The following is a 72,089-nucleotide window of genomic DNA, read 5'->3' as shown; positions in this document are numbered from 1 at the left end:
TCACAGTGCGGTTCCCTGGAAAATTAACATTTAATGGCTGTAGCCGTTGAAATAACTGCTACTAGCACGATTTCCTACTCTCTCTCATCTGTTGCTGCAGAAGCTACCAATTTCATGTTAAGAGCTAAACAGACCACACAGACAGCAGCAGTCCGAGGATCGTTAACTCCACAGCTTATATCAGCTGTTCAAAGATTTTCACTAAGTACCGACATGACTTCCCAGCCCTTGCAAACTGACATACATGCTTTTATGGCTACCTCTCAAGATCAGAACACTTTGCAGCCAGACATACCACCACCTGCTGACAAGTTTCCACTACATAAATCTCCAGAACCAGGGAACTCAACACAAACACCCTCCACACTTCCTAACCACAGTGCCAGCTTGTTTATGGATTCACCAATGCCAGCACATACTGTGGAAGTCCGGAATGCTTTCCCCTCATGATCCTTACACAAGTAAACTAGCCACATTCACATCACTAATAACTGGGTCAGATGTTTCATTAATAACTGCATATTAACTGCTCCTGCCCCTAAAAGTTGCCTTTTCAGAATGATTGCTCATTGTGTACCGTTTCTATGGCAACTGGAATCAACAATCATTCTAAAAGTGAATGTTTTACCATCACGCGTAGTTAATAAGCATTTAATAATGAAACATAAGTCCCACTTGCAGTTATTCTCCCATTACATAATGGAGAAGCATTAGATAACAGAAATTTCATTGTAGTGTAAAGAACAAGTTGCAAGTGTTCTTATCAGCTCAAGCAAAGCAATTAGTAGTACTGTTTGATGGATTGCGGCTATTATTTTTGTGCAGGATTATTACAATAAACTCAGCAGAAAAGCAAAAGTCAGTGAAAGCATTATTAATTGGGGAGATTTTATTCAAGCAGATCTTTGGAAAAAGGTAGCAGAAAAGACAAGTCACCTGTTTATGAATGGATAGTAAGTGATCAGAGACGACATCTGGCTCTGCAAGTGTGTGTATTATTTTCTCAGCACATTGCAACCTTTAGTGCTCTTCTCTTCGATCTGTAAAGTGTGAACTTATTTTATAATTTCCAGCTGTTCACAAGATCTTCCCAATACACAAAGTAGCTCAACTTTACACAGTTTGAAACAATAAATTGAACTCTTTTTATATACATATAATACAGCTTAATCAGATCAGCAATGGAACCTTGAATAAAGACAATAAACATCTTAGTTCTCGTTCCCTAAATGCCCTTTCAGTAATTATCTTTTATTTAGCCTGATATCTAGCTTAAATGCAATAACTGTCCCATTTATGCACAGTTTTTCAGTCCACTGATTTTTGCATTGGCAGTCTTGCTGCTTTAATTTGTCCAGTGAAGAAAGTGCACACAGTATCAGCACACATATTAATTGCAATTACAAACAGATCATTTTCTATTTCATGTGGGTCAGTTAATTGCTCTGTCATTCATACTGAAGTGTGTGTCTGTGAGATTGACATGGGTTGCAGTTGCTGGAGCCCTATCAACGCTATTTTTTTCATGGACAGATGGTAGTGATCGCTGGCAGCAACATTCTAATGATAATAATGAGGAAATCCCATTTGTCACTCCCAGTTTTAAAATGCATAACAAAGGGGTGTGATTTGATGGTTAGTTATACTCATTTATAATGTATGCTGTACGTATTTCTGTCCTGCCTGCAGAACTGTTTACTAACAGGCCTAAGGTGATAGTAAGGGTGAGTGCCATACAACTGCAGCATAGTTGTTCTAACCTGTACTACAACATTTACTACTTGCAACATTATGTTATGTGATAGTCAAGTCTTATCCAAATAATCACAAAAGTTACTTCACTCCGTCGTGTAAGTAAACACAGCCACATGCTGACTTGTCGAAACATGTCTTGCAAAGAAGTACAACTAAGGAACCTAGAGTAGCTAACTCCTGACAGATAAGAATACACTAATGTGATACAGTAATGAAGAGGCCATTAGGGAGGAATGTTTCATTTTGGCTGTTGTGCATACTTTCAAGTGTTGAAGGGGTTGTCGATGGAAATATTGCATTCTGGTGCTTGTGCATAGTAGGGCAAACTGTGAAAGGGGTCACTGGGGAGAAGTTTCATTTTGGTGCTTGTGCATACTTACACAACATCAGATAAAGAAGGTATGTACTAACCATAATGTTCCATCTGTGTTTTCCATTTTTTTTTTATTCTTCCTCAACTACCTACCATCTGAACCCCCTGATTTTGTCTTCCTGTATGTATATATGTACATAATATAGGTATATATATATATATATATATATATATATATATATATATATATATATATTCACTTTATAACATCGAAATACTGAATTATTGAAATTCGGTATCACTAAACTATAAAGTCGAACCCCCTAAATGCCAAACATAAACAAATCCTAAACACAAAACCGCTAATCTACAAACTCCCATCAAGCATACCTCACACACAACAAAACACATACATACACCAGCATACATACCTCCCAACACTTCCCTACAATAAACATAACACACACACACATACACACACCTACCCTTAGTATATGCAAGCCCCCATGCACCCCCCCCCATATGGGGGACTGCATGTCTATATATATATATATATATATATATATATATATATATATATATATATATAAAACCCGCGGTAGTGGTGCTGCGGTAGCGTTGTCACCTCACAGCAAGACGTCCCATTCGATTCTCAGCTAGATCGTCTTCTGTGTGGAGGCATACGTGAATGGGCATGCCTTCGTTGAAGGGTGTGCATCAGGGTTGGTAACTCGGCACGTAAAAATCCACTACCAAACAGTAGCGGACCGGAGTTCCGCTGTGGCGACCCCTAACCGGGATAAGCCGAAAGACACAACAACACATATATATATATATATATATATATATATATATATATATATATATATATATGCACACACATACACACACACACACACACACACACACACACACACACACACACACACACACACACACACACATACATATGTGTATATGGATATACATATATATATATATATATATATATATATATATATATATATGCATGTTCATAATGTACTTACTTTTGGTGATTGTGCATATCTCAATATTGTCCTGAAGGGGTCATTAGGATGAATGTTTCAATTTGGGCCATGTGTACAAACATGTACTAATGAAGATGTTGGTAGGGGAAATAATTAATTTGCGTACCAGGGAAGTGCTTGTGCATACATGGTCAGACTGCTGAATTGATTGGTGGGCAAAACAGTTTGTGTCATTTTGATGGTTATGCTTACACAACAGAGGCAACTAATTTACTGGCTTGCTGCAAGGTGCCATGCCATGCTCTCTCAGCTGATCATAGGTTATCTGTAGCTTAGGTTTCATTGGTGTTATTACAATTTTTTGTTTATGTATCCAGCTTTCAGGAATCCTTTATTATCTGTTAACAATATTCACATTGAGGAAACGTGATGATACATACGTCTGAAGGAATGTCGGAATGTTGGCTAACAAACAGTGCTGTGCATTATTGTAACCAGAGTGGTGGTTAGGTGAGAACTTGAATTACTGCTTTTTCGACTAATTTGTGCATGGATGAACCCGATAACATTGACATTTCTGCTTGTATTATTGTATTTCTGCATATAGTCAGTAGCTTTTTCAGTGAGGTAAAGGTTATTACTTGCTGACTACTACCAGCATGTAGCTGTCATATATTTTTGGCCATTTTTCCTGGCTTTATCAGTCCTGTGCAGAAAGTAGGTGGTAGGAGGAAGAGTTCAATAATATGCAAGTGTTATACTATTTCTACTGAATTGTTTTTTAGTCTACGTGGAGTCATTTCAAGCCACCCCCCACCACTTTTTCTATAATTTTTACAATTTGTTTGATACACAGTAAAGTCCATTGTGGTTATATGGTTCCTAGAGGAGACCTTGTTTTTTCTCTTTACATGTACTCATTCAGCAGTATGTTGACTGCATCAAGAATGTGTATATTTACAATGATATGTGTCTACATGGTAAAAGAACTGTGTCTGAATGCTGTACAGATGCACGGATATCAGTTTGTTTAGGATTCAGGTTATGGAAGTTATGATTTTTTTTTATATTTTGGTAAATAACTTTGCAAGGGAACATGTCAGTGTGCCAAGTAATACCTCATTTTGAAAACAGTGTTACTCTTTACAACATGGTAAAAGAAATGGGTCTGTATGTTGTACACATGTACATATCAAAGTTTGTTTTGCACTTATGTTATGGAAATTATGATTTTTTTTCATATTTTTGGTAAATAACTTTGCAAGGGAACATGTCAGTGTGCCAAGTAATACCTCATTTTGAAAACAGTGTTACTCCTTACCACATGATAAAAGAACTGTGTCTGTATGTTGTACACATGTACAGATATCAAAGTTTGTTTTGGACTTAGGTTATGGAAATTATGATTTTTTTCATATTTTGGTAAATAACTTTGCAAGGGAGCATCTGAATGTGTTAAGTAATACCTCATTTTGAAGACAGTATTCATAGTTCAAATATGGTAAAAGAACTGTGCCTTTATGTTGTACACATAGTCAAGTCCCTAAATGATGTGGACATTCTACAGAAGGGCCTCACTGAGACAGATGCCTGGTGTCAGAGGCATGGCCTCAAGCTCAATGCCAAAAAGTGCATTGTCATCCCCTTTGGTAAAAATTCTGTACCCATGAACTACCACATAAACGGCAGTCTACTTAATGCCGAATGTGTGATAAGAGACCTTGGGACCCAGGTGGACAGTAGTCTCTCCTTTGATAATCACATTGCCACAGTAGTCAGGAAATCCTTCTATGCGGCACACCTCATCACAAAAGGGTTCTCATCCAGGAAAAAAGAGGCCATTGTTCCCCTCTACTCAGCACTCATTAGACCCATTATAGAGTACAACGTCCGTTTTTGAATGTACCTCACAAGACATCTACAGCAGCTGGAAAGGTCACAGAAGTACCTCACAAAGAGGATTACTGCCCTACACTGACAGTCTCACAAAAATCCAGCTTTACTCTGCAGTATATCACCTACTCCGAGGAGATCTCTGCCTAACATATAAAGCTATGTTAAACCCAGAACTGTTGGACATACTACACCTTAAGAAATCCCAATCCCTCCGAGCTACATGCTCTAGGGTCCTAAACCTTGTCACCACAATAAACAGGACATGCTGGAGGGATAGATTCCTGTCTCAGAGACTTCCTATACTCTAGAACAAGCTAGCCATCTATGTCAAATAAAGTTGCTCATTAGCACCCTTCAAGAAAAATCTTGATGAGTGGATGGGAAATAGGAAATACACCCTGGGGATCACTTCTGTGGCTCTGCTCAACAGCAGTGAAGACACAAATGATGCATCATTTTGAAGCTGACATTGAGCACACATTTTGTACCCTGATATGTAGCTACTGTCTGTTGCAGGTGATGAGATATTATGATTTGTTTATTTATCAGTTATGAGAAATATTATATTAACCATATTTCTGTGAATATTTCCATAAAGGAGCATCACACAGTAAGGGTTAAAGTATCATTTTAAAGCTGACATTCATACAAGCAAATTAAATACAGATTGTATGGGTCTACCTGGTACATTGACCAAGGTATTGTAATTTGCTTTTCCAAAAAGGTAAAAAATGTGCTCAATATCAACATTCTTAGCCAAATATTTAATAATGACTTTGATACGCACGAGCAACATTTATACTGTTGCAAAGGTCAGTGTCTGAGCAACAACTTTCATATTTACAATTTTACTCTAGCTCTTATAAAGAGTTATGAACATTTGTTTTCTGTATGATATTACAAATGGATTTTCTGAAAATGAGCTCAGGCTGCACTTTTGTTCCTATGGTGGAATTAAGCAGGCAGCTTTTTCTGAGCTGCTTCAGAGTGAATGAGTTAATGTTCCATTTTCAAATACTATCATTGTTGGCCTGTTGCTATCAATGTAACTTGTATGCTGTTATAATGTCTACTGTGGTTCCATATATGCATGTGTTCTGTTTGCTATGCAACTGTTTCAATTCTGTTTTATGGAGTCAATTGGAACTCCCAAGCATTCTGTTAGAACTAATCCTGAAATGTGTTGTTCTTGACTAACCACCATATTTTTTAAACTGAAACACCATAGCATGTCTGGGAAGGCAGATCCTGGTGGATCCTGTCCTGCCTCATCTGGCCATGGCACCAGCCCCCAGCATGTCTGGGACCCAATCTGGGGCTTCCTCTTCCACTGGTCTTGCACCACATTCAGGTGGAACTGCCTCAGGGGATGGGGCTCATCCCCCCTGGGAGCAGGCACAGAGAGGAGACCATCACCTGCAGTCAGGTCTGGGGATTGGTGCGCAGTCTCCTCCATTCAGACTATGGTTATCAGCTGCACCAGCTTGAGGGCTGCCTGGCGCATCTTGAGGGTCAGCCTGCCCCTCCTGCACAGCCCCCAGCACAACCACCTTTGGGGCTGTGAAGGTGCAGCAGTGACTGCCCATGGGTGAAGACTTTCCCACTGTAACCATATGGGGGCTCATGTGCATCTGATTCCCAACTACCCTCTGTATCCAAGGTGTTTACCCCCCACATGTGTTGTATACCACCCCTGTCAGCTGTCTTGTCTGTCATGTCTGCCTTCCTACCCAACTTACCTCCCCAAATGTGCCTACTATCCTTCCCCAACATCCCACTCTCACCTTATTAAAAAAAGGGCAATCTGTTCCCCCAAAAAATGTCTCCCCATACATAGCTGTCCATTTCACACACATGTCCACTGAACACATGTAATGTGGTCTAATTGGCTTAACAACACATTACTGTTGTCCTCACCCCTCTTTCAGGGGTTTGAGTGTCCAAATTCACCTCCATATTCTGTACAAATGCACAGCTGTTGCTGTATCAGAAATGGACAGCTATGGACCTTCCCTGCACCTGTCCTGCACATCCCTAGCTATCTTTCACATTGTTTTTCCCTCTGGGTGGCCCCTTTTTCACCACTTTCCTATCACCCCTTTTTTCTTTTCTTTTTAAGAAATTAGCATGAGGGTAAGCAGGAATAAGCAGCAGTAAGCAGCAATAAGTGGAAGTAAGTGGGTTTGTGCAATGCTAAGCGATGCCTAAACAGATTAAGCAGTTTCCCATTTAACCATGTGTTGACATTGCTTACCATTGTGCAAATCCATGCAAACCCGCTTACAACTGATTAAAAGAACTTTAATCACTCTGTATCCATCAGCCACTGTTCTGCACAGCAACAAAATAATCAGCCTTGCCAAGTGTCGGACCCAGGACCCTGTACATCATAGTCAGAGCAATGTACTACTACACCATCTGAGCTGTAATAATGAATGCTGCTTTTTCATATCATTCAGTACAGGTATAGAATAGTAGGGAACAACCACTGTGGAATCAGTCATGTTTAGTATATATAAATATACACATATAGATGTGTATGGTGATAGATAAATATGAAAAAGTATATACAGCAGATATATATATATATATATATATATATATATATATATATATATATATATATATATAAACATACATGGGTTGCCTTCAGTAGATCGAACATTTATAAGTTTGAACCACATATGGTCGAGACCATATGTTCGAACATGTAAAAGTCCGATCTGACTGAATGGAGATCTCCGTACAGAGCGGAAAGGGAAGATTTCCCATTTCTGCAATGTAGTGCAATCTTGGAGATGGTATATTTAAGTAAGGGGGTGTGGGGGTGTAGCCCCCCTGCTATAGACATTTCGTTTTGTGATTTTGGTTTTATGTGGTTTTACGTCAGTGTTCAAACTTTTATGAATTTGAACATATGGTCTCGGCTATATGTGGTTCAAACTAGTAAAAGTTCGATCTCCTGAAGTAGATCCATATATATATATATATATATATATATATATATATATATATATATATATATATATATATATATATATATATATAGATATATATATATATATAAAAAATGCTCATAACATGTAGTGGAGTCATACCCAGCACCATACCTCTCCACCTCTTAGTGCGAGAATTCTGGGAAAAGGCTGTCAAGATGGGGGGACAATGGGCCAGGACTAGGACCATAATGTATGTACTGCAGTTATAAATGTAGAATGTTACTACAGTAATGGTTTGTGTCGGCATACATGTTCAGAAGGATGTAAGTTCTGAAACTGAAATGTATGTCATCATTTACTGACAGAAATCCTCAGATCATCACAGTGATTTACCAGAGAAATGAAAATAATATGATTCTGTGGAACAGAACAGAAATATGAGCAATAATCCTGGACAGTCTGAAACAATCTGGCCAGTTGAGAGGTATGCTCAGAACCCCTTAGTGCAACAAATCTGGACCAAGCCTGACAAAGTGGGGGAAGAAAGCCATGAAAATAGGGACATATCTGAAATACTGGAGTAGACAAGGTGACACAGCTGATGCAGTAACACCCTCCTTTCTGTTGTAAAATATATTGACTGGAATAACCCAAGTCCAAAACCAAATTACTCCCCACTAGTTACTGACACAAATCTTCACATCATCTCACCGATTTGTCAGAAATACACAACACATACGGGGGCCAGGCAGCAGTACATCTGATAAATATCTGGACATAACATCACAGTGGGGAAACTACGCTGAGCTGCTAGGCATGTCACCAAGCACTGCCTAAACTACAGGCAGACTGACACCACACTAACCCCATTTTGCTATGGGAAATACACATGTAATTGCAAATATATCAAGCACTACAGGGATGTAACAACAGTGACTAACAGACACCAGAGTGAAAGCTCATACCCATAATCAATCTCACCATATTTAAAATGACATACTGGTAAGCCACATGAAGAGTAGAGTATATGGACTGTGTGAACAAAATCATCAGCATGTTTGCCACTCACACACTACCCCTACATATACTGGCCCAATTGACAGTGTATTCTGATGCCTGACTGTGGTATGGGACATGGGACAAACATATACAGCTGATAGAGTACTAGAAACTGGAGCAGCATACAAAGTCAGATAGAAAAAGACCCATAACACTTACATCTACCCCCTCTTTACACAGGCCAAATAACACATTCACAATATACTGCTACACAATCCTGACAGTCTGTCAACAATTGCCAGAAATACACAATCCTCTCAACTGTATAGAGTCCCACAGAACATCCAGGCTTTATCTTCATATATAATGCCTCCTATATATAACATGTTTGGCAGTCTGATACATCACTCGGATGATATCAGGAATGAAGTCACTATATAATGATATAGTATACCTATCCTCCTTCTTACTGCATGACATCTGGACAAAGCCTGACATACTTGGGGGGGGGGCATAGGCCCAAACACAGGGGCATTATTGACAAATCGATGTTATAAACTGAGAAAGTTGCTGGTGTAACAGGGTTGTTGTAACATATCTGTTCTGAGGGATATGAAGTCAGAAACACACACGGATGTTACCATTTACTGACTGCAATCCTCAGAGTATGCTACTACTAAATTTCCAAGGGCAAAAAAAATATGTGAGTAACACACTAAATATAAGATTCCAAACTCTGGCCAGTCTGTGGATAGCCCTAGAGTTGAGAGTTATGTCAACCACATAACACTATCAGACTTAAATTCACACAGAGCAGCCATTTCTGCACAAACCCTGTCAAACTAGCATTGCTTCAACTGTATAACAGCAAGACTTACATTCTGTCCCTATGTCTGGAACATTCTTCCCCAGTTTGTTGGGCTGTCTCCACAGTATTTGTTGTAAGAGGTATTCCCAACTACCCTCTGTGATGCTGTTTGTCGCACACCTCCATGAAGTCCCCCTCAGAGGCAAGGAAAAGAGGCAACACCCACATGAAGTACTCAGTTATAGGAGTGTGTTTCCATGCTATTGGGTATGGGAATGATACCACAGCTGTTGTACATGCAATTACACAGAGCAGCCATTTCCGCACAAACCCTGTCAAACTAGCATTGCTTCAACTGTATAACAGCAATACTTACATTCTGTCCCTTTGTCTGGAACATTCTCCCCCAGTTTGTTGGGCTGTTTCCACAGTGTTTGTTGTAAGAGGTATTCCGAACTACCCCCTGTGATGCTGTTTGTCGCACACCTCCATGAAGTCCCCTTCAGAGGCAAGGAAAAGAGGCAACACCCACATGAAGTACTCAGTTATAGGAGTGTGTTTCCATGCTATTGGGTATGGGAATAATACCACAGCTGTTCTACATGCAATTAGCAAGTGGGAGACTCCAATTGGTGCGCAGGCCATCAGCTGCTCATGAGCATTACCTACAAAAGGCAAGCTGCTGCGTATACAAAACAGATGTATATCCTACTTCTGTCTCAGAGAGAGAGAGAGAGAGAAACAGACAGATGGACAGACAGATACACACACACTGAAACTGATGGATTATACCAACTGAACAAAAAAAAAAACTCACAGGTATGTCAAACAATTAAGCATGCAATGAAATGTAGTAGTGGGTATGTAAATATGGAAAATAGGAAGTTTAAACAATATTATGTCTCAACACCACATGCTGTACTAATATATTGGTGAGCAGAACCTATGGCCATAGCACCTGTGTCTGTCTGCAGTGACATAGAACACAGCTCAGGGCCCTGAGTCACCCCAGGAAAGGATGGCTCACATATGATCACTACTGGAGTGTTTGTTGCACAATATTGACTTGGACACTGCTAGGCCAGGTACTGGGATGTCGCAGATATCCATATGTTAATTGTCAATACAAATATGATATACATGTTTGTCTCAGACATGTGATGAACCTATACAGGGTATTTTCATACTGAAATACTGTTGCAGATGTGTGTGTTGAACTGCATGTGATATACTGAACTCATACCATTCAACTGTACAGTGTTATGAACATTTACCATATGTGTGCCTCATATTTGTAGTAATGTCATCAAGAGTTGTGTTATGTCTCACAAGTAATTGTAAACCTGTGAATACTGACATTACAGCATTACCTTCTCTTTCTTTTGGCTGTAACCATTAGTGGTTGCCACACAGATTATCTGTCTCCATGTCTTCCAGTTCTCTGCATCTTGCTGTGTCATACCAACCACCTGCATGTCCACTATCACCACATACATACACCTTATCTCAGGCCTTCCTCTTTTCCTCTTACTTGGCAGCCACATCCTTTCCCAAACATAATCAGCATACCTCCTCATTACATCTCCAAACCAACATAATCCTGACACTCTTTGGCTTTCTCCCCAAGCTGTCCAACCTGGGCTGACCCCCTAGCATGCATATTCCTAATCCTGTCCACCCTCATCACACCCAGTACAAATCTTAGCATCATTAACTCTACTACGTCTAGCTCTGACTTGTGCCTTTTTTTTCAGTGCCAATGTTTCCAACCAATGTAACATAGCTGATCTCACTACCCTCTTGTAGACCATCCCTGTCACTCTTAATGGTACTTGTCTGTCACAAATCACTCTTGACACACTTCTCCACTACCCACATCCTGCCTGTGCTCTCATCTTCACCTCTCCCCCACACTCGCCATTGCTTTGAACTATTGTTCCCAAGTATTTACACCTATCCATCTTTGCAAACTGTACCCCCTGCATCCTCACCATTCCTCTATCCTCCCTCCCATTCACACATATATATTCTGTCTTAGTCCTGCTAACTATCATTCCTCCCCTCTCTAGACCATGCCTCCAGCTCTCCTGGGTCTTCTCAACCTGTACCCTACTCTCACTATAGACCACAATGTCACCTGCCCACAGCACAGTCTATGGTGACTCCTGTCTGATCGTGTCTGTCAACCTGTCCATCGCCACTGTAAGTAAGAAAGGGCTCATAGCTGATCCCTGATGTACTCCCACCTCCACCTTAAATGCACCTGTCAATCCCAATGCAGGACTCACTGCTGTCACACTAGTCTTGTACATATCCTGTAGCATTCTTATGGATTTCTCCACCACTCCTGACCTCCTCATACAATACCACAACTCCTCTCTGTCATATGCCGTCTCTAAGTCCACAAAGTCACAACACAGCTACTTCCTACCTTCTCTGTACATCTCCATCAACACTCTCAGAGCAAACATCACATCTGTAATGCTCTTTCCTGATGATCAGTAATCATCACCTCCCTTCTTAACCTAGCTTCCATCACCCTTTACCATTACCTCATGTTGTGACTAATCAGTGTTATCCCTCTGTAGATACTACACCTCTGCACACCACCCTTATTCTCATAATCAGTACCCAAACACATTTTATCCACTCCTCATGCATCCTCTCAGTTTCCAAGATTACAGTAAATAATCTGGTTACAAAGACCACTAACATTTGTCCTAAACACCTCCATGCTTCCACAGGTATGTCATTTGGACCAATAACCTTTCCATTCTTAAACCTCTTCATAGCTATCCTTACTTCCTCCTTGATAATCAGTTGCAGGTTCTGATTCACCATACCCACATCATCCAACCTTCTCTCTCTCTCATTCTCTTGATTCAAAAGCCCATCAAGGTACTGTTTCCACCTCCTCACTTGTGAGTACACTTCCACCATTATCCTTTATCAGCCTTATTTGATGCACATCCTTCCCAGCTACGTGCCTCTGTCTAGCCAATTTGTACAGGTCCTGTTCTCCATCCTTGATGTCCAACCTTACATACAACCCTTCAGATGCCCCATCCTCAGCCTTTGCCACCACTATCTTTGCCATTCACCCCATCTCCCTGTCTACTTTCTTCATCTGTCTGACAATCCCACTTCTCATTGGCCAACTTCTTTCTCTGTATACTCCCCTGTACTTCCTCATGCCACCACCAGGTCTCCTTGTCCTCCTTCCTCTGTGCAGATGTCACACCAAACCCCGTTCTACTCATCTCCCTTACTAGCTCAGATGTAGTTACCCAGATATTTGCTAACTCTTCACTGCCACCCACTGCCTGCCTTAACTCTTCCCTGAACTCAACCTCACAATCACCCTTTCTCAGTAGCCACCATTTGATCCATGGTGCTACCCTCACACTCCCCCCTCTTCTTGATTACCAACATCATCCCACAGACCAACATTCCATGCTGCCTAACTGCACTTTCCCCTGTCACAACTTTACAGTTACCAATCCCCTTCAAATAGGTCCACCTGCATAGGAAATAATCCACCTGTGTGCATTTTCCTCCACTCTTGTATGTCACCATATGCCCCTCGGTCTTGTAAAACTATGTATTCACCACAGTCATGTCCAACCTCTTTGCAAACTCCACCATCTCACCTTCTGCATTCCTTTGCTTAACACCATACCTACCCATCACTTCTGCATCCCCTCTGTCCCCTTCACCAACATGCCCATTGAAATCTGCTCCAATCACCACTCTCTCACCCTTGGTTACACTCATCAACACTTCATCCAACCACACCATAGTACTTCTGTCTCATCCATCACACACGCAATTAGCGGAGCATATGCACTAACAACTATCATCATTACACCATCAATTCCCAGCCTCCTAAACATCACTCTACCTGACACTCTTATCACCTCCACAAATACTCTTGGCCTAATGTTCCTTCAGGTTAACCTCTACATCAGTTCCCCTCTCATACACACCATGACAGAACTATTTGTACCCAACTCCAATACACACAGATGTGCACCCCTTCTATTTGGTCTCTGGCACACACAATATATCCACCTTTCCTCTTTCTAGCATATCAGCTAGCTCTGTCCCCATACCAGTCATACTCACAACATTAACAGTTCCTACCCTCGCTATCACACTCCTAGCCTTTCTCCTCTCTGCCTGCCATATGAGCGTCAGACATCCTCCAGGGTATGTCTGTGAATGCAAAGACTACTGCGCTATCAAATTATGTACGTGTGTTACAGCAATATGAAAAAAGTGTCACTAATTTTGGCCCATAGTCCACCATGTATGTGCAGTGTCCTCCGGATGTCCTGCCCTAACAGGTTGACATTACTGACTGAGCAGCAAGACTGTAATTATAGTGTGCCATACTGACATAGAAATGAAATGTATAGCAGGTATTACCTGTGCATATATATGCATGGGTAGGTGTACCTGACTACCTCATAACAACTGACACGGGATGCAAAACATCAGGTAAATAAGCTGCACATGTTGTACACGTCTGTAACCTTAGTTTCTGTGCATCCAACAGAGTTACACTTCCACAGTTACTGGTTGTGGCATTGCCCTGACACAGACATGGGTAGTATAATAAGCATGAGTATCCACGTTGAAATTATAGAGGTGGCCAACTGTGTTCTGACCCTGTGTCCATGCCTACTACAAACAGATATATGACCACCCACATAGCTGTATGGCCTCAGCAATACCTTACTTGTAAAATCTGTCACCACCAAAGTAGAGTAAACCCCTTCGCTGGACAGCAGCAATGCACAAAGCACATAATGTGATGCTATACTGGCTGTACAGGGCAAAGTAGGAGCAGGCACCAACTGGGCAGCATGTCAACCTTTGTCTGAAAGAGCATATTAGGTCACAGGTGGATTACTGTAAGGCTAACTATGTGTACAAAATGGGCACATTCACTAAGGGCAATCACAAGGCCATCTTCACATATGTCTGCAGTCTCAGAGGCAACAACCCAACCCACCCTGTAATGGTGAGCAATCACAGCACATACACACACACCATAGCTACAGCCAACCTGCTGCAGACAGGTTTAGGGCAAACATCACCCTCCTGGCTCACCATCAGTATAGGTGGATATGCACAGCACACATCCCCGCCCCTCATCATCATGGATCAGGTGCAAATTGCCTAATCAAACTTAACAAAATCAAGTCCCCTGTTGACCTGATAACATTCCTGTCTGCATCCTACATGAACCCAGGCATATGCTTCCAGCTCCATTACACACTGTATGCAAGCAAAGCCTGAGCACCATTGACATCCCATCTGCAAGGAACATGTCCAGTGTCATCCCTCTACCCAAACGTGAATGATGAATGGTGGTTTATGCAATGTACTGTCCCTCATTGGGGGGAACATGACACACCAGGACCAGGAGTACAATACATGTTAATACAGTGCTGCCAGGTACAGGGGTATGAGGTGTTTGTAAGTGGTGACTAATAATAGTCCATATTCATGTGCTGGCTCTGTAAAGAACTCTGGGCAATATCTGAGGTCCTGTGATGTGTTTTCCTGTGTATGTCCTCCAGGTGCCATGCAGTGGCAACTGCCTTACACCGATGCAAAGACAGCAGCCATCACAGAAGCTGTAATCTTAAACTATGCCATCCTTTCTGACCATAGCTAGCAAAATCTGTGGGAGTGGACTACCCTGTGGTATGAGATCATCCACAGAGTGTCCCAGAAAAAAGGTGAACTAGCAGTGAAGTTCATAGGTTCATAGGTTAGTACTAAGCTAACTGCCCTTGTGAGCCATTTTAAGCCTAGCCAATTATCCCTTGTGAGACTCAAACCCTGCACCTTGTGTTTGTAAGGTAAACACCTTAACCATTAGGCCACCCTGGAGAAGTACAAACCAAAAGCAGCTTCAAGTAAGAAAAAGTAGTACTCCACACCATTAAATACTTTGATAAAACGACAAAGCTTTCAGATACAACTATCCTTCTTCAGTGATTACATACAATCCCATAAAAACATCATTTTTAAATATAATCTAATTACATCACATGACGCAATCAACCTATCAATAACATCAATTAAAATCAACAATCAGTCTCAAAGAGACAGTCATCCATAAAAGATGTATATATCAAAACATGTTAAGAAATATATATATATATATATATATATATATATATATATATATATATATATATATATAAAATTACAAATATAACAAAAAACTACTTTTTCCTCATTATTTGTTGCTTAGCTTTTAGGACAGGTTTTAATGTAACCTGTTTATTAAGGCCTGGATATTTATCTGCTTCTAGTGAAATAATCCATTCATATTCCTTTGTGTCTATATTATTAAATACATCACCACGTCTTGGATTTGGATATATAACATGTATATCCCTAAACCTAAACTGGTGTGTATCATCATTTTCTTCTATGTGCTTGGCTAGGGAGTTAGTTAATATATTCCTGCATATCTCAGACCTATGTTCTATTATCCTGTCTTTTAGCCTTCTCATTAATTTTCCAACATAAAAGCTTAAACATTTATTAATTTAGCAAGATATATAATAGATGATGTATTACTGTATGCAAGCAAAGCCTGAACACCACTGACTGATTTATACTAGAGCAACATGAACAATTATAACAAGGAAAAGTTCCCTTTCTATTGAACACAGGAGCAGATTTATTATTTAAGGAAAAATCCTCATAGCATAAAAGCTTCTTTAAATTGTCACAGTTACGATAGGTAAACAGAGGCTTCTCTGGGAGCCACTTCTCATGGCTAGGTATAGCTTATAGGATATCCCAGTTATTTCTGATAACATACGCTATTGTTTCACTAGCCCTACTAAATGTCATTAAATATCTTAAAGGTTTTGAAGGAATGGAGTTCACATCACCAGAATTAACATGCCCTTGACAAGAAAAATAGGGTTTAGCCCTTCAATTTCTTAGTTGTAAAACATCATTTCTAGCCAATTCTATTCCATTTATATTGTAAGTCATTTCTTGCATCTGCATTTCACAGACATCTAGTTTAGTATTTAGCCTGCTAGCTCACAGATGCTGACTCTTAAGGACACTTTTAAAAGTTCTTTTTTGCATGCATACTGTTCTTATGCAAGTATTTATTTACTTGCACCTCCTTCTTATATATACATGAAGTTTCAGAGACGGTCATTTCAAGTTTTAAAAATGCAACAGTACCATTTAAATTCCTAAAGAAATTCTGCAGATCTATGACATTTCCATGCCAAACCAAAAAATATATCGTCCACAAAACATTTATAAAATAAAATATTTGGGGCATATAAGTTAGTTTCACCATATACTTTCATCTTCTCCCATTTTCTCAGAGTTAGATTTGCATAAGTATTGGCTACAGCAGTGTCCATGGCATGATATTTGATGGTATACCTGCTTATTGAAGGTAAAAATATTGTTTTCCAAAACTAGTTCTAAAAGTTCACAAATAGTTTCAATACGTCTAGCAGAAAGCGAACCATATTCCTGTAAGATCTCCCTTATATAATCAATTCCATATACATTAGGAATGACCGTAAAAAGAGATTTTATATCTAGTTTTACCAAAATGAAATGGTCATGGGCATTGCTATCATACCAACTATGTAACTGGGTCAGGAAGTCACCAGTGTCTTTAATGTAACTAGGTACATGCCTCAAATGACCCTTTAACACGTCCTGTAGATAGACAGATATGGGCTCCATTATCCATCACCTCCCCAAGACTATTGGTCTCATTGGAGGTTTTGGTATAGATTTATGTATTTTAAGGAGACCATAGCTCCAGGAAGGCTGTGTTGAGGTGCCAGAGTGTTATTCAGTGTGAATAAACTATTTAATACAAGATTGGTGGCATCATTTTCACTGGCTTTGTAGTCTGGTGTGTTTTAACACTTGCTTGGTGTTTTCTTATATTGTTAGCCAGGGACCCTTCATATTGGGCTGGTCCTCAGAGGTGTGGAGCCCTAACATGAAAGGATCCAGGTCCACAACCTGTGGGACTCCACTTGTGATTGTTTAGCAGTCTGACATGGAGTCAGCTGCTTTCACACTGTGGGTTCTATCTGTGAGCCAGTTTGCAGGCCACCTACTGATGTAGGGGTTGCTGCCTACCTGAGTGTGTTTGTGTATGATTCCTGAGTGGGAAGTGATATCCAAGGATTAGATGGGCTGCCTATCTTGTTATCTATTCCATATTGTCACATAGGTATTGTACATGGCACAATGCTTATAGGGCTGCAGAGAGTCTACAGGTCCCTCTGCAGTGGATGACAACTGTGGGCCTTGTAATGTAGACACTGGGAGATGCACTGGGTGGGCAACAGCAAAAAGTAGCAAAACACACCCCCCAATGGACATGGTTCTCACATAAACACAACAAGCCCCCCTTCCACAGACAGGATACTGTTCTTGCACGCACACACACACACACACACACACACACACACACACACACACACACACACACACACACACACACACACCCACACTTGCCAGGACTGAGATTAGAACCAATACCTATCTATTTATTGCTACTACAGTGGTACACATTTATTGCACAAGCCACGGAACGTACAGGATGAAGGTTGCCCAAAGGTACTTCTAAGGTGAGGAACATCACCAGCCCTTCTAAAGTATGGCAATGGGTGATGTACTGGGTGAGAGAGGCCACAAAATACTTTGAACTACACACACACACACACACACACACACACACACACACACACACACACACACACACACACACACACACACACACACACACACACACACACCTGCCAGAACTGGGATGAGAATTGCTACCTGACTAATTATTTGTACTACAGTGTTACTAAAAGTTTTTGTATGCACCACAGAGCTTATAGGGCTGAGGCAAGATGAAAGGGACTTCTAAGGAGACTGTTATCTGCAGGACTGCTAAAGTTGGGCAATGGGAAGTGTACTGGGTATGAATGGACCCCAAATCTTTAACTTACACACACGCACTTTTACATTTGCCAAGACTGAGATTAGAACTCCTACCTAACTAGTTATCTGTACTATAGTGTTACACAGTTATCAGGCACATCACAGAGCTTATAGGGCTGAGGCCTGACGAAAGGGACTTTTAAGGTGACTGCCATCTGCAGGACTGCTAAGTAGGGCAATGGGAAGTGTACTGAGTTTGAATGGGCCCAAAATCTTTAACTTATAAACACACACTTACATTTGCCAGAACTGAGATTAGAACTCCTACCTAATAAGTTGTTTGTATGATAGTGTTATGCAGTTATCTCACATGCCACAGACCTTATAGGGCTGAGACCTTACGAAAGGTACTTCTATGGTGACAGACATCTTCAGGACTGCTAAAGAAGGGCAATGGGAAGTGCACTGGGTGGGAAAGGCCTGTTAATTCCTAGACCCTACTGACAATTCTTTAAGTGTATGAGCATGCCCAGTGTGACCTTCTATAGTAACTGTGGACCTCCATTCCAGGGATTGTTGTACTCCATTCCAGTTTGTTTTGTGTTATAGCCATACCTCTCAACCTGTTGGTGTAGGATATATGGAGATAGCCTATCAAAATGGGGAGACAATGGCCCATATAGTGATTGTGACTATTTTTCTTAGTAATGTATGGGTTGCTAGGGCTACAGGGTTTGTTTTTACAGACATCTGACATATATGATGTCTGACAGTGTCATGTATTGTTTCAGTACCTCATGACGTACCTCCTCAGATCATCACAGTGATTTTTCAGAGGAATAGAGGATGGATGATGCACACACCAATATTATGGGCCAAATGCTAGGCATTCTAGGACAATCCAGCCTATTGAGAGGTGTGCCTACAACCAATTGACTGCTGGAGCTGTGGAAACAGTCCAGCACCTTGGTGATATATTACAATGGTGGAATCTCTGTGCATTTCTGTTCTGCCATGGTCTGATTTCCAGTCCATGGTTGGGTAATATACGTCAGGCAAGATCAGGGTGACAGGCAGACACTAGATAGATTAGTAGGGGATAAGATATGTGGGGGGGTGTCCAGGGTCAGATGTGTTGACCTATAGCTACCAGTACTTTGCATAGGAGTCTTCTCAAAGGTTAACTGCACTTGGAGGGTCTTGTGTGTGTCAAACTGTTTGACCAGCCTGGAGGTGTGTGTGTGTGTCTCATATATACATATGGCTCACCTCATTTGGCTTGGCTGGCCACATTTCGGGGTCAGGATGTTGCACAGGATAAGTGATCAGGGAAGGGTGTGTTACTCCCCATGACTGTGGTCCAGGGTTTAGTGGGTGCAGACATGTCACCATCATCCAGGGTTAGGACTGCCTGCAATGAGAGCATTCCCATGTTTAGACTCCTAGCCCTGCCTGTTGACTATACAGAGTATCACAGAATGTCCAGATTCATGACTCATATATCTGGTTGGTTATCCAAATGAGTGTGGTTTTCAAGGAAAAGTGTTTTGCAAGTCACTCAGGGTTGAAGCCAGATATTATTGACAGTTGACATTGCAGTTTCAAACTTTATACCTTTCAGACATTCTATGCTAATTCAATTGTTCCATCAACTTTCTAACATTATTAGAGCAATATTTCAAAGGTATCCTTCTCTTTGGACTTTTAATACCCCATTATTCATGGCTTTGTCCAGATTTCTGTCTCTCTGAGGCTGGCAGGTTTGCTACTAGCAGTTAGCAGCATGGCCTTTCTTTGCATCGTGTAGACGGTGTTATGTTGGTGTTATGGATCCCATGACACTTCATAACAGGGCACTGTGGGTGAGGCATGGGGATTTTCCAGATGCCTGTAGGCTAGGAGTGACAGATGCAGGCCATCTGAAGCAAGTAAGTGCATTCTGATGATTATATGTTCCCAGGTTGCCAGGCAGTGGACACCCCTGGGATGGCACCAGAAAGTTGACTGGGTGTTACTGACAATTGCTTTCTGTTCATGTTTAGCCATCACTCTAGTTGACAGCTGGATGCTGCTTAAGGCTTGGGACATGTTATTGCATTTCTATGGAACTATGAGGGGGGTGACACATATGTACACAGAACACATCTGCACAGACTGTGCTGATATTTGCTTAACATTTTGATCCCATTTAGCATAATCATGTGCCCAATCTTTGAGACTACAGGCATAACAGTATGGACCACAGGACAGATTGTTCTGGCATAAACATTTTTAATTTCAGACTTCTTACCTTTCAGAGCCATACTGCCACTGCCAGACCTGCTGAGATATCACTGTGTAAGTCTGCAGGTGGGAATTTCATGGATGTCACCATGTGGGGGCCTTTGCCAGACATTTCTGTATGATTTTCTACAGCTGATCTGCTGGGTGAGGCTGGGGTGAGTATGGGACCCCCACTTTGACATCCATGCATGTGACCTATGACCCCCCCCCCGTTATTTGGCTCACCGCATATACTGTAGTGGTATTTGTCAACTAGGGTGGTACTGCATAGTGTGGGTAAGCCAGTACTGGACATACACTACCTGCTGTCACACATAGCTATCAGTTTTCTGCTGCTATCCTAGTTAGCCACCCCATTCCCTTGTATGCTTTCATCAATACCATAGATATGTTATCAGAACATTCTACTACATTCATTTACTGCTAAGAAGACTGACTTATCTTGTGCCTGAGGCAGTTGTGAGGATGGTGCTTGAGGGCTGACTGTGTTGGATGCACACAATACACTGCCAATACATGGTAAGGTATAGTTGGTGTGGTGCTTGGCATCCTTTTTCTGTGTGTGCAAGTTAGAGAGAGATATCCATTCCTTGGGCCCTACAGTGTCAGTGTATATGCTATGCATTGCTTCTTTGCCAAGAACAGGGCATACTGGACACACCTCCATCTGCCTATAGGGGCAAGCTCAGGATGTTCCTCCTACGAGTACCTCTGTGCCTGTGGAGACCTTGGCAATGGTGGGGGACTGTATAGCTCTTCCCCATTTTCTTCCTAATGCCCTGGGCATCACATATGACCTGGCAGTTGATGGAGTGGAACCCCTTGCGGTTAAGATAGACCCAACCCTGGTCACCAGGTGGTGCGTTGATGTGGATGTGCATGCGCTATATGGCACCCAGTATCTCTGGGTATTCTGCTACATGGTGAAAGAGATGCATATTGCTGGTCCTCTCCTCACGGGTGCTGGGGAAGTAAATGTGCTCAGCGGCATGTCGTCGCATGGCATCCAGGAACTGGTGGAGTATCCTGGAAGCAGATGCTTGTGAGGCCCTCATGATATCCCCAGTTGGTCTTTGCAAAGTATCTCTAGCTAGTATTCTTAAGGCTACACATACCTTGGTATCCACTGGGATGGGTTCCCCTCTGTTGGTTCTGGGTCTGAGGTGATGGAGGCAGAGCTCAATGAGTTGCTGAAGTATGTCCCTGTCCACCCTGTAGCACTTTAATATCTCCAGATCATGTAGTCCCTGGTAGGTTACCCTGGGTCTGAACATTCTTCTCCTCCTCCTTGGTCTGATTTGGTTGTCAGAATTATCCTCCTCAGTGTCCTCAGCGCCCTCAGCATCTTGTAAATACTGATAGATCAAAGCGACAGCAGCCCCTAACATTTTTTGCTAGTTTTGTCAGTTAAAATTCCCATATATGTGTACACCTATGGTGCAGAATTTGTGGCAAAAACCAGACTGGAAGGTGTCTGCATAGTTTATAGTGGTGTGCTGCGGATGCTGCCTGTGTGGCTGTATTTTGCTATTTACCTTTTTTTTTCTTTTCCCCCTTCTCATTTCCACCCCTTTTAAGCAAATCCAGTGCCTTAATATAAACAATGCTGCTATTTCCATTTTTTTTAAGTCCCAGCTAAGGCAAACACATTTTAGCAGAAATGGCCCTCCACTGAATGCAAACACTGTCTTCATTTCATGGTGTAAGACATTACAGCCTCAGACACATCCCCTTGCTTAGCTGTGCTTAGCTAAGCACAAACCCAGGCATCGGAGCTCCAATGTGCTTACAGCAAGTATGACACACACCCTTTTCATGTTAGCTGCTCCTCTTGCCTACACTATCCTGTTCTAGCACCTACATTGTTAGGTGCAGTGGGTGGACTTAGAATATTTTGTGATTCAGTAAATTTCCCCTCATTTGCATAACCCACTGCCTTAGTCCATAGTTACTGCTCTAACATGGAGCCTTTCCCCTTGCCAATCAGTGTCCTCTGGTAATGTTTTGATTCTGCATGCCATTGACTATAATGCCAAAATGCATATTTCCTCTAAAATTGTGTTTTAATATATTTTCTTTTCTTTTCGGCATGATCCTGTTTGCACACCGCTGCCCAATGTTTAAACCGCCAAGATCAGCCAAAAAAAATACTTAGATTTTTTTATTAAATTAAATACTTTCCCATGCCAGTGGACATATATTTGGCCACTGGCATGCCTAAAGTTTATAATACATGCTTTTATTTGAGCTGTCATGCCTCCTTTTTATTTGCAGAAATGTGTTAGGTTTGTAATTAAACACATTTCTGCAACTAGCACTGTTCCTGCATGGATGCCTGCCTGCTTCCTGAATCACTAATTCACCTCATTTGCATGGTTTTCACCAGCATATGAGGTAATTAGAATTATGCACGGCTTTCTGTGCAAGAACAGTGTCAGCACGTCACGTGCACATCAGATCAGCTGTTTACTGAATTGCTCAGCAGCCATAATCCATGCAGGAGCGGCTACACTGTTCCTGCATGGAAACTTTTGTTTAATGAATTCTGGGGGCTTTCTTTAACTTTTAAGGGTACAATAACACTAATCTTCTGCTGTATACATACCACATGCTTCCCTCATCATCACCAGTCTAGCACCATGAGTTCAGATGTTGACATCCCGATCCCTGGCAGCTGTGGGAAAAACAGAAGAGAACATAATACCATTATGAATACAAGTTTTACCTATATTCAGCTTTTAAGTCTTACAAGTACTCTCTGTAGTTGATACTTATACAGTTATGGGATGTCTGCAGTCTGAAATTCTTCGATCCAGGCATCAAGGTTATCCCTTTTCCTCCACCTTAGTCATTAAAGTGATACCTACATTGGTCACCAGTGCATGGGATACCAGTGGCACTGGTTACAGCCCAGGCAAAACTATCCCAAGCTTGTGGCTTACAATAGTAGCTAGAATTGTCCCCTTGCAGAAGGCTGACACTGTGGTGTTTAACTTGGAGTCCAGTAAAAATCTTGGACTCCTGGACACCCCATCTCTGTGCCCTATATCTGACACCATCTGCAGAAATGCTTGACATGCCTACCATGGATAAAGTGCAATGGAGAGTGATGGTTTCCCACCAAGTCCAGTTATCATATTTACTGGGACTGTGCACACTGTTTGAAAATGTTGTGCTCTGCTACCATCTTGCAAACAGAGTGCTCGGTAGTGTGAACCCCCAAGCAATGCACTTGTACAATGGTAAGTAGAGCACAACAGTATCAAGTAAAGCAATTTAAAGATTATTGGATATACAGACAGTTGTTTATGTGTGTTAGACAAATGTGAAGGCCATGGCTGTCCAGATAGGAGACATACTTACAGGAACGTTGTACACAGTATACCCACAGTCATATATTTGATACTAAATGTGATAATACATAGATAAATAAATACATAACTGACACAATACGAGTACCTCTGCCATCATACATTAAATTAATATCAGCTACACTATTTCAAGTGTTATAAAAGTGAGAGTGACTATAATGGGAAGTGGAACAACAGTAAATGGGGTCTATATTACATTATCGAACTTTTAAAAGTTTGATCATCATATGTTCGACACCATATGATCGAACTTTAAAAGTTTGAACGTTTCAACTGAGATCTCTATACAGTGCAGGATGGGAAGGTTTTCCTTTCCTGCACTGTAATGCGATCTCGGAGTTGGTATATTTAAGAGTGGGGGGTATGGGGGTGCAGGTGGCCTTAAAACGGTCAGGTAGTTTTTTTTCTGTTGTTTATTTATTTATTTTGTTTTTAGATTTTCAAACTTTTAAAAGTTCGATCATATGGCTTCGACCATATGATGTTTGAACTTTTAAAAGTTCAATAATGTAAAACAGGCAACAGTAAATGTGTATGAAACATGCTGCATTTGGACCCAGGACCATGTGCATTGCAGTCCTTCACTTATCCCTGCTGTAACAAGAAGGATGAGAAAACACATGTCTATGTTGCAGTTCATTGCTATAAATTGTATTGTCACAACAGTAAGACAAAGGCTACACACCCTGTACTAGAACCCAGGACCATCTGTACTCCAGCCCTAAACTTAACACCTGCTGCCAAAAGACTAGTTACATAACATACCCTATTTTACTTATCATTCTTAAGGTCTCACTGTTAACTGCAGTGCAATGTTTCTTACTGAGTTTGCGCAATGATGTATCTTACTGAGTTTGCGCAATGATGAATAGTATTACTTGAATGCATCTGGTTTCTATTTTCGGCTGTCTGGGTCCTGTCAGCTTCCTGGGAAGGTTTATATCACCAAATTGAAAAAAACAGTGTTCAAATGGCATTTACATTTGAAATGCCATTCATCGAGGTGTTTATTGTGAGACTGCATTACAGTGAAAATCTGAAAATTTGCCCTTTCCTCACTGTAGTGCAATTTCGGAGTTGGTATATATAATTAGTGGGGGGTATGGGCCCCAAAACAGCAACTTCAATAAATGGCATTTTCAATGTAAATGCCATTTGATCTCTGGTCTTTTTGATGTCATGATATAGACCCCTTCCTGGGTGGGCCAGTTGTCCAGTTTGTGCAATGTTGTGCTTTGTGCAAACCAGATAAGCACAGCCAAACCTGACATTCATTTTTTTTTCCATTTCCCCTGTTTGGTCTACATGGCACATCGGGCAAACATTGGCCAATAAAAAATAGAAAGAAAGAAAGAAAAGGGAGAGGTATTTGAAATGAGGAAAAGCAATCTATGACATACACAATAGAAAATGTTATTACACATGAGATATTTCTATATAGGTCTGGATTTGAACTCTCACTTCAATGCACCTTCAGAACATAGGATGGGTGCCTTATCCCTCCTTGCCACACAAACAACTTTGCAGCAAAGAACTTAACTCAGTATGCACATAACCAACTGCAATGACATCTACAGTGATATCAAACCATACAGGTGTTATTTGTACATGTGTTAGTTTTGGATGTAGTGCACCTAGTGATCACACAATCTGTCATGATCACTGCTTGCAGATATACAGCTCTGTCTTACATTTGTTTATTTGCTGGCCATTCTTCATTTATCTGAGCAGTGCTCTGAGACATGCAATACGTAAGCCATTCTATATCATTGGCCTTAAGATGTGTGAGAATATTAAGTGGAAATAATATCATATACAGTTGCCAACAAATGAAGGGCAGGTTGGATGTTAAAGAACACAACATGTGACATGTGTGCTCTTTACTTACATTTCCAATGTTACATCTAACACTTTGTAGATCAAACCAGACACATCCAGGAGAAGTAAGGCAGCCTGCAGTGCTGCTGTGTTTTCCTTCTCAAAACCACTAATCAGTCACTCTTGCAATCCATTAAAAACAAGGGAGTGCCTGCACTATGTTTACATCTCCTACACAGATCCATCTTTTTGGGATTCAGCAATTCTAATGAGTTCACACCTCATTTACATCTTCACCATGCTAACAGCCCTGAATCTACACCTTAGAAAGGCAACCGTTTTGCTAGGCAAACTGATGATTGGGACACTACTTTATGTTGATAAGACTGCACACAATGTGATTTCTTCAGGATATATCTATACAGCGAAGTACTGAAGGTATGCTTCCATTTGGTCAGCTGCATACTGCATATACTGGAATGTATTTAAGAAATATCTGAAGCTTATGCTTTTACAAGTTTATCTGTATGCATTGGTTAGAAGTGTACTGATGACATGAGCATTTTTGCCAAGCCATTTCAGAGGTATACATGACTGTCAATACATGAAAATGGAATGCTCTGTGATAACCATGTACAAATGTTTCAGAGACAGTTCCTTTCATAGAACTTTCAGCATTTCAAAGAGGGTTTGTTAGCAAATTGTGTCATTTTCCTGTTATTTTGGGGGAAGTATAGGTGACGCACTGTTATGGCACAAACAAGGACAGACTGTTCTTTTGTGGGGTGGCAAAGGTGAGTTACTGTTATGGCACAAACAAGGATATGTTGCTCTAATAGGGTGATACAAGGATATACCACTTATTCCTGTTATTACACAGTACATTGTAGGTGCGGTGGTGTTGGTGCTGCGGTAGCGTTGTCGCCTCACAGTTAGACGTTGCCCATTTGATTCTCAATTAGAGCGTCTTCTGTGTGGCGACATGAGTGAACGTGCATTCCTTCGTTGAAGGTTGTGCGTTAGGCCCGGCAAGCCAGCACGTAAAACACTACTGCCAATCATTAGCGGACCGGAGTTCCACTGTGGCGACCCCTAACCGGGAAAAGCCAAAAGACACAAACAAACATTGTAGGTTCAAGACTCACCTTGTAAATGCAGCAGTTGGCATGGTTCTGTCCATGTAGACTCCTTTCCATGGCTGTATTCCAAATGTTTTGGAATACACAGGACAAACCAAGGCGGAGTCTACCCGGATGTTTGATACTTATTGAATAGCTCCATCATGTTGCATTGGTTGATTAGCATGCAATTCAGCTGCTTATGCTGTAATTAGCATACCTCAGTTTTAACTGTGTTTGTGCAAGGGTAGGCATCTCTAAACTGCATTTACTGAATCCAAAACTATCAGCAGCCATGTGCGCATCCCAGTGTGAAAAATGACCATGTTGGCTTTATTGAATCCTGGAGCTAGTATTAAAACAGCACACACAAAACCAGGCTGCTAATTATAGAAAATGGTGAAATGCGTACTAAAGAGAAAAATGCATAGCAGTTATTTGAAATGGTAGAATCATTAAATTTGGTACTTTGCCATATTCTAGATATTTCTTGAACTCCATAAGGTACCCGTGTGAAACCTGAAATTACAATCTGCAGAGGAATTGAAATACCAGATACAGATAACTGAACTATCAAAAGGATGAGCAATCCAAATGAAACCATTTTTTCAGAGGGGTAAGCCCCACTGCATCCTCCAATAACAGGACATGCCCCCATTCCCTGCAAAACCTTATACATACCAACTCTACAACTATATGAAAAAGAGACAAGTCTCCCAAAAAAAGGAATGAGGGAGAGAACACTCTTAGAAATCATACTGGCAGTGATTTCCTATGGGAAACAGTGATTTGCTTTTAATCCTCAGCTTCTTGTTGTTAGTACACCTAATGCTTGATGATTAAATCTCAGCCACCTCTAGATATACCATTCAATAAAACACAACCCTGTTTCTGATGAAAGGATTTAAAATTATATTGCCAGTGTCTCCAAGATCTACTAGGATGGAAAAACTTCAACAGGAAGCTGCAGAACTCTTCCCAAGCTGCATGGTGAGCATCATTTAAAGGTTTTTGGTTATAGATCCTGAAAGCACACACCCTCATTGAGCAAAAATCAGTCTGACAACTTTGGTGCCACAAAGCATGCTTACAGTTACAAGATATTTGGTTTATTTTAGCAGGCATATGAGCTGAGAAAACTGCTGGTCAATTATGGTTATGGATTATTATAGCAAAAACGGTGTCTACATAATCACACAGTAAAAGTATACCCTGTGGCATTGAAAATCACAATTAAAATATTATGAAGTGAAGGCAAATACATGCAATTTTATTTCATTAACAATAGTATGTATATGGGATACTGATTTGTTGATATTATGTATCATGACTGTGACCCATCATGGTGAATTACTGTGATGACCCTCATGGTGCATGACTGTGAGCCATCATGGTGCATTACTGTGATCCATCACAGTGCATGACTGATCCTCACATTGCATACTGTTATGGGTTCAGTCTCTCTCTGCTTGCACATTTTCACTTTCCTATTTTTGTTTTGCACAGTGGAAAGGAAGTTTCTTTTCTTAAGTACCTATACACTGTGGTATTGCTGTACATTTATGTCCAGGACAATGTATGTTTCTGGGAGACATGGCAGCATGAATCCAAGTTACCCTTATAATGGTAAATGCTATTTCGAGTCATTCGTAGAGCTGTCTCAACAATACAGACCTTAGTGAGCATGGTTTATGAGAATGACAATTCAAATGACAAGCATAGGGGATGAAATTAATGCACTTTCATAGGTTCATAGGTTCATAGGTAGATACTAGGCTGTCTGTCCTAAGGCATTTATAAGCCTAGCCAGAGTGTATTTGGCTTCCGCCTCCCTATTAGATTAGCCTACTGTGTCTCTGTAAAGTAGGTCACAGAAGGTGCCCTTTTAAGATTAGTTTACTGTGCCTCTGTCTAGCAGGGACACAGAAGAAATCCCAGGGGATGCTTGTGAGGCCCTCATGATATCCCCAGTTGGTCTTTGCAAAGTATCTCTAGCTAGTATTCTTAAGGCTACACATACCTTGGTATCCACTGGGATGGGTTCCTCTGTTGGTTCTGGGTCTGAGGTGATGGAGGCAGAGCTCAATGAGTTGCTGAAGTATGTCCATGTCCACCCTGTAGCACTCTAATATCTCCAGGTAACGTAGTCCCTGGTAGGTTACCCTGGGTCTGAACATTCTTCTCCTCCTCCTTCCTCTGATCTGGTTGTCAGCATTATCCTCCTCTTTGTCCTCAGCCTCAGCATCTTGTAAATACTGATAGATCAAAGCGACAGCAGCCCCTAACATTTTTGCTAGTTTTGTCAGTTAAAATTCCCATATATGTGTACACCTATGGTGCAGAATTTGTGGCAAAAACCAGACTGGAAGGTGTCTGCATAGTTTATAGTGGTGTGCTGCGGATGCTGCCTGTGTGGCTGTATTTTGCTATTTACCTTTTTTTTTCTTTTCCCCTTCCTCATTTCCACCCCTTTTAAGCAAATCCAGTGCCTTAATATAAACAATGCTGCTATTTCCATTTTTTTTAAGTCCCAGCTAAGGCAAACACATTTTAGCAGAAATGGCCCTCCCCTGAATGCAAACACTGTCTTCATTTCATGGTGTAAGACATTACAGCCTCAGACACATCCCCTTGCTTAGCTGTGCTTAGCTAAGCACAAACCCAGGCATCGGAGCTCCAATGTGCTTACAGCAAGTATGACACACACCCTTTTCATGTTAGCTGCTCCTCTTGCCTACACTATCCTGTTCTAGCACCTACATTGTTAGGTGCAGTGGGTGGACTTAGAATATTTTGTGATTCAGTAAATTTCCCCTCATTTGCATAACCCACTGCCTTAGTCCATAGTTACTGCTCTAACATGGAGCCTTTCCCCTTGCCAATCAGTGTCCTCTGGTAATGTTTTGATTCTGCATGCCATTGACTATAATGCCAAAATGCATATTTCCTCTAAAATTGTGTTTTAATATATTTTCTTTTCTTTTCGGCATGATCCTGTTTGCACACCGCTGCCCAATGTTTAAACCGCCAAGATCAGCCAAAAAAAATACTTAGATTTTTTTATTAAATTAAATACTTTCCCATGCCAGTGGACATATATTTGGCCACTGGCATGCCTAAAGTTTATAATACATGCTTTTATTTGAGCTGTCATGCCTCCTTATTTGCAGAAATGTGTTAGGTTTGTAATTAAACACATTTCTGCAACTACACTGTTCCTGCATGGATGCCTGCCTGCTTCCTGAATCACTAATTCACCTCATTTGCATGGTTTTCACCAGCATATGAGGTAATTAGAATTATGCACGGCTTTCTGTGCAAGAACAGTGTCAGCCGTCACGTGCACATCAGATCAGCTGTTTACTGAATTGCTCAGCAGTTATAATCCATGCAGGAGCGGCTACACTGTTCCTGCATGGAAACTTTGTTTAATGAATTCTGGGGCTTTCTTTAACTTTTAAGGGTACAATAACACTAATCTTCTGCTGCACACATACCACATGCTTTCCACATCATCACCAGTCTAGCACTATGGGTTCAGATGTTGACATCCGATCCCTGGCAGCTGTGGGAAAAACAGAAGAGAACATAATACCATTATGAATACAAGTTTTACCTATATTCAGCTTTTAAGTCTTACAAGTACTCTCTGTAGTTGATACTTATACAGTTATGGGATGTCTGCAGTCTGAAATTCTTGATCCAGGCATCAAGGTTATCCCTTTTCCTCCACCTTAGTCATTAAAGTGATACCTACATTGGTCACCAGTGCATGGGATACCAGTGGCACTGGTTACAGCCCAGGCAAAACTATCCCAAGCTTGTGGCTTACAATAGTAGCTAGAATTGTCCCTTGCAGAAGACTGACACTGTGGTGTGTAACTTGGAGTCCAGTAAAAATCTTGGACTCCTGGACACCCCATCTCTGTGCCCTATATCTGACACCATCTGCAGAAATGCTTGACATGCCTACCATGGATAAAGTGCAATGGAGAGTGATGGTTTCACCAAGTCCAGTTATCATATTTACTGGGACTGTGCACACTGTTTGAAAATGTTGTGCTCTGCTACCATCTTGCAAACAGAGTGCTCGGTAGTGTGAACCCCCAAGCAATGCACTTGTACAATGGTAAGTAGAGCACAACAGTATCAAGTAAATCAATTTAAAGATTATTGGATATACAGACAGTTGTTTATGTGTGTTAGACAAATGTGAAGGCCATGGCTGTCCAGATAGGAGACATACTTACAGGAACGTTGTACACAGTATACCCACAGTCATATATTTGATACTAAATGTGATAATACATAGATAAATAAATACATAACTGACACAATGCAGTACCTCTGCCATCATACATTAAATTAATATCAGCTACACTATTTCAAGTGTTATAAAAGTGAGAGTGACTATAATGGGAAGTGGAACAACAGTAAATGGGGTCTATATTACATTATCGAACTTTTAAAAGTTTGATCATCATATGTTCGACACCATATGATGAACTTTAAAAGTTTGAACGTTAACTGAGATCTCTATACAGTGCAGGATGGGAAGGTTTTCCTTTCCTGCACTGTAATGCGATCTCGGAGTTGGTATATTTAAGAGTGGGGGGTATGGGGGTGCAGGTGGCCTTAAAAGCGGTCAGGTAGTTTTTTTCTGTTGTTTATTTATTTATTTTGTTTTAGATTTTCAAACTTTTAAAGTTCGATCATATGGCTTCGACCATATGATGTTTGAACTTTTAAAAGTTCAATAATGTAAAACAGGCAACAGTAAATGTGTATGAAACATGCTGCATTTGGACCCAGGACCATGTGCATTGCAGTCCTTCACTTATCCCTGCTGTAACAAGAAGGATGAGAAAACACATGTCTATGTTGCAGTTCATTGCTATAAATTGTATTGTCACAACAGTAAGACAAAGGCTACACACCCTGTACTAGAACCCAGGACCATCTGTACTCCAGCCCTAAACTTAACACCTGCTGCCAAAAGACTAGTTACATAACATACCCTATTTTACTTATCATTCTTAAGGTCTCACTGTTAACTGCAGTGCAATGTTTCTTACTGAGTTTGCGCAATGATGTATCTTACTGAGTTTGCGCAATGATGAATAGTATTACTTGAATGCATCTGGTTTCTATTTTCGGCTGTCTGGGTCCTGTCAGCTTCCTGGGAAGGTTTATATCACCAAATTGAAAAAAACAGTGTTCAAATGGCATTTACATTTGAAATGCCATTCATCGAGGTGTTTATTGTGAGACTGCATTACAGTGAAAATCTGAAAATTTGCCCTTTCCTCACTGTAGTGCAATTTCGGAGTTGGTATATATAATTAGTGGGGGGTATGGGCCCCAAAACAGCAACTTCAATAAATGGCCTTTGATGATTTTATGAGGGATCGAAGTTTCTTGCTAATACTGATCAGAAATGCCTTCCCTTTTTGGGATTTTGCTCTGTCATGTAGTAGCTTCATCCTTCTGTTGTATAGCTTATTTATGGCCGGGGTCCACCAGACTGGTCTCCTGTTTTTGGAGGAGTGAGTCTTGGTTTTATTTGGGATAGCATGATCCATGCATTCCTTCAGGTGCTCATAGAATGCATTTGTAAAGGATTCTGCAAATTGGGCTGTATTATCCTCTGGCCCAGGGGCTTTGAAGGATTCCACCTCAGTCTTGAGAAGTGCAAAGTTGGCTTTTGAGAAATTCTTTACAGTGATTTCCTTGGCTGGGGGTGGGGATGGGATTTGGATGTCCAGGGAAATTTGTTTATGGTCTGATCTTACCAATGAGGGGTTTACCTCTGGTGTGGAACATAGAGTCCCCATGTTGGTGATGACCAGGTCCAATATGTTGTTCCCTCTTGTGGGAGTGGTGACCAGTTGTTCCATTGCGTTAGAGTTTATAAATTCAAGGAACTGTTGGTGAGGGTGTTTGGGCTTGAGTAGTTTTCCCAGTCAATGTTTGGGTAGTTGAAGTCACCCAATAACATAGTGTTTAGAGAGACCTTCATATTCTCCAGTGTTCTCAGGAATGCCAAGTGGGGTTCCTGTAATAGGGAGGGTGTTCTGTAGCAGGCTACAAGCTGAAAGGCAGTTTTGCCTGCTGTTAGTTGCACATGGATGGTTTCCGATGCTTTGTGCAGTGCCACTAACCTGGAGGTGTAGGTATCTTTGATGAATATAGATACTCCCCCTCCTTTTGTGCTTCGGTCCGAGTTTTGGGGCCGAAACGCATGGTATGAGTTATAACCTGGTAGTGCTGGGGTGCTCTCAGGAGCCTTGAACCAGGTTTCTGTTACTGCACAGACATCGATTTTCTCCATACTGAAGAGAGCCTTGAGTGCATGCATCTTGAGGTTTAGACTTCTGGCATTGAGTAGCATTACCTTTAGTTATTTTATCCTTGGGTTGTCTATGGAGGTGGGTTTGTCCTTTGAGCCTTGCCTAAAAAAGGCACTATGGAGGTGGCAAGAGCCTTGGCCAGTATACGAAAGCCTAAGGGTGACAGGTGCAAGCCGTCCCTAGCGAAGCAACGTGGCTTGTCAAGCATGTCATCCCAGGCTGACAGACACTGGATCCCCTTTGAATGACACCAATACTTTAGCCAATTGTTGAAACTGATCATTTTGTCTTTATACTGTGGCATCATTCTTGGTGAGGGCAAGATGCTACTCAAGGTCAGGGTCATACCAGCCTGGGCTACATGGTCAGAGAGCTCCTCTATGTCTCTTTTCATGTAGTCCAGGGAGGTACGTCTCAGGTCATTCACACCAGCATGGACAATGACAGAGTCATACTTGTACTTGCTTTGGAGTGACCTGAGTGCTTGCATTATGTGGCAGATCCTGGCACCCGACAGGCAGCTTACAGTGACCTTCTCCTTGTTCAGTCTGGTGAGCAGGATGTCAGTGTGCAGGACAATAGAGTCCCCTATAACAAGTGTATTTGGTGTGTTGTTTGGCCTTAAGAGCTGTGACTGTGAGGCACACTGATTTTGTGCAATATGTGATTCGTGGGTATTGTTGAGGGGTGGCTGTTGCTTGGATATCTGCTTAGGAGGTCTTTGCTGTTTAGGCAGATTTTTATTTAGAGCTTCCGAATATGTTTTTGTGTGTTTATGTGTTGGGTATGCAGATGCAATAGGTCTATGTGAGACTGGATTTGTGGTGTGGGTGGTTACCTTTTCCTCCTGACTGACTGTGCCAGTCTTGGGTTGAGAGAGCTCTGCCTCCAGTTTGGCTGTGTAACTGCATCTCTCACATGTATTAGAATTTGTTGGAAGGAGGAAAGAGTTGTCTGTGTACATAAGACAATTGTAACATTGCCTCAAAATTCCCAGATTCACCAGCTGGACTGGAGAGTAACCTTGAAACTGACCCTTGGACATACCAGATTAGTATAGGGAACTGTTTTTTTTACTGATCAGATTAGGGAAGGGAACTGATTTTTCACTTGATCACGAAGGACCAATCGGGAGCCTAATACTTATGAGAAGTCAAGGAGGGTGTAGTGCTTTAGTTAGGGTGTAGTGCTTTAGTTAGTTAGTGTTTCCTTATAAGAGCTGAGAAAGTACAGGGCTTTAGAAAGAGAATAGAGTGATTACTTTGAGAGTTTGAACAGTTCTAAGGGAAAAAGTGAAGAGCAGACTTTGTGGAGCCTGGAATAGTTTAAACCTGTTTAGGCGGCACTGCCCGACGCTGCTCAGTGCGCAAAACTGTGCAAAAAGAGAGTTGTAGGGTTTTAAGAGAGAGAGAGATCAAGGAGTTTAGAACTGACCCAAAATGGCCAATAAAACTACAGCTTCTAGGTAGTAACCACTCCTGCAGGGACAGGCAGGCTGTTCAGTGTTAACCACTCCCACTGGTGAACACAGAGACTTCCATTTAGCCCAAGTAAGCACTGGCCTTCTAGAAACTTCCAAACAGTTCAGAACAGCAAATCTGTAACTGAACTTCCTTAACTTTCAGAAAGTGGGAAAAAAGCAAGATTTTTTCTGTTTTTTTTTCTTTTTGTTGTAGTTTAAAGGTAGCAGAGATACACAAGCAGCAAAATAATCACAACAGTGCAATAAATGACCCCACACTTGAGTGCTAGGCCAAAATCAGGTAAAATGCAGTTTTTAGAGAAAAAAAAAAACGATTTTAAATTAAGTGCAACACAGGAAATGCAGCAAACAAGCTCTAGATGTGTTCCAAGTACTGTTACTGTTACAGATATAAACTTTGGCAAGCCAGAAAATGCCAAAAAGTAGGCGGCAAAGCAGTAAAACTTACAAGAAATCAGAAGAAAATACTTAAAATCACAAAAGTGGCTCCTTTTCTTCTCTCAGCATTTTCTCCCCTTGGTAGGTGCTTCAGCAACAACTAGCAAGCCTGAAAAGACACCAAAACCACGAGGCAGTCGAGTTTTAAGAGAGGCAGATCAAGGAGTTTAGAATTGACCCAAAATGGCCAATAAAACTACAGCTTCTAGGTAGTAACCACTCCTCCAGGGACAGGCAGGCTGTTCAGTGTTAACCACTCCCACTGGTGAACACAGAGACTTCCCTTTAGCCCAAGTAAGCACTGGCCTTCTAGAAACTTCCAAACAGTTCAGAACAGCAAATCTGTAACTGAACTTTCTTAACTTTCATAAAGTGGGAAAAAAGCAAGATTTTTTTTTTCTTCTTTTTATTGTAGTTTAAAGGTAGCAGAGATACACAAGCAGCAAAATAATCACAACAGTGCAATAAATGACCCCACACTTGAGTGCTAGGCCAAAATCAGGTAAAATGCAGTTTTTAGAGAAAAAAACGATTTTAAATTAAGTGCAACACAGGAAATGCAGTAAACAGGTTCTAGATGTGTTCCAAGTACTGTTACTGTTACAGATATAAACTTTAGCAAGCCAGAAAATGCCAAAAAGTAGGCGGCAAAGCAGTAAAACAACAAGAAATCAGAAGAAAATACTTAAAATCACAAAAGTGGCTCCTTTTCTTCTCTCGGCGTTTTCTCCCCATGGTAGGTGCTTCAGCAACAACTAGCAAGCCTGAAAAGATGCCAAGGCTCCACCTCAACATTTTGTGAGGTAGAATACCTGCAGGGTCATGCGTCTTTAATATATATATCTTGGATGAAAATAGAGAAGGATATTCTGATACTGGTATGGGCCATCTTGCATCAGATGTTTAGAATTATGGAGCATTCAAGGAACCATGGGGCACAGCAGATGAGGAAGAGGAGGAAGAGAAGGCACTATGACTGGCAAATCAAAACAGCAAAATTTCATTTATGAATGAGATAGTCCATCTGTTGTGGAGCCATGGATTATTAGAATGCTCTGCAGGAAAGAATAATTATGGATGTATGACAAAAATAAACATTTCTCAAATGAGGGAAGATGCATGAAAAATTGTGTATAATGGAGTCGTGAAGATAATGGCTACTGCGATAGCATTAGCTCTACAAATGAACAATCTGACAGAAACAAGAACACTGGCCCCTGGCCTTTTCATATTTTTGTAATATCTGCTTTTCCATTCTCAAACCACATATTGCAGCTTCTAGCAGCTCACTCCCATAATTCATTGTCATCTGTATTGACCTGTGACCCTTGTCTCTTCTTTAAGACAATATGCATTCCATGCCCAAGTCCTAACAATGAGATCTGTGATAAGTGACTCAGTCATAACCACAAGGTGCAGAAAGACTAAAGAGTGTTCTAACTCTTAGGTTGCATTACTTGTCATATCATTTAGCATGCTGTGTATTTTATGCAGTGATCTTTTCCAACTACAAAGGGTTTATTTGATTTGTAGCAGAGTTTAAACTCCAAAATAAAATCTGCAGAAAACAAATCATTCACCTCTCTGCTAAAAACATATGATCAAGGATATCATCCCTACTGTAGATGATAGTGATGCCTACTGTATCTGCCTCTTCCTACTCCTTCTCATAAACTCTCAACATGCTCTGATCCCTTGTCACTCTGCAGTAAGTATACCAGTGCATATTCCTTAAACCTTCCTGCTTCTGTGTGCTGTAAGATACTTCATGCTCCTTAAACCTTCCTGCTTCTGTGTGCTGTAAGATACCTCATGCACTTTCAATATTCCTACTTTGAACTGTAAAATACTTCATGCTCTTTAAGCCTTCCTGATTCTTTGCACTGTAAGATACTTCATACTCCTTAAATCCTCCTGCTTCTGTGCACTGTAAGATACATCATGTTTCTTAAACCTTCCTGCTTCTGTGCACTGTGAGATGCTTCATGCTTCTTAAACCTTCCTGCTTCTGTGCGCTGTAAGATACTTCATGCTCCTTAAACCTTCCTGCTTCAGTTTGCTGTAAGATACTTCATGCTCCTTAAACTTTGCTTCTGTGTGCTGTAAGATACTTCATGCTCCTTAAACCTTCCTACTTCTGTGCACCATAAGATACTTCATACTCCTTAAACCTTCTTGCTTCTGTGTGCTGTAAGATACTTCACACTCCTTAAACCTTCCTGTTTCTGTGCATTGTAAGATACTTCATGCTCCTTAAACCTTCCTGCTTCTGTGTGCTGTAAGCTATTTCGTGCTCCTTAAACCTTCCTGCTTCTGTGCGTTGTAAGATACTTCATGCTCCTTAAGCCTTCTTACTTCTTAGTGCTGTAAGAGATCTACTCCATAGCTGTCATTCAAACTTACTCTACACATTTGGCAGACAGTCCCAGTTCAAGCAAATGTTTATCCTTCTGCTTTTTCCAATTATTGAGAAACCAGTTGCCTACTTCACCTTATAACTTTTTACCTTCCACAGTAAATGTTCTATATTCCTTGCTTGCCTCTCATGCTCAGTCTGTTCTACTAGTCCATATTTAGTCCATCATAGTGCTTGACTCGTTATGTTTTCTGTTTTCCCCCTACCATACACAAGAAATTAGTTTTCTAATTAGTGTTACCAGTATGAAATTAGCAAATCAGTTGGGTATTCATGAATTCACCCTAGGTGCGACATCCTTATGACCCCTTAAAAAAGGATGCATGTTGACGGCAAGGTGCTAAAGAACACATGGTACAGTTGCCTTGTACATTCTGAGTCTGTGATTCTATATTCTTATCTTCTGCTGCGCATAATAAATGCCTTTTTCTGGAGCAAAGAATTCCACAATAGTGGGGCATAGTTCTTTACCCAAACTCTCTGTATCACCAGTACTTGAACTGCCCGAGAGTCCTTCTCTGCTGTATTTCTGGCCCTTTCCTCAGTATCTCCAGCTCATCAGGTAACTATTATTGTACATAGCTTGCTCATCGTCTCCTTCTTTTTAGTAATTCCTTTACATATCTAAAACAACAAAACCACATACCCTTATTTTAACTCTATAGTTTCCCTTTTATGGCTCCTTCATTTGCTTTCTGTTACCAGGCTGTTTAGAAAGGACTATGTATCAAGTGTTGACAAATCGTTTTGAGCAGTTCCAAAAATCGTGATTTCTACTTGTGCAAAAGGTTTGAGTGCCAGTTCACAACTTTCAGAAGTGATACTTACAATAGTTGTATGTGGAAGTATATTTAAATATATTGACTATATGCTTTATTAATTGCAGTTAGAAATGAAAAATAAAATGATAATGTCCTTGATCAAGATAGTTTCTTCTGATGGTGCCCAGTGGAGTGTAAAGGGAAACTGTGTGAGTGTCACTCTTTCACCCTGGGGCCTGGAATTGCCTTACTCTACTCTATAGGTTTCATTACAGGGGATTGATGACCATTTGACCAGGTTCTATCTGCCTAGACATAACTAATCATGCTCAGCTGTTATCATGGAATAGAATGCTAGAGTCTTAGGCATAGTGGGATCACTGTGCAAGACCACTGTGTGCTTCACTAGGGTATTTTTGCCTTCCGTGTTGTTGTATGACTGTGGAGTTAGTATATGTAATACTGGGGGTGGGGGGGGGCATTGGAGGTTTGCCACCATATATGGAAAATACAGAGAGACTCACCCTCTGCAATAACATATATTTCACTGTGTGCATGGAGATTATTTATTTATTTATTTATTTTATGTATTCATTATTTATTTGCACTATGTGTACTGGGAAAGTTCACTGGGCCATTCAGAGCGCATTTTCAGTGGAGGCCAGGGAAGAAAAACTCCACAATTGGCATACATTGGTGAATATTGTTTAACAATTCATTCAGCAGTAATGCATAGAGTAGAAAAACATACAATTCAGAAGTAAATACAACAGCAGATTTAGCACTCAGTAGCCAGAAACATTTGCATATGGTCACACAAGTGAAGAGGTAAGATTACATTCATGTTTTCTAGGTTTTAGAGCAGTGACAAGTTGCAGTGACCATTATCATATGGTAGATAGGAAGACATCAGTTATATTAAATACTTTAACGAGGCTGGGTGCATATACAGTTGCAGGTAGAAGAAAGGTAGTCACATAATGAAGTTTTGAAAAAGGCAGGGTTCTTGGTTGTTCTAATTGAAAAAGGCAGAACATTCCACTTTTTGGGTATGGAACAGGAGTAAAGGAGCTGGCCAGCTGGAAGGTTTGACTTATATATCTAGAAGAGTTGCTGATTCTCAGATCTGAGGGGCCTCTCTGCGAGGTAGTAAGTAAATATTGAGCTGAGGGCAGGGCAATCTGAATATTTAAAGATCATTTTTGTGCTTTAGTTGCACATAGGTGAGGTAGTGTGAAAGTTTCAGCCATTTTATGGAACCCAGACCAGTGCAGTGATGGATAGAGTATTTGGCATTAGTAGTGAAACTGGCTATTTTATTGTAACATGTCATGAGCTTGGCTTTTAGTGAGGACTTGAGGTTGGTCAGTAATGGAGTTCCATAGATGAGTGGAGGGAGCAAGGGTTTGTCTAGTGGGAGGGCTTTGGAAGTGACTATGACTATAGAGAATTCCTAGCTTTTGATGAGTTTTGTGGATATTATGTTGTATGTGTAAATTAAATTTGAGGTGTTCATCTATGGAGACCCCCAGACGTTTTGTGTGGCTAACAATTTTGATTTTAAAGTTATTTAGAGAATATATGGAGAAATTAGTTTTGTCTAATGTAGTTGTTGTTTTAGGGGTGAATAGTATGATCTTGGATTTATTTGGGTTTAGTGCTAGATGTTTATTATACATCCAGGTTTCCATGGTGGAGAAGGCCACTTGAGTTTTATGTTGTAGGTCAGAGAATGATTCAGCCAAACATAAAATAGTTGAGTCATCTGTATATTGAATAAGGGAGTCCTGAATTATAGAAGAGTTGAAATCATTAATGATAATGCTGAATAGGAGGGGTCAAAATATAGAGCCTTGAGGAACTCTAGTAGAGGTGTTTAGAGATGATGTGTTGCCATTTCACTGCCTGTTGTCTGTCTTTTAAATAACTTGAGAACCAGTTAAGTATGGTAAGGGAAAGTCCAATGCTAGAGAGTTGGGTTAGAAATAAAGGGTGGGAAATTGTGTCAAAAGCCTTTGATAGATCTAAGAAGAGGGTGAAGATGATTTTACCAGAATCATGGGCTCTGTTTACTATATCCATGATGAAAGATATGAGGGCAGTTGTATTACTATGGCCTGGTCTGAATCTGTGTTGGGTGGGTGACAGGAGATGGTTGTGAAGAAGAAAATGCAGAAGTTGAGTTTGTATACATTTTTCCAAGATCTTAGAGATAGGTGAGAGAATGGTGATAGGACGGAAGTTAGTGATATCATTATTATGGAGAGGGAGAATATATGTTTTTTTCCAGGTTTTAGGGACATAAGATTCTTGGATGGATCTGTTGATAAGTATACTTATGGGATGGGCAATGGGTTCAGCTGCAAGTTTTAGATATTCTGAGGGTATGTTGTCAGGTGCATTAGAGCAGGGTTTAAGTAAATTCTTTATTGTGGTAATCGGAATGGGATTTAGAGTGAATGCTGGTATGGAGTAGGATTTGGTATAATAGGTGGATGTGGTAGTATTTCTTGGGGTGCAATTTGTTTGGGAAAACTTAGCAGTAATGTCACCTATAGAACTGATGAATATTGAATTGAAGAGGGTAGATATTTCTTGAGATGATTTGTTGGGATATGGACATGTGTGGTTTTTTGTGCCTGGCTTTAGAAGTGAGGTAACGAACTTCCAGATTCTTGGGGGTTTTGTTTATGACTACTTTCCAGTTTTATATAGTATTATTTTTATCTTTGTTGACTAGTCTTTTAGATTAAATGGGAAATGTGTTATCAATCAGTTGTGACTGAGCAATACTTTTACATCTGTATCTATATCTATATATGTATATGTGTGCCAACATCTATGTGTCTGTCTGTCTATCTGTCTATCTATATATTATATCCTAATTACACACATCTATGGTTGAGCTGCACATTTTCCTCCAGTCTTGATTGTCACTCTTTACATGTAAATTGTTTCTGGTTATAGAATGTCCCAGAACTGCATTTGATCCTCATCTAAGAAAAGTGTCTGGAGCATATGAGAGTACTAAAATAAGTACGGACCTTGGATTTAAGGACATGGGGATTTGATGTACAGCATGTTTTTAATGTGTTCTGTCTACTTAGAATTTGCTGAGCTAAGTTTTAATGAGTGAGACAGCAAAAAACATTGTTTGCATTTTTTAAAGGCTGGGGCTGTGTAGTAACAGCTTGTAAGTCTTTGTAGTTTTATATAGTAAGAAAGAGAATATTATTTGTGGACAGCAAATTTTCTCCATAGTTATTTGCTCTGAAATCAGATATTAAATACATAGCTATTCAAACAGAAACTGCAGACACAGATGCAGCTATAAACGATAAGGAAAGTAGAGCACATCATGCATGTGTGCATGATTGCACAAACACACACACACACACACACACACACACACACACACACACACACACACTCATGCACACAGATGTACACACACACACGCGCACACGCGCACACGCGCACACACGCACACACACACTCATGCACAAAGATGTACACACACACACACTCACATACACAGAGGTACACACACACACACACACACACACACACACACACACACACACACACACACTCATGCACAGATGTACACACACACACACACACACACACACACACACACACACACACACACACACACACACACACACACACACACACACACACACACACACACACACACACACACACACACACACACACACACACACACACACACACACTCATGCACACGGATGTACACACATACACACACACACACACACACACACACACACACACACACACACACACACACACACACACTCATGCACAGATGTACGCACACACAAGCACACAGTAGTGAGAATTAATTTTAGAATAAAATGGTTTTAAAATGCAAGCCAGTATTAACTATACTAGAAATGGGTGTGTGAAATCTAATGTACCTTGTAACTATGGCAGTAAGCCAAAGCATAGAAAAGTAAGGTTAACATTTGACATGAAAATGCAATTTTCCAAAAGGATTAGCTAACTAAGCGATGTATTTAGCTACTAATATCCAAACTCACAGCATTTTACAGTTATACCAGTGTGGTGAAAAAGAAGGAATGGCAGACGGACTCTAAAGTCAGGCTCTCAATTTATGTATGCAAGATGATCAGAGCATTAGTACATTATATCATGATGCTATCGATAACCATGGCCTTTGTTTGTTTGTGTGTGTGCTTGTTTATTGATTTTGATTCTTTTTGTTCCTTTGGTAACAACCTGATCTGTAGCTGGCTGATGTACCTCCTTTATCTCTATATTTCCTGCATCATGCTTAATGCAATAGAATTTTGGGCTATGACTTCCCTTACTGATATGTGGATACATTTTCTGTGAGTTCTGTAAAGTGGAGAAATCAACACATCTGTCAGTGTTCCAGTTATGCTGCTTAGTGAGGTTTCATTTTATGTCCTAACCCCTCCACAGCACAATTGACAATGCATTCTGTGTGGGTATGCACTTAGGCATTGTGAGGGTATTACTCCACTCTATTACTGATACACTGAAGACTGATGAAAAACAAGCAGTCGACGAAGCGAAATCAGCTATCAGAACACTGAGAAATGGCAAGGCACCAGGAATAGATCAGGTTACTGTGGAAGCAACCAAGGCTGGAGACGATATTCTGGTCAACCTACTCCATGCACTGATCGAGCTGCTATGGGTTATGAAACAAATACCATCCACATGGAAGCAGGCCATCATCGTACCCATCCACAAGAAGGGGGACAACAGGGAATGCAAGAACTACCTTGGTATCAGCCTGCTCTCCATCATTGGCAAAGTCTTTATGAAGATCATGCAATCCAGGCTGCAGAAACACCTTGAGCAAACCAACAGGGAGGTATAGGCCAGATTCAGACCAAACAGAAGATACTGCAATTAAATCTTTGCCATCTATCAGCTAATGGAGGAAGGAATCAGCTGTGGAAAATATTGGAGACCAAGCATGTGCCAAAGAAAATAACCAGACTCCTTTAAATGCTGCACAATGGTTCATTCACCCAGGTGCACATTAGGAACAAACTATCTGAAGAGCTTACCATCCAGACTGGGTCCATCAAGGGGATGTGGTCTGTCCACTACTGTTCAACATAGTGGTAGATGCCATGATGAGGAGAGTATTTAAAAGCAGGAACAGTATGATGAAGTCCATTCTATGACTGACCTGATGTTTGCCGATGACAACTCCATTTTAGCATACAGTGATGCTGAGGTCACAGATATCTTCTTTGACAACACCTGCATTACCCAAGGATATGGCCTACAGATAAATATGGACAAGACCAAAGTGATGGCAACTGATGGGTCACAAGTCACCATCCTCCTTGGGGTAGTTTAAATCGACAAATGCAAGAATTCAAATATCTGGGTTCCTTGGTCCAGGAGAAGAAAGTGGCATCAATAGCTGAAGTCCATAGCAAGATTGGACAAGCCACCACAGCATTTGCTTCACTCAAGTGGTGTCTGTGGAAGAGGACAAACACCTCTGTCACCACCAAGATGTGTCTTTTCCAGGCACTGATCTTGCCAATTCTCCTTTATTGATCAGAAACGTGGATCCTTCTCAAGCCAGACCTGAAGAAGCTTGAGGTATTCCAAACGCAATGCCTGTGCCAAATCTTGGGAATGTTGCTTTGTGACCTCATTAGAAATAAGAGCATCCAGACCAGATGTGATCAGCAGCCAATGATCAGTGAACAGATCCAGAAGAGGAGGCTGTTCTGGTTTAGAGATGTGTGCAGGATGGACACTCACTGCTTGCCATACAGACTATTATGGAGAGAATGTCCTGCGAACTGAAGAGTTTGCAATTCTACACCAAAGAAGACATGGGCTAAACAAGTTGAAAAGGACCCGGGAAGCTGGCAACTTGACATACAGGAGGCCAGAAACATTGCCATGGACCGAACAACATTGAAAGGCATCATGATGGCAGTCTGAAATCCAGGGGCTCCCACAGCAGTGTACCAACTATGGGGTGTACCACCTCCACCGTTCATCAGCTAGTGACAAAACAAGAAAAGAAGAAGATTGATACACCACTTAGGCAGATTGCCCACTTCATTACTTGCTAATGCTGCTGTCAAAGCTCTTGGTCCTCACTAGGAGTCCTGTCATCTGACAAGCCTCTGCACATCCCTCTACCCACTCTCTTCTGAGACAGACAAGCAGGTATAAACCTCAACATTCATCCTGTATTCCCACTCAAATCCTCCAATGCCCAGCCTAGTAATCAAACCTGGTTCACCTAGGTCATAGTCAGGGCTTCACCTCTCTATGCAATGTTACTATATCTACGGAATTCAGCTTGGCAGCTTAGGACATGGGAACCTCAAACTGGAAATAATTATATGGTGACATACTTGAGGCCCACCTTTGGTACAGAATACATGTTCAGCAGATTCCTGTCATTTTTCCTCTTTTTACCCTTTCCCTCTCTTTATCAAGCAAAAGAAGTTGTTCCAGTGTTTACCATTTGCAAGCAGGATGATTTATGGCAAATCAAGTGAAATTTGTGATGATTAATCTGCATGTGGACTATAAATGTGTCCTTCCATATGCTACCATGAGGGTTCCTGACCCTCCTTACATTTAAGAAGCAAAGTAAAAACCTGGCTGATGGATACTTGATGCAGCCTAATGGGCTAAGCCATTTACAGTTCTGTCTATGTACCTTTTTTCTGCAATAGAGAGAGGCAATTTGTTCTTTAAGGAACCTCATGTATTGTGGTCACTCAAAAATTGCAAGTAAAGGTGGTTTGTAATATAGTTATAAGACGTCTGGATGTATGTGGACCAGAATGAGGCCACCATAAGGAGGATATGTTTAGTGCAGAGAAATAAATAGCCTTTCAGTGCAAAAAAAAAAAAAGACCATTGTAGCAGTGTTTTGATATACCGTTATCCTTATGGTAGATAGGCACGAGTGTTGTGCTGAGGGAATTTTTATTAACACATATTTTCTCTGAAAACAACAGAAACTGACAGAATAATGGTGCTTCAGATTTCAAATGCAGACACTGCTAGGGATGAAGTTATGAAGAAAAAATCAGTAAGGTCAAACACAGTAAATTACTTTATTTCAGCTAGTAAAGTTTGAGACTACATAATTTCCAATTGAATCTACTTTTATTTCCAATTGAATCTACTTTTAATTTGCTCCAGTGTATGAGGGTATTGGCTCCAGCTCCCTGATTCTCAGTACAGTCAAGTATTAATCATAATGTGTGTGTGTGTGTGTGTGTGTGTGTTGGGGGGACATGTTCATTCAGTGTGAGTGCCTCCAGGGGCAGCATGTTTAATAAAGTGTATCTGGGCAGAAAGACTTCGAATTGTGCTGTGGGAATTCAGTTAGTATCTGTACTGGTCTGCCAGTGTATGATATTCTGACATTTATAGAACACAAGGCATCCTTTTTTTTGTCAAATACTTTAGCTTTTATGCCTCTAAAAATGTCTTGGTTTTGCACAGACCATGATGAGCTGTTAAGTCTGCATTATTTGGCAGCGGGAATCCTTCATTATCTAGTCTAGGAGCTTTAGACTTAAATCACTGATGAGCAGGGTGTGTAGGGCTGCAGCGGCTTGGCTGGTGTGGCAGCCATGTGAATACCAGACATTGTGCCCTGGAGGGAGTAGACTGTGGATTGCAGGTGGTCTTCACTATACATCATCTTGACATATTACTTAAAATCTAAATACTACATTCTCCCCTTCTCTCTCCCTCTCTTTCTCTCCCCCAAGCCTGTTTCAAATCAGTCTGCCTTCATCTGGTATTAATTGCCACCTTCACTAGCATTCTCTTTCAGAACAATGCACATTGTTTCAGGATTACATTACACTGGAGGAGAATGCAATGTTTTAATCGGAAAAGAGGTGATCTACACTCTAGTCGAACTGAGGCAGCATGTCTTTAAAGAAACATTTTAATCGTTCACATTACTATTGCCTAAAGAGTACCATTTAACTATTTCCTTCCCTTTTTGATCTGTTTGTCTTTAATGGCCTAATATTTAGGACTATCCACGTCACTTGACCAGGCAGTAGTCTTCTTCTTTAAAAGCAGATTTGTATGGCTCTTTATAAATCTGAAAGCTTTATTTACTTTATAGCAAGCTTGCTTTCCTGCTGAGCATAGATTTACTTTGCTGAAGCTGGCGATGTCATGTAAGTTACTTCTAATGGGTACATAACTGCAAGGATCTCAAAATGTATTCTTATCATTAGTGCCCTCATTGCATTTACTTTTGCATATTTTTCTGCCCCGTTTCTGTTGTTAGCTGTCTGTTTATTCTATGCCTATCTCTTGCACAGAACACATCATATGGATACTAAGCCTCTACCTGTTCCCACCTGCTTAACAGAAAGCCAATATCATTCAGGAAACTGACACTGTTAAACTCTTTGCACACTGCTTGACAAGTCTGGCTGCTTATGTGAGGTTTGTGATTTGTTGTGGTATCTTGCCTAGCTTATTATCAAGGAAGTACACTGAAGTAGGTGACACCCCATGGCTTGTGTGATTATCAGTGTCATTACAAGCAACATAAGGACAGAGCATTGTTGTTTTCCTTTCACAACAGTTGGGTAGTGGGATAATTTATTCACTTCCTGTAGACTACAGACAATCTGTCATTGCACGCTCATTCACAGCTGCATGTTACTGCCATGCACATCCAGTTTGATACTCCATTTTATAATATTATGTGTGCAGTTTATATTGCTACCACAGTGACAAATTGGTAGAACAGTCCATGAATCCTGTCTCCTTCTTATTTCACAGGGCAATATACATAGGTTATGCAATATGTGAAGTAACAGCTTAGACCAAAACACAAAACTGAGCTTGTCTTGTCAGATTAGTAGCACCACAGCATTGTATAAATCATTTCACAACTGTAAATTTGCTTTCAAGCAATGTATATGAAACATAGACATCTCTGCTGAAAAACTGCTTCAGTCTCTAATCAACATACATAGTACAGACCCAGAATAAAGTATACATATAGTCAAGGTGATCAAATGAAAAGGCATTAGACATAATGTGCATTAATATCAACTTTTACTGAACTTTACTGATTAAGAAGTCAAATGGCACACATATAGTGATGATATAGCTACAGTATATAAATGTATGTATAGATATACATATGCATGTACATCTATACATGTACTATGCCTTCCTTTAAATAACTACACTTGTTGCAAATAATTACAACTATGTTAAGTGCATCACATGGCATACAATAATACACTGACATCTTAAGCATTTCTACATGCACAGACTCTACATATCAAGCTCATTGTCTGACACATTATTTTCCGTATGCATCTTCTATTTCTCGAATATTGATTCACAGTGGGTTGGTCTAGACCCTGTTTTAAGCACTACATGGTTAAGCATTCATACTAATGGAATCAGTTTGGACAACCTCCTTACTTTCCAAATCCGAGAAACATTTTCACATTAAGAAGATGGTGGTGCTTTCTCTAGATCAGATCTTTGAGGTAACACTTGAAAAGTCTGATAGTCAAACAGTGGCGTATCCAGAGCAGATATTGATGGGGGAGCTACTACTAACCAAATCTGAATGCCAGTAGTCATTCAATACTACACAATCCCATTTCTTGGTACATGTCCTTCATTTTCTTTCCATGTTTTGCATATTTAGAAAAGAACATGTGAAGCTGTGAATACTGAATTGTGGAAGGAAAGTACAGACATTAAAATCATGAACAGACTCCATAATACTAGTTATTTATCCTCAGGTGAAGATGCTTACTTGTTCTGCTTGGCCTGTTAGCCTCCTCACATCATGTAGATTACTTTTTTCTTGATTTTTCACACATTGTCTCATTCTCAACTTTTTACTCCATCCTTTTAACACACTGTAACTGGCCAAGAGTGCCTTGGAAGCCATGTGGTTCTAGATGCTTTGAGGTATATAACAGCACAGTAGGCAAATGATCATGGTGGCCATAGGGTGACCAGGCAGTACATTTTAGAGCTTTTTTTCCAACCTTTTGATCTATTGATGACCTGAATAAAAAATAAATAAAGAAAACATTCAATCTTATTTTGTTTTAAGAATAAATAAATTGGCTTAACATTCAAAGCTGACACAAATAGAATTTTCCAATAATCCAAAAAGACTAATGTTTACAAAGATACATAAATCATTTCTGGAAAAAGTGCCTGCATCTCTACTTTCCAAAAAAAATATTCCTCTGGATTCAATAAAGGATTTTTCCATGCCAGAATAGTGCAGCAGTTTCTGCACGGAATATGGCCGCCCAACAATCCAGTAAACAAGGCTGGGAGTTTGCATGAGCCTGCTAGCACTATTTTGGCATGGTCACCACTGAATAATGCTAATTACCTCATTTGCTGGTGAAAACCATGCAAATGAGGTGAATTAGCAATTCAGTAAACAGGCAGGCATTCATGCCAGAACAGTGTCTGTTGCAGAAATGTATTTAGTTACTGACTGTGTACATTTCTGCAAAAATTAAAATGAGGGCATGACAGCTCAAAGTAAAGCATGTATTATAACCATTAGGCATGCCAATGGCCAATGGCATGGAAAAGAGTTGCAAAATTATAAAAATCAAAGGTTTTTTGGCTGATTTTGGCTGTTTAAATAAAAAAAATGTGAAAATACAATTTTAAGTGAAATCTACATTTTGCCATTATAGTGTATGGCATGCAGAATCAAAACAACAACAGGTAACACTGGTTGCTAAGGATAAAAGGCTCTGGTTTAGTGGTGTAACAAGGGACTAAGGCAGTGGGGTACGCAAATGAGCACATTTTACTAAATCACTAAATGGGAGACCTTCCTCTGGCTGCTCCCAACTGTGTAGGAGCTATAAGGCAGTGGGGTAAGCAGAAGAAGCAGCTGACATGAAAAGGGGGTGTGTCATGCTTGGTGTAAGCACATTGGAGCTCCACAGCTTCTATTTCAGCATAGCTAAGCACAGCTAAACAAGGGGGTGTGTCTGAGGATGTATTTGCTTATTCTATGAAACGAAGAACATGTTCGCATCCAGGGGATGGCCATTTCTGCTTCAAAGTGTCTACTTTAGCTAAACAGTTTTGTGCTGCATGCACCAGGTCTTAAACAAAACAAAAAAGAAAAAACCTGGAAATAGCAGAACTGCTTAGATTTGGGCAGTGGGTTTGCATGGCACACCGCTGGCCTTAAAAAGGGCGGAAATGGAAAGGGAAAAAAAAAGAAAAAAAAATGGGATATAGCAGAATAAAAGCAATCAAGTGCAAATAATATAGCTGGCAGGTGGAATGCATCATAGTCAGCCTATCATGCAGCCAGCATCTGCAGCACAACAGTATAAACTATGCAAACACCTTTCAGTCTGTTTTTTCCCACAAACTCTGCAACATTGGTGTACACACTCGAGGGAATTGCAACTAACAAAATGTTAGGGGCTGCTATCACTTTGATACATCAGTATGTGTTAGAGACTGAGGGTGGTGAGGAGGATAATGCTGACAACTGCCCCAGACTGAGGAGGAGGAGAAGAGTGTTCAGACCCAGGATAACCTATCAGGGGCTACATGATCTAGAGATAGTAGAGTGCTACAGGGTGGACAGGGACATAATTTAGCAATGCATCGAGCTATGCCGGCCTCACCTTAGACCCAAAACAAACAGAGGGGAATCCATCCCCATGGATATCAAGGTATGTGTAGCTTTAAGAATACTAGCTACAGGTACTTTCCAAAGACCTAATGGGGACATCATGGGGATCTCACAGGCATCTGCATCCAGAGTACTCCACCAGTTCCTGGATACCATGCAACCACATGCCGGTGAACACATTTACTTCCCCAGCACTCGTGAGGAGAGGACCAGCAGTGTGCACCTCTTCCACCATGTAGTAGACTACCCAAAGGTATCAGGTGCCATAGACTGCATGCATATCCACATCAAATCAGCACCTGGTGAGCAGGGTAGGGTCTACCTAAACCACAACGGCTTTCATGCCATCAACTGTTCAGGTTGTGTGCAATCCCCAGGGCATTATCATTAATGTGCGTGCTGGCAGCGCTGGAAGCTATCACAACTCCCACATCTGGCAATGGTAATGCTGCTCAATGCCAGAAGTCTAAATCTCAAAATGCACACACTCGAGGCCCTTCTCAGTATGGAGAACATCGATGTCTGTGCTGTGACAGAAACCTGGTTCAAGGCTCCTGAGAGCACCCCAGCGCTATCAGGTTTTACCTCATATCATGCGTTCCGGCCCCAAAATCCGGACAATACCAAGAAAGGAGGGGGGGTATCCATATTCATCAAGGACACCCACACCTCAAGACTGGTGGCAACGCACGATGCATCGGAGACCATCCAGGTGCAATTAACCATAGGCAAGACTGCTCTGCAAATTGTAGCATGTTACAGGCCACCCTCACAAACTCAGGAAACTCACATGGCCTTCCTGAAAACACTAGAGGGGATAAATGTATCACCAAACACCATCATACTAGGTGACTTCAATTACCCTAATATAGACTGGGACAGCCCAAACACCCTAGCCCAAAAGTTCCTGGAATTCATAAACTCATATGCCATGGAACAACTAGTCACCATCCCCACAAGAGGAGATAACATACTTGATCTCATCATCACGAACATGGGAGCACAATGTTCAACACCGGAAGTATACCCCTCACTGGTGAGATCAGATCACAAACTAATCTCGCTGGAGGTCCTCATCCCACCCCCACCTGAAATAAAAAAGACCACAGTAAAGAACTTCTCAAAAGCCGACTTCACACTTCTAAAGACTAGTGTGGTCTCCTTTCAGGCCCCGAGCCATGGAAAACAATACTCAAGCCGCTGAATCACTTACAAACGCCTTCTACCAGCACCTGCAGGACTGCATGGATAAGGCAATCCCAAGCAAAACAAAGACTCTTTGTACCAAAGGCAAGCGTCCAGTCTGGTGGACCCCAGCCATAAACAAACTCTACAACAAAAGGAGGAAGCTACTACAAGATAGAGCAAAATCCTTAAAAGGTAAGACACCCTTGATCACTATAAGTAAAAACTAAGAGCTCTCATAAAATCATCCAAAGCAAATTTCGAGAGAAAAATAGCTAAAGACTCAAAAGACAATCATAAGGCCTTCTTTAGCTATGTTAGAAACCTAGGAGGAAACTCCCAGATATGCTCAGAACTAGTTCAAAATGATGTGAAGATTACTGATCCTACAGACATTGCCAACATACTGGCTGACAGGTTCAGTGCAAACTTCTCCCTCCCCCAAAAGGAGAGATATCTATACCAAATGAGTGCAGCCCCCCAAACATCTCCAGCGCCCAAGTGAGAAAAGCTCTCTCCAAAGCAAAAAAACACAGCATCCATGGGACCCGATGGTGTCCCCGGCTGTGTGCTCCACAAACTCAATGAGGAATTAAACCCACAGCTAGGACAGCTGTTTAATCAAAGTCTTACCTCTGGATACGTACCCAGGAGTGGCGCACTGCAACTGTGGTCCCACTTCACAAAGGCGGTGCCTCCACAGACCCTGGAAATTACCGGCCCATTAGCTTGACAAGCCTTATCTGCAAAGCCATGGAGAGGATCATAATGGACCTCATAAATAAAGACATAGGGAATTTGCAGACTTTGGATCCAACCCAGTTTGGCTTTGTCAAAGGCAGATCATGCCTTTTAAACTTGGTTGACTTTTTCAAACAGTCACCAAAGCCATTGATGAGGGAAAGGCAGTCCATACAGCCTACCTCGATCTGGCTAAGGCCTTCGATACAATACCCCACTCGGGTATCATTGAAAAACTCATCAGCTTAAATGTTAACCCATACATCACAAGATGGGTTGCAAACTGGCTGAGTGACAGAACCCACAGGGTCAGAGTTGCTGGCGCCATGTCAGACTCAAAGCCTGTCACAAGTGGTGTCCCACAGGGCTCAGTCCTGGGCCCACTCTTGTTTGGCATCTACTTTTCCAAGTACAAGCAAACACAGGAGGGTTATGGCTGACAAAGTTTGCAGATGACTGCAAACTGGCCATAGTAGAAAACACATCTGACACAGATATCCTTCAGAAGGGTCTCACAGAAACGGATAACTGGTGCCAGAGCCACGGCCTAAAGTTAAATGCCAAAAATGCATAGTCATACCCTTCGGGAAAAACAAGGTTACCCCTAGCTACCAAATAGGTGGCAATCCACTGAGCACAGAAGAAGTTATCAGGGACCTGGGGACCCAGGTTGATAGTAGTCTGTCATTCGACACCCATGTAGCTAAAGTAGTTAGGAAGTCCTTCTACATTGCCCACCTTATCATGAAGGGATTCTCATCTAGATCAAGGGAGGTCATAGTCTCCCTTTACTCATCACTCATCAGACCAATGATTGAGTACAATGCCCCATTCGAATGTATCTGACCCGACACTTGCAGCAGCTGGAGAGGCCACAAAGTTCCTCACCAAAAGGATAAAGGGTCTCAAAAATCTGTCCTATGCTGCCCAACTGAAAGAACTCCAGCTCTATTCAGTCGCACGCTTGCTCAGAGGTGTCCTTTGCCTAACATACAAGGCCATGTCAAACCCAGATTTGATGAATATGCTTCACCTCAAAAAATCTAGATCCATCAGAGCCACAAGGGCGGAGACTTAAACCTCGACACGGCTATTAATAGGACGTGCTGGAGGGATAGATTCATCACCCAAAGACTCCCTATGCTGTGGAACAAAATCCCGGTACATGTGAGGCAGAGCACCTCGCTGGCCTTGTTCAAGAGAAATCTTGACCAATGGATGGGAGATCGCAGATATACCCCAGGAATTACCTCAGTGTCACTGCTCGACAGAGGCACAGCAAAATAATGGGTATAGTTCCCCATACTAAAGGGGTGGCATAAGCCACAAAACAATGGGCTAGGCTTATAAATGCCCTCGGGCAGATAGCCTAGTATGAACCTATGAACCTATGGCATTCCTCACAGCTGTATCAGGGATTTGCTGGGCGGGGGATCCCATATGGCCACCTGGTGGGGGATGCTGGCTATGCACTGGAGCCGTGGATGATGGCACCCATCAGAAATGCACACACACCCATTCAAGAATGCCATAATGAGGCACATGCACAAACCAGGATCATTATAGAGCATGTGTTTGTGATGCTCAAGTCATGGTTCCATTGCCTGGACATATCTGGTGGAACCTTGTAGTACTCTCCAGCCACATGTGCAGATATGTTCATAGTATGTGCCATGCTACACAATATGATCCTGTGGAAACAGCTGCAGCAGGAACAGCATGGGAAAGGGCCACACAGCCCCCCACCATTGCCAAGGTCCCCACAGGCACAGAGGGACTCGGAGGAGAAACCCTCTGAGCCAGCTCCTGTAGGGAAATTGATGCATGCCCAGTATGCCCCTGCCTTGGCAAAGAGGCAAAGCATAGCACACACACTGACACTGTAGGGACCCAGGGACTGACACCTCTCTCTGACTCACATACGCAGTAAAATGGATGACACACACATCACACTACCCGTAACTTACCATGTATAGGCAGTGTACTGCGTGCATCTGACATAGGCAGCCCTCAAGCACCATCCTCACAGCTGCTGCAGGCACAAGGTAAGTTAGCTTTCTTAACAATAAATGAATGGATTAATATTTTCTGGTAGCATATCTATGGTATTGCTGCATGCATGCAAGGGAATGGGATGGCCTATTGGGACAGCAGCAGACAACTAACAGATATGTGGGACACCAGGAAATGTTTGCCCATTACTGGATTCCCCACACTATGTAGTACTACCGAAGGTAACAAATCCCACTGCAGTATATATGGGGGGGGGGGCAACTAACTGGGGGGGTCATAGGTCACAGGCATGGATGTCAGTGTGGGGGTCCCATATTCACCCCTCAGCCTCACTCAGTAAGTCAGCTGTAGAAAACCATAAAGAAATGTCTGGCAAAGGCCCAACAATGGAGACAATGATGAAATACCCCCCCTACAGACTTACACACTGATAGCACAGCAGGTCTTGCAGTAGTAAGACTCTGAAGGGTAAGAAGTCTGAAACTCAAATGTATGCCATTACAATCGGACCTGTGGTCCTTAGTGATATGCTTCTAGTCTCCAAGACAGGGCAGAATACTATGCTAAATGGAACCAAAATGTAAAGCAAATAGCAGCACAGTCTGTGCAAATGTGTAGAGTTGACAGGTGTGCCCCCCCAAACCCATATTCCCACAGAAATGCAGCAACATGTATGTTTTTAGGGAAATAGCAGCAGAGCACACATTACCAGGGCTGTCCCAATCAACATGATAACTTGCTTCATGTCCACAATATGCAGGGGTCAATGAGCTATGTATATGTGTGGTTAATACTGTCAGGATGTGGCCAGCACTTACTCCTGGCTGTTATGTAGTAGTGGCCTAGGTACAGTACTGTGGTTGACAGGGCCATGTTCCAAGAACTGCAATGCCAACTATTCTACATGTCAGCTACACCTACAGTAAGAGTTGTACACAGTGTCCAGAAGCCAATATCTGTTATTTCAGGAAAGCTGGACAGGTCATGGACAGGGGGCCACACAAATGGACAGTACACAGCTTGGAGTAATCTACACAGTGCCTATCATACATCTGAACTGTACAGACCGCTTGCAGAATGTCCAGAGGTTTGCATCATAATTGTTGTCTGTATAACATGAAATTATGGTTGTCTGGCAATTCATTGACAAATCTCATAAGACTAAGGTCAGAAAATAATGACAGATTGTAGTGTCAGACTTCATACCCTATAGAAACATGCATGCTTATGCAAAACCTGTTATAGAATCACTTTTCTATGCTTGTAAGGCCAACACTTAAAATGGTTCCTATATGTAGGTCTCTATCCCCCAATTTTGTCCAGATGTCTGGCTCTCAAAAGTTGAGAGGTATGGTGCCTAGTAGGACAGCAGGTACCTGAAGGTCAGTGTACTGCCAGTGTATAAAAGGCTGCCACCTTTCTGTGTCAGCACTGACAACATGTCACTGGCCAACAGCCATACCCCTGGAATGATACAGGTTGTCACAGAAGGAGCACAAGTATGCTTTGTATATCTGTTTTGCTTGTCCTAACATTACATTTGCCTGCCAACTATTTGCAAAACAAGAAAGGGTCATATCAAAACAGCAATGGCAGACAGTTGGGAAGCAGATGTCATACCCATAAAAGCAAACAAGCAATTACCAAACTGGTCTCCCAACTGTCTGTGTTTGGCAGAACATTATTAACACCCTGTCCCCATGTGCAGGCCTATGTCTGACTGTCATATTTGGGCCTGTCCAGATGTCAGTCTGTGACAGTATGACAGCTAGGCCCACATGTAGCCTCATAATAACATATAGCAACACAAACCATCTAAGGACCACAGTATATGGAGTAGTGCAATGATGGACAACCTGCTAAATAGGTACACTCAGAGGTGTGAAGTCCACAACCCTGTGTGTGATGTAACGGCATTTACTCTGCCCACATCAGAATTACAAATACATAACAGCAGCCATGGTGGCCAAAGCCTGTGACTGCACTACAGAAGGACAAAGAGACACACATAAAGGGAAGGAGAATCACTGGCTAGAGAAATGGAGAATGTGCACACCAGAACAGATTGTGCAGTAATATAGGACGATGCAGTGTAAGGAGTCACTAAACATCACCTGCAAATACACAACACACACCCATGTAAGTGGAGGTCCACAACAAAACAAAACCCAAACAATGGACCTTAGAGGCAAAATCACATGAGAACTCCACAAACCTACACACCACAGACCATGTAGACTCCACACACTAGGGTCTTGCAAACACTAAGGCCTTACCACTAACCCCAAACACCTACCCTACACAGATAGGCTAATAGCACTGTCTCTGTACCCTGTTCTATACAGACTCTGCTGAGGTGACCCCTGTCTGGCATACAAAGCAATCCAGTTGCTGCCTTGATGGGACTGTTGCACATCTGGAACCCAAAGCCCACTCCATCAACCTATAGGCGCAACATCAACCTGGGCTGTGATAACAGTATGGCTTGTTGGTGTGACAGATATGTGTACCACACACTCCCCCATCTGTGGAATACACTCCCTGTCAACAGCAAGCCAAGTGCTTCAATACCCCTAGTGATGTGCTCCCTGTCTAAGTGCATGGGAAACACAAAATACAATTCTGTGATCCCACCTGTGTCCCTGCTGGACAGGGGCTCTGTGTGCTGACATGTTGTAACATGGGCTACACTCTCATTTGCGTGGGTTATAAGGGCTTCAGGGCCAATACCCTACTAACATCATAGCAACCTATCAACTTATACACAACTGCCTGTCAGTGGTACATCACATTACTTTGAACTGCTCTGCCACTGACATGCCTGGAAGTCACAGTGTTATGTGGAATATACTACACATATAATGGACATTTCTGCACAGTAGAATGCACTATGTGCCCACACCCATACCTCACAACCTCTGACAGCAAGACATATGGACAAGGTCATAAATAAAAGTGGGACAAAGGCACAGTGATAGGCACGTGTTGTAAATATTGCCCTGACGTACTGAGAAAGCTGGTAGAATATGGGGTTTTGCATTAGCAGGAATTGTCTGAAGGTTATGAAGTCTGAAACACTAATATCTGTCATTAGTTTGTAATGTCAGTCTTCAATTATATGCAACTAACTTGCCATAAAAACAAAAGTTCATGTAGACTGGACGAAACTTCTAGACAAACACCTGGACAATCTGCCAAAAAATGTACAGTTGAGAGATATGGCCACACCAGGATATGACTTTGCAGGTAAGAAGAATACCACACAAGCAAGAAATCCCCAGCCAGTATATCACCAAGTTGCTGGACTGTTTACACAGCAACATCAGTCAACTGGTTGTAGCCACACCTCTCAACCGGCTTTTTTGGGAAAGAATATATATAGTCAGGCTCATAATATTGGTCTGTGCATCATACATCTTGTATTCCTCTGGTAAAGCACTGTGATGATCTGAGGATGTCTGTCAATAGGTAATGACACAATACATTGCAGTGTCAGACTTCAGATATGTCAGAAAATGTCTGCTAAAACAAACCCTGTACCTCTAGGAAAGTCCTGTTTACTTTTGAGAGGAATGGATGTAGCACACAAACTCTAAACTGGAGTACAACTATCTCTGGAATGGAGTCCCACTCTCACTATAGAAGGTCATACTGGGCATGCTCCTACACTTAGAGCATCACACGCCATGTTGGAACCCACATCAGACTATATAACTGTATTGTGCATATATGTCTTTGCATACAGACAACTATGTACACCATAACTGTCCCTACACACACCTATCAGACAGGATTATCCTAAGTGGCCCATATGTGATATATCTGCATCTGTTGTGTGTGATACGCAGACATATATATGGGCAACAAATAACAATATTGTCACGCATACACCACACATAGATGTGGGGACAAGATAGACAGACAGTGATAGAAAGAGCCATACAGGGGGATGCACAGAGAGTGAGTCATACACAAGGATACCCTGAATGGCATAGAGTGATGTCCTGCTGTGGACAATGGCATACCAGTCATAACCAGTCTCATGTGCCAGCATGAAAGCGAGCTCCATTGTGTAATAGCACTGAGGTGGGGGTTATAATATCACATTACCTGCCTTTGTGTGTGTGTGTCTGTAGGTTTAAGTATTAGGAGGCTTTTCAAATTCAATACACTTCCCATTGCCCTAATTCACAAGATCTGCTTCTGTCATTCACATTAGAAGTACCATTGAACACCTGTCAGCCCTATAAGCTCTGTAGCATGGGCGATAACTGTGTAACACTGTAGTACAAATAACTAAATAGGTAGGGTTCTAATCTGAGTCCTGGCAAATGTAAGTGTGTGTGTGTTTGTTTGTAGGTGAAACAGTTTTAGGCCATTCCCACATAGTACACTTCCCAGTGCCCCACTATAGCAGTCCTGTGGATGTCATTCCCCTTAGAAGTATCTTTGCACAGCCCCAGCCCTATAAGCTCTGTGGCATGTGCAATTACTGTATAACAGTATAGTTCAAATAACTAGATAGGCAGGGGTTCCATTCCCAGTTCTGGCAAATTTGTGTTTGTAAGTATGCATGTTTATAGGATAAAGTATTTTGAGGACTGTCCCACCCACAACATTTCCCAGTGCCCTACTTTAGCACTCCTGTTGATGTCATTCACCTTAGAAGTACATGTGTGCATTTATCAGCCTTATAAGCTCTGTAGTGCATGCAATATCTGTGTAACACTATAGTACAAATAACTAGATAGGTAGGGGTTCTAATCTCACTCCTGGTATATGCAAGTGTGTATGTGTGTGTGTGTGTGTGTGTGTGTGTGTGTGTGTGTGTGCGTGCGTGCGTGTGTGTGTGTGTGTGTGTGTGTGTGTGTGTGTGTGTGTGTGCAAAAGTAGAGTTTTAGTCCTTTCCAACCCAGTGCACTTCCCATTTCCCTACTTTACAAGATTTGCTGATGTCATTCACTTTAGATGTACCTTTGGACTAGCCTCAGCCCTATAAGCCCTGTGGCACATGCGATGAATGCATAACACTATAGTACAAATAACTAGATAGGTATGGGGTTGTAACCTCAATCCTGATATATGTTTGTGTGTGTGCGTGTGTGTGTGTGTGTGTGTGTGTGTGTGTGTGTGTGTGTGTGTGTAGAAATAAGAGTTTTAGTCCTTTCCCACCCAGTACACTTCCCATTGCCCTACTTTACAAGATCTGCTTATGTCATTCACCTTAGATGTACCTTTGGACTGGCTTCTGCCCTGTAAGCTCTGTGGCATGTGTGATGACTGTGTAACACTATAGTATAAATAACTAGATAGGTAGGGGTTCTAACCTCAGTCCTGGCATATGTAAGTGTGTGTGTGTGTGTGTGTGTGTGTGTGTGTGTGTGTGTGTGTGTGTGTGTGTGTGTGTGTGTGTGTGTGTGTGTGTGTGTGTGTGTGTATGTGTAAGTGTGTGTATACATGTGTAGGTTGGTACTTTACAAGAGCTGTTGATGTCATTCACCTTAAAAGTATTGTTGGACAACCCTCAGCACTATAAGCTGTATGGTGCATGCAATAGCCATGCAACAGTATAGTACAGATAACTAGATAGGTAGGAGTTCTAATCTCAGTCCTGACAAATGTAAGTGTATGTGTGTTTTTGTAAGTGTGTATATTTGTAGGATACAGTATTTTGAGACCTTTCTCTCCCAGTAAACTCCCCCCTTGCCATACATTACATGGACTGATGATGTCATGCACCTCAGAAGTACCTTGGAACACTCTTCAACCCTATAAGCTCTGTGGTGCATGCTATAACTGCATAACACTATAGTACCAACAACTATATGGGTAGGGGTTCAAAACTGAATACTGGCAGCTGTGATACTGTGTGTGTGTTTGAGAACAGTATTCTGTGTGTGTGTGTTTGGTTGAGAGCATATCCTCTGGGGGTGTTGGTTTTACCATTTTGAGGTGTGTTCCACCCATTACACTTCCCACTGCCCTCTTTGCAAGGGCTGCTGATGTCATCCATCATAGAATAACCTGTATACACTTCTCAGCCCTAGAAGCCATATGTCACATGCAATAACTGTGTAATACTACAGTACAATTAATTAGAAAGGCAGGTGGTCCAGCCTTAGTTCTGGCAAACATGTATCTGTGTATAAGTGTGTTTATAAGTGTTTGTAAATGTGTATATTTGTAGGATACAGTATTTTGAGGCCTTTCCCTCCCCACACACTTCCCCATTGCCATACTTTACTGTTAGTTCCCTGTGCCTCTATCAAGTAGAGCCACTGGAGTGATCCACAGGGTGAACATTCTATTTCCCATCCACTCATCAAGATTTCTCTTGAAAAGGGCCAGTGAGGTGTTCTGCTTGACATGTATGGGAAGTACATTCCAGAGCATGGGCAGTCACTGGGTTATGAACCTGTCCCTCCAGCATGTTCTGTTGATTGTGGTAATGAGGTTGAGGTCCCTTGAGCATGTGGTGTGGCGGGATTGGGATTTCTTTAGTGTAACATTTCTAACAGGGCTGGGTCAGACATGGCTTTGTAAGTCAAGCAAAGATCGCCTTTTACTAGATTATATGAGACAGAGGAAAGCTGGAGTTTTTTGAGTCTGTCCATGAAGGGCATGTGTTTAAGGTCTAGGATCTTCTTTGTGAGGTACTTTTGTGTCCTTTCCAGCTGTTGCAGGTGTTTAGTGAGGTACATGCCAAATGGGGAATTATACTCAATGATTGGTCTAATGAGGGAAGAGTAGAGAGAGAGAGATGATGACCTCTTTCTTCCTGGATGGAAACCCCTTGGTAATGACATGTGCCACATTAAAGGACTTTCTGACCACAGTGGCAATGTGGTGGTCAAAGGAGATGTGTCCCCAGATCTCTTATAATGCCTTCAGTGTTCAGTAGGGCCCCATTGATGTGGTAATTAGTGGGAGCTGAGGTTTTCCAAAGGGAATGATAACACATTTTTTGGCATTAAGCTTAAGGCCATGGTTTTGACACCAGTTGGTCTCAGTGAGGTCTTTCTGCAGGATGTGTACATCACTTGGGGAGTTAATAATGGCTCCCAGATTGCAATAATCGGTGAACTTGGGTCAGCCAGAGTCCCTCCAAGTTGGCCTGGACTTCTGAGAAGTAGATGCCAAACAGGAGAGGACCCAGGACCAATCCCTGTGAGACTGTGGGTTCTATCTGTGAGTCAAGTTGCAACCCACCTAGTGATATAGGGGTTGATGCCTAGTTTGGTGAGTCTATCAATAATTCCTGAGTGGGGAATGGTATCATAGGCCTTGGCCAGATCGAGGTAGGCTGTATGAACTGCTTTGCCCTCATCTGCAGCTCTGTTGACTGACTCAAAGAAGTCAACCAGGTTGAGCAGGCATGATCTCCCCTTCACAAAACCAAATTGCATGGGATCCAGAGTTTGGAGATTCCCTATATCCTTGTTAATTAGGTTCATGATGATGTGCTCCATAGCCTTACATATCAGACTCATCAGGCTAATGGGGCAATAATTTCCAAGGTCTGTAGTCGCTCCCCCTTTATGGAGAGGGATAACTGTAGCAGTGTACCATTCTGTAGGGACAAAGCCTGAGGTGAGGCTGTGATTGAACAGGGCACACAGGTGTGGTGCCAGTTCACTTTGTAATTCATGTAGAACACAGGCAGAGATATTGTTGGGTCCCATGGAAGCTGTATTCTTGGCCTTGGACAATGCAGCTTTAACCTGCGCTGCAGTAATACTTGGTATCTGACATTCTTCCGGTATTGTGATTGGTCCTTTGAGAGGGAGAGAGGGGTAAAGTTGGCACTGAATCTGTTGCCCAGTATGTTGGCATATCTGTTAGCTCAGTATAGGAGGTACCATTGTGCAGTGACTCAGAGCAAATCTTGGTATTTCCATGGAGATTATTGATATAATTGTAGAAGGTTTTGTGGTTGTTTTTAGTGTCTACCACAAGTCTGCCTTCATAGCTAGCTTTAGAGGTTTTGATGAGGGATTTCAACTTTTTGTTGAGGCTAATAAGAGAAATTTTCCAGTCTTGGGACTTCACTTTTTTTGCAACAGTTTCTTCCTTCTTTTGTAAAGTTTGTTAATGGCAAGGGACCACCAGATCTTGCTTCTGTTAGGTATGACTAGTTCTATGCATTTATGCATGTGTTCATACAGTGCACTGGTGTATGATTCGGAGGTCATGCACCTATTTTCCATTTGCATGGGTGCTGTGAAGTTAGCCACTTCTGTTTTTAAGAGCCCAAAGTCAGCTTTGGGGAAGTTTTTTATTGGTGGTTACCTTTGCTGGTGGTGTGGGTGAGATGTGGATTTCCATGGTAATTAGTTTGTGGTCGGATCTAACCAGGGAGGAATTGACTGCTTTTGTTGAGCAACATTTGCCCATGTTAGTAATAACCAGGTGAAGGATGTTGCTTCCTCTAGTGGGGGTAAGAATGAGCTGGTCCAGCACATTGGAATTAATGAAGTCCAGGAAGCATTGGGCAAGTGTATTGATGCATGAGTAGTTTTCCCAGTTGATGGAGGGGTAGTTGAAGTTACCCAGTATGAGAGTGTTGGGTTGGACCCTAATAGTTTCCAGGGTGCTTAGAAATGTGGAGTGAGAGTCTTGGAACATGGTTGGGTTCCTATAGCAGGCCACAACCTGAATCGCCGTCTTACCCACTGTTAGTTGCACCTGAAGTATCTCTGATGTGTTATGCTGAGCTTCTAGTCTGGAGGTGTGCATATCCTTTATGAATATGGAGATGCCACCGCCTTTGGAGCTTTGGTCCATGTTATGGGGCCAAAAGGTGAGGAATGAGTTATACCCTGGTAGAGTAGGGGTACTTTCTGCTGCTTTAAACCAGGTCTTCATTACATCACATATGTCGATGTTCACCATTTTGAGGAGTGCTTCGAGTGAGTGCATCTTGAGATTTAGACTTCTAGCACTGAGCAACATGACCCTCATATTGCATTTATTTATAACTGTTAAAGTGGTAATTTGTCTTTGGAACATCGCCTAAAAAGGCACTATAGGAGTGGCAAGAGCTTTAGCCAGTATCCGGAAACCTAGGGGTGACAGATGCAGGCCATCTCTGGCAAAGCATCAAGGTCTGTCAGTTATGTCACCCCAAGCAGACAGATACTGGATCCCCTTAGAATGACATGACACCAGAGACTTAGCCAATTGTTGAAGTCAATCATTTTCTGCTTGTACTGCAGTATCATTCTGGGCAATGGTAGGCTTCTGCTCAGGGCTGGGGTTATACCTGCCTAGGCCACATAATCCAAGAGCACCTCCATGTCTCTTTTCATGTAGTCCAGGGAGGTGTGTCTCAAGTCATTCACACTCGCATGGACAATGACAGAGTCATGCTTGCACTTGTTGTGGAGTAACCTGAGGACATGTGTTATGTGTCGGATCCTGTCACCCGACAGACACCTGACTGTTACCTTCTCCTTATTCAACCTAGTGAGTGGGACATTAGTGTGCCTCACTATTGAGTAACCTATGATTAATGTATTGGGCAAGCTGTTTTGCCTTAGGGGCTTAGGTTGAGGGGCACACTCTGTATGTGAGCTAAGTGACTAGTGATTTGTGCTGTGTTGCAGTGGTCGAGTGTGTTTCTGATTTGGAGGTCTCTGTTGTTTGGGTAGATTTCTATTGAGTCCTTCCGCAAAGGTGGGTGTGTGGTTTGTGTTTTTATGTGAGAGCATGACTGTGGGTGTTCTGGAGGGCTATGTGTTCCATGTGGTGTGGTGCAGGTGTTGACCTTCTCCTCCTGACCAGCTATTCTGGTCTTGGCTGGAGAGTGCATGTCTTCCAGTTTGGATATATAAGTGCATCTCTCACATGTATGAGTGTTGGAAGGTAAGAGGAGAGGCTTGGGACACTCTTCAACCCTCTAAGCTCCATGGTGCATGTGATAACTGCATAACACTGTAGTACCAACAACTAGATAGGTAGAGATTCTAAAGTCAATACTGGGACCTGTGCGTGTGTGTCTGAGAAGCATATTTACTATGACTGTTGTGTGTGTTGGTATACCATTTTAAGGCCTGTTGACTCCCTCACCATGGCATTACTTTGCAGAGCCAGTTAATGGCATCTGCTGTACATGCAACATGTTAAACTGTACAGCCGATACCAGCCATCTGTACATATGTATATGAATGCCCTGATGTTTGCAACCAATATGTTGTCTGTGACCCCTAATGATGGGCATTTATGAGACACATTGCCAAACAGTCACAGTCGCTGTAGTGACAGACATGGCAGCAGCAGACCTCGTACCTGTCTGAAACATAATGCTTATAGACAGACTGTTACACTATCACTGTATCACATCACCTTGCAGCAGTCTGCATACAGACATCAGGTGAATACCATATGTGAAGCTGGGGCAAACAGCAAACATTGGGCATAACCATCAAATATTGCTGTGCCACACATGGAAAATGGATATCAGAACAAGGCATGCAATGGAATGCACCTTCCAAAAGGTATGTGTTGTTATATGACAATGGCTGTCATTAACCTACAATGTCAGTCTGGCATGGTTTTACCAGATGTTGGCCAGAAAATCACATGTACAAGACCAATGTGAAGAGATCATGTGTCAGAGATCAGGACAATCTGCACAAATATGCAGAGGTCAGAGGTATGGCCACCATCTGTACCCATACCTCCCAAGCTGTTGGAACAAGGACTGTTCACAAAGCCATATATAATGGGGTGACAAAGGACACATAATAGGGACACTTGTCAGTTATTGCTCCTACACACATATAATGGTGATATCATAACAGGGTTTGCATTAGCATAGATGATCTGAATGTTATGAAGTGTGCAACTCATAATTTCTGCTATTATGTTATGACTGCAACCCACAATGGTTTGGCAACAATGTGCCAAGCAGACACAGGTGTATGAGAAAAGGCACTACTGATATGTGGCATACATCAGGGCAGTCTGTGTGAACTGTACAGTTGGCAGGTATATCTGAACCACCCTGCAGGTTGCAGTCCATGTTTGGCAGGGTGTACCTGTGCTAACAACTGAAACAGTTAAAAGAGGTCCCAGAGGTCCCAGAACTGTGGGATAAGAAACATGTCATACAGTTTTGTACTGATTGCATAGAGATGTGATTGCACATCAGAAGCACCTTAATGTCATGAGAAATACTGTAAGTTAAGGTAGTATCACACAAAGAAGGTGTCATACTAACATACCAGAGGACAACCTATGTGTTGCACTTGCCATAGACATGTTATGAGCTGCCAACTGTCACATTACTATAACTTATGTCCCACACTCCACAACTGATAATGTCACACACCCATTGCGTGTTGCCTATGTGTGTGCAATATGTAGACATGAGAAGGCCCATGCGCTACTGTGTGCTGATAGGTGAATCTGTTGGGGTTAAGGCCATGGCTAGGCTTGTGAGGGACCTAGTGCCAGTACTCTGGTCACCACCTATGTATATATGAGCCTGTGGTACTACAGAACACTGAGGTGACATGTATGAAGGCTAGCTGTCTGTAACAAGGGGTATGTATGCAAGGTCATAGTGTCTCCCTCACACACTGTTGCATGCATACACACCTGGTAAACATGTACATATACAACTGTACTTTGGCTATAAAATGGTTGATGTGTTTCCACTCTGCCATACTCCATGTTGGTAATGTCTGTGGGGCCACAGCCTGCAGACACACAGACACCTGGAACACAAACAGAATACAGCATGGCAGACTATATTCAGTCAGTCGTATTAACACCAATAATGCATCATGGCTAATAAGGTACATACACTTTGATGTGCACCCATAATAAATGCAAGCAGACAGCACCTTACACAGCAGTACATAGCTACACTGTACTATATTTACCCTGTTCATCAGACCCATATTAGTATGTCCCTGCATCGATGGTATGGATGACAGGGATGTGACACAGGTATCATCATATGCACAGGGTATGATGTGGGTTTGCCAGAGACCTAGGCTGGGCCATATGGCTGATATCATGTGTGTATGTTTGGAGGGGTGTTCCAGAAATGGGCTGTGCTGAAGTACTGTGTGTGTCTGGAGGTGGCCTGCATGTAATAGAGATGTGTGTGCGTTTGTATGCACACAATCACGCCATGTGGCTGCCTTACACAGGTGTATGTTGGACAGCTGTGGACCATACATGGCAGGGTGTACAGTTCACTGTCTCTGTCCATGGACACGGGAACTGGTCTTGCCAGGGGTAACACTGGCACCACCTTGCCCAAGGCCAGATGCAGTACTACTCCACGATGATGAATGCTGTCTGCTAGATCTATGTTCCTGATGGGACTGGCCAGGACCATGTGCCCATGGCTTGCTCCAATGTGGTGTGGACAGCACCTCCACTTGGGTAGTGCTGGTGGTACTGCCACTACAGGAATGTGAAGATGCACAGCCTCATAGACTTTCAGCTGATCTTGGTGCTGACCTACGTCCATGTGGCTGATGCCCATCCCCCACCATACACTCCAGCACAGACATTCCATGGTCGAGGATTGCCAAGGTCTCACCCCACTGTCTATTTATGACCTCAGTATTGTGACATGCAGCCTCCACAAGGTCACATAGGTCGTCATGGATGCCAGGAAGAGTTGGTATTCAAGACCCTGAGTATTTGTCTGGTGTTGCATTCCATACGTGCCTGTGTCTTCATGATGGACCGAAACATGCATCTGGTAACATCTGCTGTGGCACTTGTGACAGGGGCTTGACAGGCAGCAGGTTTCCTTCGAGCACCCCTGTCAATCCGCCTATGTGGAACCTTGCCTGCACTCTGGCTATGGCTAGTGTCTACACTCACACTTGCCATAGTCACCACACTAGCCTGTTCCATGCCACCACCCCCCAACTGTCCATTATCTGTGGGCACTGGGGATGGGGTATGTGTTGGCGTTGTGACTGTGTGAGGGGGCATTGTGGGCGACAGTAGAATGCCAACTAATGGCACAGATTCAGCCCCTGACAACCCCACCTGTGACTACTATCATTATCAGAGTCTGCAGAAACACTGACATCAGGTTCTGAGCGTGAGGGACCATGACCACCATGTCCACCTTTGAGGGGAAGACAACATATGTAAATTAATGCCTGCACTATAAGGTGTGCTGGTACACACACACATGCACACACACGCACAAATGCACACACGCACACACAGAGACACAGACACACGCGCACACACAGACACACACACACACACACACACACACACACACACACACACACACACACACACACACACGCACACACAGACACACACAGGCACATACAGGTGAGGTGGCACAAAGGCATTACACAGACCTCACAATATCCAAATGGTGACATGCACGACACACAGTCAGACCACCACATACACACTCTGGACAGCCCCTCAACATCATGTAGTGCAGCCATTTCCACTTAATGTTACTACTAATATACACCTCTGGGAAACGTGAGTAGTGTTAGTAGGTGATGGGCCTCCACCACACAAACACTACACCCATGTACACATTATTGCTATTCACCTGTATAGCACAGTGGCAACTCCTACAGAACATACCTCTCAAGTGTACTGACTTTTGCAGAATGTCTACATACCTGGCTCATATTTTTGGTCTGTTTCTCATAAATCCTGTGTTTGTCTGACACATTACTGGGATGATTTGGGATTGACGTCACTAATTAATGACATACATTTCAATTTCAGACTTCAAAGCCTGCAGTCAATGTATGTTAAAACAAATCCTGTTACTCTAACAACTTTCTAAGCTTACAGTGGATATAATAAGTGTACATACCCCTGTTAATATGCCAGGTTTTTGTGATACATAAAATGAGACCACAATAAATCATTTAAAAAAATCTCCCACCTTTGATGTGACCTATAACCTGTGCAATCCAATTGAAAAACAAACAAATCTGTTAGGGATAAAATACAGCAAATGAAATGCATGCAATAGGCTGGTTGCCTAAGTGTGCACACCCTTAAACTAATACTTTGTTGAAGCGCCTTTTGATTTAATTACATCATTCAGTCTTCTTGGGAAGGAGTCTATCAGCATGGCACATCTTGACTTGGCAGTATTTGCCCACTCTTCCTTGCTAAAGCCCTCCAACTCTGTCAGATTGCAAGGCCATCTCTTGTGCACAGCCCTCTTTAGGTCAGCCCACAGATTTTCTATTGGATTCAGTTCTGGGCTCTGGCTAGGCCATTCCAAAACTTTGATTCTCTTCTGGTGAAGCCATTCATTTGTTGATTTGGATGTATGCTTTGGGTCATTGTTGTGTTGACAGGTGAAAGTCCTCTTCATCTTCAGATTTCTAGCAGACGCCTGAAGATTTTGGGCCAAACGTGACTGGTATTTGGAAATGGTCATGATACCATCCACCTGGACTAATGCCCCTGTTCCAGGTTATGAACAGCAACCCCAAAGTAGGACACTGTCACCACCATGCTTCATCATGGGAATGATGTTCTTTTGGTGATGCAAAGTGTTGTTTTTGTGCCAATCGTACCTTTTGGAATTGTGGCCAATCAGTTCAACATTGGTCTCATAAGACCATAACACATTTTACCACATGCTTTTGGGGGACTTAATGTATTGTTTTCACATTTTAGCCATGCCTGGAAGTTGTTCTGTGTGAGAAAAGGCTTCCATCTTCCAACCCTACCCCATAAGCCTGACATATGGTGAATACAGGAGATTTTTGTCACATGTAGTACACAACCAATACTTGCCAGAGATTTCTGCACCTCCTGCAGTGTTGCTGTAGGTCCCCTGGCAGCCTCCCTGACCAGTGGTTGTCTTGTCTTTTCATCAGATTTGGAGGGATGTCCAGTTCTTTGCAACATCACTGTTGTCCCATATTTTCTCCTCTTTTTGACGACTGTTTTCACTGTGTTCCATGGTATACACAATGCTGTGGAAATGTTTTTGTACCCTTCTCCTGGCTGATACCTTTCAACGATGAGATCCCTTTGATGCTTTGTAAGCTCTCTGCGAACCATGGCTTTTGCTGTAGCAGGCAACTGAGTAAATGTCAAGGAAATCCTACTAGGACAGCTTACCGTTATTAGGTGTTAATCAGAGTCCCTTTAAGTGATGGCAGGGGTGTACCCAGAAGACTGAATGCTGTAATTAGATCAAAAGATGCTTCAGCAAAGTATTAGTTTAAGGCTGTGCACACTTATGTATCCAGCTTATTGTACATTACTTATTTTTCATATTTCTTCCCCTAACAGATTTGTTTTTCAACTGAATTATACAAGTTATAGGTCACATTAAAGGTGGAAAGAGTCTTGAAATTATTTATTGTGGTCTCATTATTGTATATCACAAAAACCTGCCATTTCAACAGGGGTGTGCACACCTTTTCTATCCACTGTATAAGAGTAATATTTAAAATAAATCCCTAGTTTTGGGCCTTTGACCAGCCATTTTGTCAGTCTTTGTCCAGATTTCTTGCACTGACAGGTTGTGAGGTATGCTACAGATATGTTAAATCTCCTGCAGATAGGTTTCTGTGATGACCACTGTGATGCAATGTAGTTAACGCTACCACAAGTGAACATGCACATATCCCAATATGGCTAAGAGTGACAGTTGTGTGCATGGTAAAATGCATGCCCTTAACATGCCTGGGGTATTGGTGAACCACAACAGGACAATTCCATACTCACTGGCTTCAGGCTGCTGTTCCACATCCAGACCAGAATGACCTATGTAGTTGTGGGAGAGAGGTATTGTCAGCAGACTCACATGTGGCATTGGTACAAGATGAATGCTGCTTTTTTGCACATGTACAGTAAAGCTCTGATACTACACAATTTACTGTCCTTCACCATAGAAGTGCCCTTCTCTGCATTACAAAACCCCACCCACAACTGCATTCTGACCTGACATATGCATCTAAATACTCTACGGATGCCAGTATGGCTGTGACCGTAGTAGAATGATGTCCACTGGGACCTTACCTGCACACTCCTCACCTGGTGTCTGGTTGCACCCAACCTCCACAATGTGCGTGTCTTGACTCTGCTTTAGTTGTGTGGTGAGTATCCCAAGGTTGGAAAGGAGATCCTCCATCGGTGTAAGTGGGGCCTGCTTAGCAGGAACCCCACCTGGGGCTGTGCAGTCCCAGGCCACAGCAGCAGCCCTTCAGCGGGCATGGTGGATGAGGTCAGTTGCATGATGCCTGACCTGTTTGTAAGTCTGTGCATTCTAACCCACATTGTTTACCCTGTGGATGAGGTCATCCCACAGGGCGGTCCGTTCCTGCAGATGCATTTGGCTATCGCCAGACATCACCCCATGGTGCTGCAGTATGGTGTCGATGATTGCTGATGTCTCTATGACTGAGTATGGTGGCTGTCTGGCATGCTGCATATCACCTGGCAGACATAAACAGGGAAATATATCACAGGACCTCATACATTGGTCAACGTTATTTACAGAACCTGCACATCAACATTGAGCAGCATTAGCCACCACTTACGATTACATCATACCCTTGTCATCTATCAGCACAGTATGAACTTGCATTGCACTCCTGGTCATGATGTGTCATGCTCCTCCCAATGAGGACCAGTAAATTGCATACTCCTCCATTCATAATTCACTTTTGTGTAGAGGGATGACAGTTGCTGTCATCCATGTAGATGGGATGTCAGTGGTGCTCAGGCTTTGTTTGACTACAGTGTGTAATGGAGCTGGAAGTCATGTAGGATGCAGACAGGGATGTTATCTGGTCCCATGGAGACTTAATTTTGTTGCTTTGAGTAGGCATTATGGACCTGCTCCCTGATAATGAGGGGATGGGTGCGGGTGTTGTGCATCTCCACCTATACTATGGGGGGCAAGGGGGTGATGTTTTCACTTAACCTGTCTGCAGTGGGCTGGCTATAGCTATGGCGTGTGTGTATGTGGTGTGATTGCAAACCAGTACAGGGTGGGTTGGGTTGTTGCCTCTGAGATTGAAGACATATATGATGTTGGCCTTGTAATTGGCCTTGGTGGATGCGTTCAATTAGTACTCACAGTTAGCCTTACAGTCATTCATCTGTGACCTTATATGCTTGTTCAGACAAAGGTAGACTTGTTTCCAAGTTGGTGCCTGCTCCTACTTGGCCCTGTACAGCCAATATAGCAACCTCTCCTGTGGTTTGAGCATTGCTGATGTCCACCAAAGGGGGTTACTCTACCTTGGTGGAGGTGGGTTTTACAAGTCAGTTATTGCTGAACCTATATAGCTATGTAGGTGCTCATATAGCTGTTTGTACTAGGCATGGACATGAGGTCATAACACAGTTGAACACTTCTCTAATTTCAATCTGCTAATCATGCTTATTCTAGTACCCATTTCTGTGTTAGGGCAATGCAACAACCAGTAGCTGTAGACATTTATGTCTGTTGGATGCACTGAAACTATGACTACATATGTGTACAACATGTGCGGCTTATTTACCTGATGTTTTGCATCTGATGTCTGTTGTTTTGAGGCTTCCAGCTATACCTACTCATACATACATGTGCACAGGTAGTACCTGATAAACATTTCTGTTCTATGTCAGTATGGCACACTGTATTTACACACTTGCTGCTCAGTCATACATCTCAACCTATTAGAGCATGACATCTGGACAATGGGACACATAAATGGGGGCAATGGCCTGGAATTAGTGACACCTTATTAATATTGATGTAACACACTTAAGTCA

The sequence above is a fragment of the Protopterus annectens genome, chromosome 2.part0, assembly GCF_019279795.1.
Source record: "Protopterus annectens isolate FY-2018-M chromosome 2.part0, PAN1.0, whole genome shotgun sequence".
Lineage (NCBI taxonomy): Eukaryota > Metazoa > Chordata > Ceratodontiformes > Protopteridae > Protopterus > Protopterus annectens.
Note: the sequence above shows the minus strand (reverse complement) of the source record.